Source organism: Alosa alosa, chromosome 22 (genome assembly GCF_017589495.1).
Source record: "Alosa alosa isolate M-15738 ecotype Scorff River chromosome 22, AALO_Geno_1.1, whole genome shotgun sequence".
NCBI lineage: Eukaryota > Metazoa > Chordata > Actinopteri > Clupeiformes > Clupeidae > Alosa > Alosa alosa.
This window is the reverse complement of record NC_063210.1, coordinates 11,757,112-11,829,200: the sequence shown is the minus strand read 5'-3', so window position 1 is coordinate 11,829,200 and position 72,089 is coordinate 11,757,112. Positions and strand designations below refer to the sequence as shown.

General features: G+C 41.9%; 3 protein-coding genes and 2 pseudogenes across 14 annotated transcripts in view; 4 read left to right on the top strand and 1 right to left on the bottom strand.

The window, feature by feature from the left end:
* Positions 1-4,686, top strand: part of LOC125287942 — a 5,398-nt pseudogene extending 712 nt beyond the window's left edge.
* An 11,304-nt stretch (positions 4,687-15,990) lies between these two features.
* Positions 15,991-44,294, top strand: ptprh (protein tyrosine phosphatase receptor type H). The gene is made up of 20 exons (XM_048234028.1): positions 15,991-16,243; positions 21,312-21,417; positions 21,930-22,202; positions 24,273-24,417; positions 24,462-24,547; positions 25,920-26,192; positions 26,611-26,883; positions 30,781-31,047; positions 31,645-31,875; positions 32,022-32,279; positions 32,999-33,092; positions 33,195-33,257; positions 38,201-38,282; positions 38,404-38,494; positions 38,576-38,646; positions 38,872-39,009; positions 40,593-40,715; positions 40,807-40,967; positions 42,662-42,797; positions 43,305-44,294. Exons 1-20 carry the CDS (start codon positions 16,196-16,198, stop codon positions 43,443-43,445), a joined length of 3,060 nt encoding a protein of 1,019 aa, XP_048089985.1. The 5' UTR covers positions 15,991-16,195; the 3' UTR covers positions 43,446-44,294.
* Positions 44,295-45,702: 1,408 nt separating this feature from the next.
* On the bottom strand, positions 45,703-48,012 carry si:dkey-197c15.6 (putative nuclease HARBI1). Its single transcript, XM_048233486.1, has 2 exons — positions 46,931-48,012; positions 45,703-46,525 (listed from the first exon to the last, which is right to left on the bottom strand). Exons 1-2 carry the CDS (start codon positions 47,718-47,720, stop codon positions 45,996-45,998), a joined length of 1,320 nt encoding a protein of 439 aa, XP_048089443.1. The 5' UTR covers positions 47,721-48,012; the 3' UTR covers positions 45,703-45,995.
* Positions 48,013-49,704: 1,692 nt separating this feature from the next.
* Positions 49,705-53,406, top strand: LOC125287359 (annotated as a pseudogene).
* A 6,066-nt stretch (positions 53,407-59,472) lies between these two features.
* mapta (microtubule-associated protein tau a) overlaps positions 59,473-72,089 on the top strand; it is a 32,037-nt gene continuing 19,420 nt past the window's right edge. For 6 of the 12 annotated variants that reach the window (XM_048232826.1, XM_048232836.1, XM_048232834.1 and 3 more), the window contains exons 1-2: positions 66,890-67,020; positions 67,313-67,519. In XM_048232826.1, the coding sequence (XP_048088783.1) occupies positions 66,924-67,020; positions 67,313-67,519 (304 nt within the window). In that variant the 5' untranslated portion in view covers positions 66,890-66,923. Of the gene's footprint in view, positions 59,572-66,889; positions 67,021-67,312; positions 67,520-71,075; positions 71,204-71,263 lie in introns of those variants that run through there. The other 6 variants (XM_048232835.1, XM_048232832.1, XM_048232829.1 and 3 more) reach the window with 6 other exon arrangements.

Sequence of the window (72,089 nt, the reverse complement as noted above, 5' to 3'; positions counted from 1 at the left end):
GCAAAATGTAAAGTAGTGGATTAACTTTAATTTGCTGTGCTGCATATTGGACAATAGATGCACATAGTAAATTATTTAAAGTAGGCTTATTAAAATATGTAAAAAGCTTAGTCCAAAATAATTGAAGGGAATCCAGTCCAGTGCACATGTCTTTGGCAAGTAGCCCTAGGCTACTACAGACACAAGTGAAGAACAGTCAGCCTCAGCAGTAAGCAAAACCAAATATGTACATCCAGCTTCAAAAGCAAGCAGCCCAGACCCTAAAATTGGGCATTTATAGCTGTGAAGGTAATTCACACACAAATATTTTTCTTTCGCCAAAATATATTTGGTAAGTTCTGTAGACATCCAAAATGGGGTTGGGGTTAAAATTAGTAGGAAAAAAACTATTGCATAGTAGCATAGTATATTATTAAACTATTGCATAGTATATATCTTTTTGCAGTGGTATAGTATTAATTTTCATTTAGATGTCCTGAAAAGGTCTTAAAAGTCTTTACATTTGCACTTGGAAAATGTGCAGATACACTGAGAAAGACCATTGGTTAGCTAACTCATTTAAAATATCCTAAACTTTTTTTGACCCTGCCTTTAAAAAAAATCGGAATCGAGAATCGTTAGGAACCGGAATCGAAATAAGAAATCGGAATTGGAATCGGAATCGTTCAAATTTAAACGATACCCAACCCTACTGGAGACTACTCTGTGAGTCTGAAGTGGGTGGAACCATTTGGTGTGTGGACTGCAGTGGAGGTGAATGTGAGTGGGAAAAGTTCTTACTCAGTATCAGGAACAGAACTGATGGTGACTGGACTTCAGCCTGCTCAGACCTACAGCATCAGCCTCACATCAATCTCTGGTGCCATGAAGAGTTCACCTCAGGAAATTAGCTGTCAAACTCAGTCAAGTAATGCACTATTAATCCAAAATCATGCAGTTTTGAAATTGAGTAATATATTTGAATGATCAAATAGCTGGACATTTTACATATTAAACAGTAATTGTTAACTTTACAATGTTTGCATTCTGTTTTTTTCCTGGACAGCAACATACACATGCCAATGTATGAAAGGCACTCAGACACTGGTCCTTCACAAGACAAATGTAAGTATGTTTTATTCAATAATTATGTTTTATTGAATAATTAATTGATAAAAAAAAATAATTATGAATTACATTATTGTATTATCAATTGCTTTTCTGTGTTAAACAGGATTAAAGTTTAGAGCTAATCTTTTGACAAAACAAAAAATGCACAGCTTTCCTATTGCTAATGTCATTGTATTGTTGCGAGAAAGTCTTGACACAGTTAATATTTTGTGTTTATAAAGTTAACAAATGTTTGCTCATTTTCCTACTTTACAGTTCCAATTAACTGCACTACATTCAGAGCCATTTCAGTGAAGAAATTTCCAGATCATTTCTACCGCCTGAGCCGTGATGAGAATTGAGAGTTCACAGTAGAATATTGGTGAGATACAACAGCATACAGCATTGAAGGGCATCAAAAGGGGATAATCACCGGCTGCACAATCTCTGTATCTCTCCTCACTGGCCATGAGCATCAAAAGGGGATAATCACCGGCTGCACAATCTCTGTATCTCTCTTCTCACTGGCCATGAACATGATTGTCAAGTCGGCCGAGGTGGAATGCAGAGGGCCCAAGTCAAGATCTGGGACCCGTCAGCCCCCCATAAGAGCTTTCATGGACGACTTAACAGAGATGACAACATCTGTTTCAGGGTGCAGATGGCTCCTCCAGGGGCTTGAACGGCTAATCTCCTGGGCAAGGATGAGCTTCAAGCCTGCCAAGTCCAGGTCTCTGGTCCTAAAGAAGGGTGAAGTGTCCGACCGTTTCCGCTTTGTCCTGGGAAAGACCATGATTCCATCGGTGACTGAAAAACCGGTCAAGAGCCTGGGGAAGATCTTTGATAGCTCCCTGAAGGACTCAGCTGCCATAAAACAAACCAAGTGCGAGCTGACTACCTGGCTCACAGCGATTGACAGATACAAGGATACAAGGAAGTTTATTGTCACATGCATATAGTTACTGGAAGTAAGAAATGCAGTGAAATTATGTCTGGTGTCAGCCTATTTGTGCATTTATGGGGGGGGGGGGGGCAGTGTGCTGTAAGTATGTAGAGGATGTGTGTTGGAGAAGATCCTGAAAACAATGTGCTGTGTATGTAGGGAGGGGGCAGTGTGCAGCAAGTATGTAGAGGAGGCTTACTGTAGCAAGCAGTATGCTGTATGCACAGTATGTGAGGTGATGACAGTGATGATGTAAGTGTGTGTGTTTTTTTGTGTGTGTGTTGGGGATGGGGGTGGGGGTGGGTGGCAGAAAGGCTAGGCAATCAAGGACATGGGTAGATGGTAATGGTAAAAATAATAAATAAAAAGTTCTATGGAGATGTGCAAAAGTTGGAGAAAGTCAGATATGTGTGTGTGTGCGTGTGTGTGTGTGTGTTTTGACGTGTGATGAAATAAGAAAAGTCTGTAGCATAAGGAGAGGGATGTAAAAGTGCTAAAAGTCTTGTAGGTGTGTGTGTGATGGGTCATGAGTGCTGAGGAGTGAATGAGTGCAAAGTCAGTATAGTGTGAGTTCAGAGTTGGGAGATGTTTGAGAGTGCTGAGGAGTGAATGTGTGCAAAGTCAGTATAGTGTGAGTTCAGAGTTCGGATGGCCTGGGGATAAAAACTTCTCCTGAGTCTCTCAGTTCTGGCTTTGTGACTACATAGGCGTCTTCTTGATTTCAGCGGTAGGAATAATCCATTGTTAGGATGAGAAGAGTCCTTCAGAATCTTTTGGGCTCTTAAGAGTACTCGTCTGGAATAGATATCTTGTAGAGCAGGGAGTTGAGTTCTTATAGTACGTTCAGCTGAGCGCACTACTCTCTGCAGAGTACTATAATCTCTAACTGTGGAGTCCCCTGATGGTTAATGAGTCAGATGTCAGACCCCCCACTCTAACCACTTGTGAATGGTTGGTGAGGAAGTCAAATATCCAGTGACACAGGGTGGTGTTCAGTCCTAAGGCCTTCATCTTTGTGACCAAGGTGAGAGGTACTATCGTGTGGAATGCTGAACTAAAGTCAATGAACAGCATCCTCACATAATTCCCATTCCCCTCCTCCAGGTGAGTTAAGGTGGTGTGCATGAGGTTTGAGATGGCATCCTCTGTAGACCTGTTGGCTCTGTAAGCAAATTGGAGGGGGTCGAAGGAGGCAGGGAGGGATGAGCAGATCATGTTTTTCACAAGCTTCTCAAAACACTTCATTACTGTAGACGTCAGGTACACTGTACACTGTAGACGTACAGATCTGGCCTCCTCGGAAAATTCAAAGCCTGGATCTACTAGCACGGAGTCTTGCCAAGAATACTCTGGCCCCTGTTAGTCTACAAGGTACCAACATCAACAGTCGAGGCTCTAGAGAAGTCTATCAGTCAGTTCCTCAGGAAATGGCTGGGGCTCCCTCGGTCCTTGAGCAGCATTGCCCTGTACGGCCATTCCACCAAGCTGCATCTCCCTTTGAGTGGACTAACAGAGGAGTTCAAAGTCACTCGCTCCAGAGAGGTGTTGATGTATAGGGAATCCAGAGGTACAAAAGTCGCAGCAGCAGGAATCCTCGTGAAGACCGGGAGGAAGTGGCAGGCGCAAGAAGCTGTCACTAAAGCTGAGGCACGACTAAGGCACAAAACGCTGGTGGGCTCCGTGGCAACAGGACGAGCAGGTCTTGGTTGTTTTCCCAAGCCACATTACAATCTGGCTCGTGGAAAAGAGAGGCGCAGACTGATTCAGGATGAGATATGAGCAGAGGTGGAGGAAGAACGCCACACCAAAATGGCCGGCATGTCCAAACAAGTAGCGTGGACCAGGTGGGAACATGCAGATCCCTGCAGGATCACCTGGGCAGAGCTCTGGAAAGCCGAGCCACTTCGGATCAAGTTTCTTATCCAATCCGTCTATGACGTCCTCATAAGCCCAGCCAACCTGCACACCTGGGGCCTGGCAGACACTCCTGAGTGCAAGCTGTGCCAGAAGAGGGGCACCCTGGAGCACATCTTGAGCAGCTGCTCAAAAGCGCTAGGGGAGGGATGGTCCCGCTGGCGCCACGACCAGGTGCTAAAGGCTTTGGCGGACTCCATCTGCAGCAATCCAGCACAGCAAGACCCAGGCAGCCCCCAAACAATCAATCACTTAGCAGAAGGAACATCACCACCGACCTAGCTCTACAGGGGGGCTCCTCACCACAGCTCGTGACTGGCTGCTTCAAGTCGACCTAGGAAGACAGCTCAAGTTCCCAGGCAACATCACACATCTCTCCGCCCCGACATGGTGCTAACATCTGAGTCTACCAAGCAAGTGGTCATCCTGGAACTGACTGTCCCCTGGGAACACCGTATTGAAGAGGCCCACGAGCGCAAGAGGGCTAAATACGCAGAGCTCAGCTCGGAGTGCCGGAACAACGGCTGGAAAGCTCGCTGTGAGCCAGTCGAGGTCGGGTGCCGAGGCTTCGCTGGCCGCTCACTACTGCGAACCCTCAAACTCCTTGGAGTGAAAGGACTGCAATTGAAAAGAGCCACCACAAACATCTTAGAGGCCGCAGAGAGGGCCTCACGGTGGCTGTTGATCCGTAGGGGGGATCCGTGGAGCAACAGGCCACTTGGACACAAGCCGGGGACTGATCACCCCCGGTTGGGTCGCCCGGGTGAGGGTGTATAAAGATTAAAGACCCGAAACACCCTATGACCCCGGGTTCTTCACTGATGACGTGTCCAAGTAGCACCAGAAGGTGTATTAAACTCAGATAGATGAAAACTTTGCTATGAAAGTCAAGTCTGTTTTGATTATTTCAGATATTTACCATACTGCATATTACCAGTCACAGGTGTGTTCATTTTGTTTGTCTGTTTTTAAAAGCAATTTAGCACTGTAGGAGCAAACTTAAGTCAGCGTGAAGCAACTCTTCCAGAAAACAAGAGCAAAAACAGATGAATCGATATACTGCCATGTAAGCAACTTGAACACATCCCCCTCTGCAACCTACACAAACACACATACTTCACTTCACCAAATGATATTATTAATATCCACATCCTCTTCTCACCTGTTTGTCCAGATGATTGTTGTCGTGAACCAGCTTGTCCTAAACTAGGAGGATGACTCTGTGGTGAACAGTGTTGGGAACGTTACTTTAAAAAAGTAATTAGTTATAGTTACTCACTACTTGTTCCAAAAAGTAACTGAGTTAGTAACTGAATTACTCTATGATAAGAGTAACTCGTTACCAGGGAAAGTAACTATTTGCATTACTGTTACAAAAAAAAAGTTGCTATATGTCAAAGAATTTGGATTTTTTTAGCAGTTTTGAGCAGCCAGTTGAAATGAGTAGAACAGACAGGTGTTTGTAGGCTACATAACTTTCAATAGATAGATAGATAGATAGATAGATACTTTATTGATCCCCAAGGGGAAATTCAAGATATTGCACATCGACAGACCTACGGTTGACTTCAGCCTGTGTCATATATTTTTGTTGTGAGGCAGAAAGATCTAGCTTTTGCTGCTTGGAGGACTTTGCTCCGAGTCCTTCTTTGCTAGAGGATGGCGAGCTATCATCTGTGATGGAGGTATCGGTGTTTTTGGCCACTAGCTTTAGCTGCGTGTGTGAGATGCTTCATTAAATTAGAGTTGCTTACATTAAATTAGATGTTGACAAAGTCTTCACTCCTGGACATAATGTACACATTACATGCACGTTCTTGCCTTGATGAATTTGAAGTAGTGCTTATATCTCCACCTTAAAAATGCCAACTTTTCGTATTGCTCCTGACCTCTGCCGTTTCGTCGAATCTCTATTTAAGCTGTTGCGTGTGTGTGTGTGTGGCACGTGTGCTGGCAAATGTATAAAAACACTGGTTCTGATTGGCTATCATGAAACATGACTCTGCCTTAGTCAATCATAATCGCTTATGTCGTTATTAACCCACCTCCTCACTAGCTGTGAGCCAGGGTGCGTTCGGATTAGGCCTACAGTTTATTCAATCAATGCATAGTAACGCACTGCATTTAACGTCCAGTAACGTTAATGGCGTTGTAACGACGGGAAAAGTAATTAGTTAGATTACCCCGTTAGTGAAAAAACTAGATGTACCGCAGAGCGGTACAAAATATGACCGCCGCCCAGTCCAGCACATTTTTTCCACAAAAATAAATCTCGCTGAAAGGCATATTTGATTCTATCACTAAATTGCATTGTGCACACTCAATTCTCATTGGTATCTGCTAGACAACAAGTACCAAAACATGATTAGTTCATAGATTTCACATGTAAAATTAATTTTATACAACCCCACCCCCATCTTGCCTGTTCATAATTCTGAGAAATTCTTGAATTGCGTGCATGTGTGCGTGTACATGTTTATGTTTATGTGTGTGTGTGTGTGTGTGCATGTGCTTGTGTGTTTGCCTGTTTATGTGCCTGTGTGTGTGCATGTGCATGCATGCGTATATATGTCTACTGTGTGAGTATGTGTCATACATAGGATTACTGTGAATGTATGTGTGTGCGTGTTTATCTGTTTATGCACATGTGTGCATATGGAATGTGTTTACATGACCCCTGGAGGCAAACATCCGCAAAAAATTGGTCATCCTAGGCCCTACGGTTTTCTCAAGATATTCACAGAAAACTGTGTCTGCCCTACCCTCCTTTCGGGGGGACCAGTCCAGCGGGGGCTACAGATAGGGTTGCCAACTTTCTGATATGAAAATAAGGAACGGGGGTTCTATAATACACTTCAGTACACCGGCATCCACTTCAGTTTGAAATTGAATTTTCAATTGAAATTATGTATGTATTATTGCACTAAATAGTGTGTGAGCCATTATTTACTAAAATGCGCACATAATATACTACATTCTATGCACAATCTAGTAAAATGAGATCATAATTGAGTAAAATGAGTGCACAATTTGGTCAAATGAACGCACATTCTCACAATATATTTAAAAAAATGTCTTGCCTACATTATAGCCACTAGCCTACTCATTTTCTATCTGGTGCAAAACAAGAATCATTTCGATGCAAAAACACTTGATAAAGAAATAACTGTTTGTAGCCTATTATACTCAAACCACATAACTCTGAAAACTGAACTGGCGGATATGCTGTCATAGAAAAAAATATATTGAACATCACAAGCAGCTCCAAAAGCTCTGAATTTGGTGAAGCCTTATTTTATTTCTGGCTTTTTTCTGTCTCTGCAGCAAGTAGGCTAGCCTATTTGTTTATCTTGCACAGATGCACTGTAAAACTCATGACAAGACATGTCATCTCACGCTACGCTATCAGCGTAATATATACAGTACGTGACTCGCAGTGGCTCAAACAAAAAGTGCATTCTCTGTTGGGATAGTGATGACAGACAGACAAACTGAGAGGGATAAATGACAGCAGCAAAGTTTCCCTTTATTTCATACAAATCGTGTATTTTTCGTTCATAGTCTAACTTATAATACTGATCTGTCATGGATTTGCATGAGTTGATTCTCAATAATACGGAACAAAATGCGTTCCATATCAGTTCAATACGGAACACATCTTTTTCCCTGCAAATACGGGACGATTCCGTATTTTACGGAACGGTTGGCAACCCTAGCTACAGATCAAAATGAAAAGCGATGGTTCCATGCTATCCATGTGGGCTTAAATGCCCACCAAGTTTCGTGTACCCCGGTCTTTCAGTGTCCCGGAAATTCCTTGTTGGTGTACGGTCACTAAATGTACACATAAATTATTTTATTGTAAGGCCCCCCATGAACGAATGGCATGCATTCGGAGGGTGTCATAATGATCCTACAATTTCGTGCAGTTTTGACCATGTCAGCCAGAGATATTGTGATGAAAACACCTGTTTTGCTTTTTAACTTTTAATTTTTAACTAGGTGGCGCTATACATGAAATAAGTGGTAATGGGATAGGTTGACATGCCCCCTTAAGACCAACATACAAAAAAAAGGTGGACCTCGTAGGCCCTACGGTTCTCGAGATATTCACAGAAAACTGTCTCCGGCCACCTACAGGCCAGTTGGTGTATAGTAACATAAATTAATTTATTGTGTGGCAGCCATGAACGGAATTCCACGAAACTTGGTGTGCATTCAGAGGGTGTCATAATGATCCTACACTTCCAATTTCGTGCAGTTTTGACTATGTTAGGTTACAGATACCTGCGATTACAACACCTCATTTTTACTTTTTTGTGTTTAACTAGGTGGCGCTATACATGAAATGAGTGGTTATGGAATGGGTTGACATGGCCCTTTGAGATCAACATACAATTTTTTTTTTAAAAGTTCATCTGAACTTTTAAAGGTGAACTCGACGTCACTCCGTCTACCTGTTGGAATTTACAAACTTTGCATCAGCCTAGGCATTGCTCGTCAGCAGCCCCGTTATATGCGCTGAGGCTGCCGCCGTTATTTCGTCAACCAGGCTTCCAACTGCGCCATCCCCACTATCCTCTCAGCGTCGTCCACTTGTTCGTCGGCTAAGTGACCCAGAGATGGTGGCGTCAATCATCGAAATCTTCGAGTCCTGTCTTTAATCCCTCCTGTCAGGGCGGCCCACATCCCGGTGTACTGGACTCCCGGCTCCCTCCCTGCCGAAACATCTCTCTCAAATGGCGGAGCTAATACGGCTAATTTCTGTCCATTAAAATTCTCTGGGCCCATTCAGTCGCAGCCTTTAGTACAGATGTCACCTGTTAAATTTACCCTGAAAAATGCTTGGTCTCTAACTAAGGCTTTCATCCTTAGTGACAATTTCATCTCGTAAACTGGATTTTATATTTGTGACCGAAACCTGGCTTAGTGTTGCTGATGTTTCCCCACTTGATGATCTGTGCCCTCCACATTATAGTTTCTTAAATTCTCCAAGGGCTTCTGATCGTGGAGATGGTTTAGCTACAGTTTTTAACAATTTGTTTAAATGTAGATTCCTGCCTTTCCATGTCTACTCCTCCGTTGAGGTGCAACTTTTAATGGTTAATGTTCATTCCCCAATCTTATGTGCTCTGGTGTACAGACCTCCTAAAGCCAATTTTCTGATCTTCTGTCCTTAAAGCTGCAGTTGGCAAGATTTTTTTGATCATATTCACGAACTCGATGAGAGGGTGCTCGGTGGTAGTGGGGGAGGGGCATGAGAGTTATAAACGTTCAAATTTTTGGCTAAGTCTCCTCAATCTGTCAGACTTGCCAACTGCAGCTTTAAAGTCCTTTTTATCTCACAATGACTTTGAAATTCTTATCAAAGCTTTTATCACCTCAAGGCTTGACTATTGTGGTGCAAATGGTACAAAAACGCAGCTGCTACTCTTAACAGGCACTAAGAAGAGAAGCACATTACACCTGTTCTGGCTAAACGGCATTGGCTACCTGTAAAGCACAGAATAGATTTTAAAATTTTACTCTTTGTTTTTAAAGCCTTAAATGGACTAGCTCTTTCTTATATCTCAGACATGCTATCCCCTCATTCTGCACCTAGATCACTCAGGTCTTCTTCTAAGCAACTTCTCACAGTTCCTCATACAAGACTTAAAACAAGAGGTGACCGGGCCTTAGTTGCCCCAAGGCTCTGGGACTCCCTCCCACCACACATCAAGTCCTGTCCCACAGTTGATAGTTTTAAATCCAATTTAAAAACCCTCCTCTTCTCTCTCACTTTTACTTCCTCTCTCTCATGCACTTCCCTTGCTTCCCTTTTATTATCATTAGGCTATTACTTCTATGTTTTTTATTTGCATGTTTTACTGTTTATATTCTGCTCTATTGTTTTTACTAATGCTTATTTATTTACCTCACTACCTTTTTTTCTTTTTGCTTAAATTCATTTTTTATTGCCTTGTTACTTCAACTTATTTTATTTTCTCTCATCCTATTATATTTCTGGGCTCCTCTTCTACCTATGTGTATTTGTAGAGTTTGTGCCCACTACTGTTCCAAACCTAGCTACATTTCAAAAGTTCCAGTTCCCCCCGCCCCCCATCAAACAGTGCAAAGAAAAATAAGCACTGGGTATGACTGTAGAAGTTGTAAGCCTATTTAATATCTGTTATCAATTAATATTAATAGTCTTCATTTCGAAATAAAAGTACTGTATATAAAAGTGAAACATATGTCTGTGGAGCTTCTCTGGATATTCCACATCAATTTCACAGAGGCACAAATAATTACGTAGCAGCATGTGTGAAGATATTTCCCATCAGCATTTACAGGTTACAGTACATGTTCTGGGTTTGGGTATTGAAACTGATAGATGTTCACTTGATAGAGAACACTCTAATCCAGTCGTATAGTGCTGCCATCTGTTGGGGAGAAGTATTCATTACATTGCACGCAAGTTGAAGCCAGCCCCTTTCGACTGTTCCCATTACGACTTGACATATTAGGGAAATAAAAACATAAGTAAAACCATTTCACACTTCTTTTATTTGTTGTATTTGTTGTGGTAGGCTTAATAATGCCAAATATCACCTCACATTCACGGTGAATGAGGTAGCCTACTGTATGATCGTTTTGGCAAATACTAGTGCAAACAAGGTTGGCCTCCCTCCTTAAATCAACATACAATCAGATAAAGCTTTGTATGTACCACACTGAATCTGCCTTTACCTTCGAGTTTAGGCTTTGGTTTTTATTTATCCTGGATTCAAGCTAATGACACATACTCAAGCTATTTCAAGCTAATGACACATACTCTCCGGTGAGTTCCACCCTGACATTCGGTGAATCACTGTCCAGTTAACTAAACATGGCACAACACCAACAGCAATAAATAGTTTTTGTTTTTTTTTCTTTAAACTCAAAGACCCAAGAGTTTCTGAATACAAGGTTAACCAAATAGGCAAATGTTGACATCACATCAGGGGCTCAAAGTCGGGAGTGCACTTTGGTCTAAAATTGCAGCCCATATTTATGATTCTGTACACAACACAACATAAACTTCAACACCATCATCCCAGCTCCGCCAGAGACTTTCTAATGAGGAGACACAGCACTCAAAAAATACTCCATAGAAATGCATGGCTAGTTTGTCACGCCAATATGGCCGTTGTCTACACATATCCCACCCCTTCCTCGGCAAAACGTCAACATGTGAATACATCGTGCCAATCACGTGTTGTGATCTCGCCGCTGGAGCAAGATTGGTGTCGTGAAGCCTTGCGCACGCGCAGTTCGACCCAAAGACTGTGCCCGATGAGTGCCCATAAAACGTTGGTATATGGCCGCCGAGTGGAGGGACTTGCCTAAAAGGACTTTGGCTCCACTGTAAGACAAGCTCTCCCAGCTGCATGTACCTCCACCTTCAGGTGGATCACTGGACAAGACAGGAAGCAGTATGTGAAGCTGGGGAAACACGTCTCTGACTCCCGGACCATCAGCACCGGTTCCCCTCAAGGCTGTGTCCTTTCCCCTACTACTCTCCCTGTATACAAACAGCTGCACCTCCAGTCACCAGTCAGTCAGGCTCCTAAAGTTTGGGACGTCATCACCCTCGTTGGGCTCATCCCTGGTGGTGATGAGTCCGCCTACAGGTGGAAGACAGGCAGGGCCGGAGTGGAGCCACTTTTCAGCCCGGGAGTTTCAGGCCCAAGACCGGCCCACTTTTTTAGTGGTGGTGGAAATTGGATAAATAAGGCAACATTTCAGCTCTTACTATCCTGTAGTTTTTATTATAGGCTAATATTCCACTATTCCACAAGGATAGGTTGATAAGTTAACAAAAACAGGAAGGAAGAAATAAAGCATTTGAAATGTATCCCACAACTCCACTAAGAGGCATATTGAACTACTGTATTGTTTACATGTTTTTTCTGCATGGGTCAGCTATCATGTTGTTGTTTGGTGATTTGCTCCTTTACTACACCCACTTCTGAGCAAACAAGCCATATAGGTTGATCATGTAGCCTACTGCTGTCATAGCCTACTGTTCTTTCTTCCATAAAATAACTTTAATTCATATGGTTAACTCTATTATCCTTTCTACTTGTCCCTATAGTTAATTTCGGGCTCATCATTTTCAGCGGGGGACTGGCTGATCTGCTGCTCAGGCTGCTTTTGTTTCTACTGCATACACAGATCAAGCTTGAGTTTTGTTATCAATATTTGCATAATATTTGCAAAGTCTATGAATAGCCATATTGGATGATACCAAAATGCTAATACTTTAATTCATTTAATATGTTACTTGCGAATAGGTTGACAACGCTACAACGTCCAGTAGGTTATTAGCCCAATTACGCCGTTATAATCATGGCTATCTCTCTTTACCAGTTGCCACTTATGTCTGTCCTCTTAAAAAAGGATTGGAAGCATGGCACATTTGGCAGCATTTCCCTCCAATCCTTTTCGTCTTTTTTACCTGGCCTTTTCAGTCCCTCATGGCATCTTTCTACCATCCATCCTCCCTGACGCTTATCACTACGGTAGGGCCGGCCCGGCTGGTAGCCTATCTGAGAAAACTTTTTAGGAAAGACGGGCTATATGGACCCAACCAATTAACTCTTCTTGGGAGGGTAGAACAACCCATGCAGAGGCTGCGGTGTTAGGCATAGAATGCGAACGTGTGTAGTCAACTTTAAGAGAAGATAGATTAACGTGACAAATGCCAATATTTTTCTCCAATCCCTCGACCGGCCCAAAAGTGAAACGGCCCACCGGGAATTCTCCCGATTCTCCCGATTACCCACTCCGGGCCTGAAGACAGGTGATCATCTGGTGTTCTGGTGCGGACAAAACAGCTTGGAGCTAAATGCTCTAAAGACAGTGGAGATGGATGTGGACTTCAGGAGGAATCCAACCCCACCCGCCCCCATCATTACATTACATTACATTACATTACATTTGGCTGACGCATTTTTAGCCAAAGCGACTTACAACATGGTAAACAGTTTAAGTTTTAAAGCAATTCTCAACAATTTTAGGACAATTTAAAAAACTGTAGAGTACAGTAAGAATAAGTGCATCAGTGAGTGCTGTTTTTAACAGTTACGTGTCAGATTAAGACGGCTGGTGAGTGCTAGGATCAGCAAGACTTGTTGTAAGTGGTGCTATGAGAGGAGATGTTCTCTAAAGAGCTGGGCCTTCAGGAGTTTTTTGAAAATGGAGAGGGATGTCCCTGCCCTTGTAGGAACTGGCAGTGTGTTCCACCAACGAGGAACAACAGATAAGAAAAGTTTGGATTGGCCTGAGCATATCGGTGGTAGAGGAGCGCAGCGGTCTGGAGGTAGCGTATGTCTGTATGAGGGCATTCAAGTAGGTGGGAGCAGTACAACTACTTTGTAGGCAAGGGTTAGAGCCATCACCCTGTGTGGCTCTTGTGTAGACTCTGTGGACTCCTTTGAGGCGGCCGTGGCCTACTGGTTAGCACTTCGGACCTGTAACCGGAGGGTTGCTGGTTCGAACCCCGACCAGTACACTGTAACAAGATTCTGTGATTTTCACAGCATCACTGCTGTTTTTGAGAAAAATGTGTACTGTATTTGTGAATACAGTATGTTGCTGTAGTTTCGCTATGAATTATGGTCAAAAATGGTCAAACTACAGTAATAAAAATTTGCTGCGAATCATAACACAGTAATAAATCTGACTCCTCCCTAACTTGTCAGCTTTTTGAAAATTTTGAAAAAACATGGCGGAAAATCAGTTGGGGTTTTCTGTTTTCTTTTTGCACATAAATACAAAGTTAAGCTCCCAGATAGCAAGGTGACATTGATATTATGTTGATTTTCCATCCAAATCATCATTTTGAAAAGATATTGAAAAGTCATGGATTTATGGTTTACTGGGAAATTTTGACGTGGTGATTGAACGCGTGCACCAGCGACGACGCTTGAACTGTCCGGGCGGGAGATCATTTTGAGCAACAGTTCAGTCAGTCAGACCAACGGTGTTCAGCACTCTGTCAAGTTCGCAGCTCCACCTTAATGGTAAGCAAGCATTTATTTATGTAACGTTAATGTTTCATTGTGAAATTGTACTACATTAAATTCGGGCATGTGTACAGTCTATGTACGTTGTACTGTCTAACTTACAAACTCATCCATGCTTGTTGGATCAACTAGGTAAGTAAGGTTAGGCTAGCTATCATAGTTGCTGTTGCTGTGAAGGTGGCATTAACGTTAATGTTTTATGTTACGTTAACGTTTTGGCAGTCTCATTTATATTAGGCCTAGCTGCTACCTTAGTTCTCAGTAAGTTACAGTTTATTATATTCATATAATTTATATAAAACATTCGCTAGTAGTGCTAGGCCTAGTATGTTACTGTCACAATGTTAGGCTGAAGATGTGCTGCTGGTTAACGTTAACGTGGAGGTTTAGCTGCTACCAGCTAACTTATGTAACGTTAACTCATCTTAATCAGTACATTTATCTATCATCAATGAGCTCACCCAGCTGGCTAACGTTAGCAGCTAAATATACCTTGCGAAACTGAGTTATGCTAACACCATCTTCAGCCTGGCATTTTGACAGGAAACTCAAAAAACATACAGTATATATATAAATGATTATTCTAAAGTTTCACTTGTAAGTAGCCTTCAGTTTCAGTTGAAAATTGTTATCTAACACTGTATATCTTTTTTTATTCTATTTCTGCTAGGTGCTGCTTTACTCTGCTACTGGTGGTGGATCAGGCTGACTGCAACCGTTGGTCTAACGTTAGGATGCAGCACACGAGAATTTCTAAACGGAAAAAAGTGAATAAATGTACTTGCTTTTCAAACTGATAACAAGTTGTCAATGGTTATTTATGCAAGTTTGTGTAGCCTAAACCATACCTAGGCCTAGTCAAATTTATCCTGGCTGTAGATAAAGCAGGATATGAATTTCCCAAAATTACTGTATATAATATTACAGCACTGGTATTACTACTGTACTAAGTTACAGTATGATCCATAAGTACTGTGATTAAAAAAAATATCGTAGACAATTCAATACTGTATACACACTGGTAGTACTACTGTAGTTTGCATTTACAGTATCAGGCATAGGTACTGTGATTTCATATACAGTAGGTGTACTGTAGAGTGAAATACAGCAACTTGCTGGTTATTTGCTGCCAGCAAGTTGCTGTAAATTTTACGTTAAACTTTTTACAGTGTAGGCACGGCTGAAGTGCAAAGTGAGCAAAGCACAAGGACCCCCTCGCTGCTCCCCGAGCGCCGCTGTTGATGCAGGCAGCTCACTGCACCGGAATTATTGTGTGCTTCACCTCACTGTGTGTACACTGTGTGCTGTGTGTGTTTCACTAATTCACGGATTGGGATAAATGCAGAGACCAAATTTCCCTCACGGGAATACTTTCCTTCTGCTTCCTGGGCATCATCATTACTCAGGAGACAACATTTCATTCTCAAAACTCTAGCAACTGGTCTTCTCAGTTCCTAAACATTTACAGACTTTTGTTAAATAAAGAGGTGAAGCAGCACAGTGGTAAACATTCCCTGTCCCAACTTTTTTTTTAAAACATGATGCTGGCATCCAATATATATCAAATATCACATTCTGTTTTTATTTGCATTTTACACGTCACAAATATTTCTGATTTGGGGTTGTAGATAATGACTACTTTTCCTCATTGCTTCCAGTAATCAAGGTCAAAGTGCCTTGGGTTAGACTTCATTACTGTGAATCTTTTTTTCATGGTTGTAAAGTCATTTATGTATTGATTTCAGACAACAATTCTGTCAGAATCTGATTGTCAGAGGATTAAAAATACAAATACACTTCACGCATACTTCACAGGTTTTTGGTAATCACTGTTAAATGTGAATCATTTTGTGTGGTAATATATCAAGTCATTTGAGCTAGTAAGTTACATGAATATAAGATCCCCAATGATGAACACCTACACCGACACACACACACACACACACACACACACACACGAACAGAATAAGGAAGTCCGTGGCCAGGCCAAAGGTTGATATGCTGTGTTTCCCCTGGCTAAATAAAAAAAGAGAAGTAACAATACCCATGGTCATTATTCAATCTGATGGCTTGAGGGCTTGTGTAGACATAGCTAAGTTTAGTGTTAAATAGTTGTATAATCATTTCTTTAGGGTTGATAGTACATCAGAGAAAGAGAGGAAGGAGGGTAAGCTGAACCAGGACAGAAGTGGTGTTAACCATGAGGAATACGGTGTGGCTGCTCTGTCTATGTACTGCTCATTTCTGGGTAAGCAACCTTTCCTTACCATTATGTTGTATGGCTGATTATGGCATTACCACTGATCATAAGAAACTACTCCAATCATGACAGCACACTAACATTACATATTTAAGATAATTACTAGTATCGGTCCTGGCATTTATTCTAAGGCAGCTTTTGAAACATGTACATACTATACCCATTAAGTTCATTTATAATAATCCATTAAAAATCCATTCAGACTTTGTATTAAAAACTGAAATGAAAGTGTGTAACCTGTCTATAGCACGGCTTAGTTTTGAAATTATTTGATGATGTACACCCTCATTCCATAACCCTAACATGTGCATGTACATTCATTCATTCATTCATTCTTTCAAGGCTAATTGTATCTTTTTATTTGTTTATGCTTATAGTTTTAAGCTGACGTTTTTGAAGTGACTTACAATGATATAAATTAACATAACTTTAACCTTAAAAATTAAGCTTATAAAGTAAAGTCATATAGCCAACATCATTTTTTTTTTACAGAATAGGCCTAACAATAACAACTATATACATATATACAAACCAAAACTATGTGAGAATTAATTAGTTAAATACAAGTAAACAGATGAGTCTTGACGTTTTTTTGAAAACCCCAAAGCTACTATTAGATCAAAGAGTAGCATGCACGTGTGAGGGGGGCGCTATGGGTGCCTGGGTCCCTGCTCCTTTGCCTAGGAATGACCAATAGGAGTGGCCATTGAAATGATCAATGCTTCGTAGAATTACTCATAAACATTAAAAAAATTAACGTGTGAATCAATTATTAGAGAATAAATGTTTAAAAGTAATATAGAAGTAAAGGTGGTAGCCTGGTCTACCTGCGCTGCTGCCGGTAGGCCTACTGTAGGTGAGGACGTCGGCAATTTTGCCTGCCTGCAAGATGCTCGCATTGTACAGTAGGCTATTGTTGTTTCAAGAGACGGTGAGCGGGGTAAGATCACTACAGACAGGTCTGTTTCCAAAACCATTTAGCTGATGTTGAAAAATAAACTGTAACATTTATCTCCTTTTGTAGTGTCATTTTGAAGTATATGTTTGCCAGCAAAAGCTTTTTAACAAGCATAATTTTAAACTGAATTGACCAGTAAAAGTGGCCACTCGGCCACTATGCAGCTAACTAATCATATAGGCCTACTCTGTTATTTAGTAACCTACTAGGCCACATGGGCAAATCCGTTTCATGTCGTGTCCACTCTGTTACTCCACTATTGAGATTAATCTGCTGTATCATGTGTATTGAGATAAATTCTAAGGCTTGGATGGCGACCAGGGTATCAAATTAAACTAGAAGTTAGTTCTAATACACATGTTAGTGTCATTCCTGAAATCCTAGAATGAAGTTAAGAAGGCATAAAAAACTGTATTTCTCCAAAGCTCAACTCTCCTCAACATTTAGTTTGAACAAGGGTAATTCAGTATTTAAAATAGATGACATACAGATAATAATAATAATAATAATAATAATAATAATAATAATACGTTTATTTTCTATAGCACCTTTATCATACCTTAAGGTCGTTTTACATAGTGGGGAAAACACAACAACAAACAAACAAAAACAATACAACAAAGACAAGTAATGTGTAGTTAAGAACACAATTATTCATACCCCTGCAAATATAGATTTAATGTTGATGAGAAATTATACTGCCACATGCCAAAAGGTTGTAAGACAAAACATGGAACTAAAAAAAAGAAACGCTTTCATCTTTTTGAACATTTCTATGAAAATGGCATGTCTAAAATTATTCATTTTAAATAGTCAATGGAAACATGTGTTTGCATTCACAGCTCTCAAAATCGTTCGTATAGGAACTACCAACCCTCTCCATGTCTCCACAATGATCTAGACTGCACCTTTTTAACAGAAATCCGGGTTTTGAGGCAGGAACAATTATTTGCCATCATTCTGGCCTTGTGCTCACCTTTTTGACAGATTGAGGTCTGGACTCTGGCTTTTTTTTTTAACCAGGTGGACCTTGTGACCTCATCAAAGTAAATGGTAACACTAAAACAAGGAGCTAAATTAAGATTCTGGAGGAAAAGACCAGGCAGTGTGCCTAGAGACCTGCCCCAATAGGCGGCATTGGACCATTAAACCACTCAATGATCCAAAACATACAGCCAAACAAGGCAATGAATGGTTAATAGAGAACAATATCAAAATTTTAGAGTGGCCCAGCCAGACTTCAGACCTTAATCCGTCAAGGGCAGTGTCATTTTCAGTCAGAACAAGCATATTGATAAAGAGAAAATCAACATTAAATCAATATTTGCCAGGGGTATTCTCATTTTGTTCTTGTATATTGTTGTGCCTTTTTTTTTAATTCGAGCCCCTGCCCCTCAAAAGGTCTCTGCACTGAAGTAGACTTAAGTAAATCATTCCACCGATGAGGAATGAAAAGAGAAGAAAAGAGGCTAGAGTGAAGGACTTGAATTCATTTCTGGTTGCTATAGGAAGTCAATGAAGAACAATTAATTAAGATTTTAAATTGATTATATGTTATATGAAGGATAATCTATCACCCAGAAAAGATATAGTTTCCGATACTGACCTGCGGACAACATAACCTACTCATGTTGCATTTATTGTGTGGACCCTGATAACCCATAATACAAATGAATGCCATCATTGATCTAGTTCTCTACTCATTCCCATAAGAGAAAACCAAATACCCTGAATGCGCTTCTGCTACTGTTACTTTGAATGCCCATATTTTGAAATGGGCTGGCTCTCCCATTTTTCATCCTCCACTAATTTTGTATACACCATGTATATACTATTTTTTACGTATGTATACATGCACGCATGTTGCATGTATGCAGTTTGCTCTGATCTGTGTATGATGCAGATAGTCCCCCACGGCCCACACTTTAGAAGCCATGGTTCAGTTCAAGGTTGGTTCCTGTTATCTTAGTGCTTGCTTTCGGGGTACAAGATCAAGTTAGGCTGTTTTTAAGTGCCTAGATACGGTACATATTCATGTTATGGCGCCATGTAAATAAATTTGTTGAATTGAAATTGAACTGAATTCTTTCATTAACAGTTAATTGCCAAGTCAAGTTTATTTATATAACGCATTTTATACACAGAGGTCATTCAATGTACTTTACATAAACAAAAGTAACAGCAAATAAAAGCAAAGAAGAGTAATAGTTAAAGAATAGTTTAATGCGGGTGTTTATTTTGTTCCACACTGTGCGTAGCTGGGTGTGTGCAAGTGAAGGCCCCTTGTCGTGTTCCAGTGCATGGGGAGAAGGTACTTGGGGGAAATCAGCTCGGCAGGCAAGGTGCAGATGAGGGGCTCACCACTGTGGGAAAAGAAGGGATACTGGAGGTCGCAACTGTAGGCATGCTTCGACCAGTCGGGGCTCTGGTCATCTGTGGGGTCGTCGGTTTAGGCACCTTCTGTGAAAAACAGATATTGGAGTGGTGGTTAGAAAACCCAGAACTCCCTTGTCCTCTACAGCGCTGCTCCTTTTGTGCTTGGACAAACGAGGGTGAATGCGAGGCAGATGTGGGTGGCGATGATTGGCTGCCAGCCGTGCCTCGTTGAAGCTGTTTGAGTTGGCTATGTGCTTCTGTTGACAAACACCATGGACAAGGTTTTTGCCGTGCATGCCCAACAAAGGGTGCTGAAGAGACTTGGCGGTGTGAGCCCGGCATGACACTGACTGGAAGGCCATCTGGTCACACATAGAATAAATAAATAAAGAATAGAATAAATTAGAATAAAGAATCATTAGAATAAATGAAAGAATAAATGAAACACGTCTTTTTTAACAATCTTATTGTCATTTTGAGGTTTCTGCTGAGAAAAATTACCTAGCTCTTCAAGCAAATACACCTCTTTCCTAGTGTATTTCCTAGAATATTGAACCTCCAAACATTGGGATCGCCTATTAAATTCAATAAAAATGTCTACAACATTTTGACTAGCTGTAATGAAATGTATGGGATGACATGGTTATTTGTCATGAGTGAGATATCAGCAGTTTGCCACAGTTCAACAGTATTTAACACAAACTGAATCTGGTAGGTAAAGAAAGGTTTGCCAGATTAAGATCCTTTTCCCTGATGGCAACTTATTTGATTTCAACTTTGTAGAAACCATGAGGTTACTATGCTCTTTTGCACTATAACAATCAGGACGTGATTTTATGTTTATCCCTATAAATAAAAAAGGTCAGATTTAAATAGCTTACTTAAACAGGCATACTGAATATGAATGAAATCCTATGAAAGATCTGAGGACATTATCAGTTACAATAGACAGCAGTGAAGAGCATAGGTGATCATTAAAGGAATTATCCGGAGTAAAATGCACTTTAGGTCAATTTACGGACGATTGGGAGTACATACGTTGAGTTGACATCAAAATCATGTCAAATCTGGAAATTCACAATTTCATCGCCGTTTAAAAAAAAAAAAAAAAAACATAGTCCAGTCCATACAACTTCATTTCAATTTTAAAAGAAATACTGGACTATGTTTTTTTTTTTTTTTTAAACGGCGACGAAATTGTAAATTTGGCAACATTTCCGGAAAGGTACTGGCTTGATGAAATTCATTCTGGACTCTCTATCCGACCACATAAAGACCTCGGGATACTTTGGTTTGGCTTTAGGGACCCTCTACTCACTACCACGTAAGTGCAATGTTGTTTGGAACTGTAGAAGAGGTATAAAAATAGCGTTTTGTAGCGGCAAAATAATATGCCCTTCTCACTTCCACGCTTAACGAGATTTGACTAAAAACAGTAAAATCAACTTTCAAAACACATCCAATGACATGATTTTGATGTCAACTCAACGTATGTACTCCCAATCATCCGTAAATTGATCTAAAGTGCATTTTACTCCGGATAATTCCTTTAAACTGAAGCATAACTTCAGGATCAGCAGTAAAACCATTAAGGAGTTTTAAGCATACCTCACTGATGATGTCTTTCATGTTTCTTTATCTGGACCAATCAACCTAATTAGGAGTTTGTAATGGTATGTTTCATAATCGTCTTCATATGATTATGCTTGATCCCTTTTCAAGTGTGAATCCAACACCAGCTCTGTTGCTACACCAAAGAGTGGATCAATTAAAAATCCAACTGCAAATCCAATCACAACGACCACTGCTGTGCCAACAACTCCAGCACGTGAGTTTCCCATTTGCCTCCTATTCCAGATTATTCCTCTTATTATTTCTTTTTCTGTCAAAAATGTTGTCATCACTGCTCAAATTCTGATTTGAACACAACTTGTGCAGTTTCCTAAACAAATATCAGATTGACCAGCATGGTAAAGAGAGGCAAAAGAAAGTGATGACCCCTTGACTTTGGTGTCCATAAAGTCTGAATAAGTGTCCATATTATTTATACCATCATTTTGATCCAGTCTTTCCTGAGCAAAAGTTTTATATGAAATGAATTAAAGGCCTGACAGATGCCTGTCCCAAATATAAGCAAGTTCAGTTTGGCGTTTGAAGCAAATAAAAACCTGAGCTATCACTCAAGTTTGTACAGTACATGGATTTGAAAGTAGTAGTTTGTGTCACTCATCACTGTCTTTAATCTGCGTGAACACTAAATGCAAAGGTCTCTCTTGGTGTGACCATCAAATCATCTGAGTTTATTTTGCCCCCCCCCCTTTTCTATTGTTCTTCCTTTAGCTCCATCTAATGTCAATAAGGTAGAGGTGCTAAACCAAACTGAGACAGAACTATGGCTGAAGTGGGATAAAGTCAACAACAACAACAGCTACGATTACAAACTGAGAAACAACAATGGAGGAGAAGAGTCCAGCATCATCTCTGGATCAGATACAAACAAACACGTGGAATACAAAGTCTCATCTCTCTCTGCTGGGACAAACTACTCTTTCACTCTCTTCACTGTCTTTGATGGAGTGAACAGCACAGGATTTCCCTTCTCAGCAGTAACAGGCATGTTTCCTCATGTTCACTTCCTATGAAATACATTAGGGTCTATGATCTATGAAATACATTTGGGTCATCACCACACAAAAACAAAGTAGATATTTTAATTATGTAGAACTATTTTTTTATTCATATTAGACACCTATCCCAAATATTTCAGGTTGTGTTAGGTATTTGAAGCAAATAAAAAACCTAAGCTTTCACTCAAGTTTTTATGGTATATGGATTTGAAAATAGCAATTTGTGTTACTCATCACTGTCTTTAATCTGTGTGAACTCCTCCATTTTTAAATTCCTCAATATTTATGTTGTTTTTAATCCAAAATTTCTACATTGTACAATCTAAATGCAAAGCTCTCTCTTTAAGTGACAATCAAACAGGGGCACAGGAGGCACGGGGGACATGGGGGATATGTCCCCCGCAGTGCTGAAGAGACAGTCGTTGTCCCCCTCTCTTTTGATAAGGAAAAAAAAGCCTTATAGGTACGCTAAATAAATAATAACATATAGGATTTGCGCTAACTGTAAAACTGTAATGGAAACCTTTTTGCGTAGCCAAGTAGCCTAGATTGAGTTATTGTTTAATTATGCATGATTTAGTACTTTTTTTATCAAATTCGTAGGCTGGAATGCCTTGAGTCTCAACAATTGTGTTTAAATGTAGTAGGCTTCAGCCTCTGGCAATTAGCTCGAAAGGGGCAGCAAGAGAATGAGCTTGAGAATGTGTGTTGGAGACCCATGGTAGGGAAACGTCTTTTCTTTGCCAACGGTAGGCTATTAATCCAACCAACATAATACAACAACATATAATAAAAATATTAAGAAGAGGTGTTAAGAAATTGACTTAAATCAAACAATGTCTTCTAGTGGACTGATGGCAATTGTTGGTATGGTAGGCAAGTGTTACCCCGCCTTGTATATGGGAACCTGCCTTTATTTGTCCTGCTATAAATAGAATCAATCCCGGCATAATTTGAGGATTTATGGTAGCCTAGTGCTCAACTCCTCCTGCTCAACATGACGTTAGCTGTTATGTTTATGATAACAAACTCAACTAGCCTATACATATCAATTCTATTTTCACTAGCCTAACTATAAAAATACAAGTCTATCAACGCTTTTGTTCTAAGACATTTATTTCAAACATAATTTCAAGACACAAATTGGGTACTTCAGTTACCTTGGTGCATAAATCCCAGAGAGTAGGCTACCACACCCCAGAGTGATGGGCCTAAAGGCCCTTATGCGTCAGTGTGGGGTATAAACAAGCTGAGAATTTAGCGGTGTCACCTCTGCCTGTCACAAATGTGGGGAGCTCTTTGAAACTTGGGATAATGTGATACAGTTACTACAGTAACAGTATTTTATTTTACTTTACTTATGTATTTTTTATTTTTTTTTATAAATGCTTTGTTTAAAATGCTGTTGGAACAAATAGTTGATTATAAAGGCAACTTTCTGTTGCAATTTTCTGTGTGTTCTGACTGGTAACTTGTTAAGCCAACACTTGTTAAGTTCTAACATTGCATAAATATTAACTGCAAACACACAGTGGAGAGTTGATTTGGTTTACACCAGACAATTTAAGTAGGCCTAACTAGGCTATTTGATCATGTAGTCTATGTTTGATAGGCATGAAGATTCATTCATGGCTTCATAAAATCCCATGTTGCTTTTTTCTACCATTGGCCCAAGTAGTGACCAGTATTCTACCATTGGCCAAAGTAGTGTGAAATAAATCTAAAAAAAAAAATACATAAAAGTAGAATTATGATAGGAAGAAGCTGGTCTGAGGGCAGATCTGGCGTTGTGCTCATCTCACAGTTTTTCACAATTTTTATCAAAAAAATTTTTTAAAACAATCAATGGTATTATCTTAATATTCTGGCAAGTTTAAAAAATGATGGTCGAAAGTGGGCCAGAGGTGCCGATCCGATATCTGGAAATCTAATCTCACTTTGGGTTTGTGTTCACAATTTGGTCCCCCTCACTTTCAAAATATCTCCTGCGCCCCTGCAATCAAATCATCTGAGTTTATTTTTGCCCCCCATCCCTTTTCTATTGTTCCTCCTTTAGCTCCATCTAATGTCAATAAGGTAGAGGTGCTAAACCAAACTGAGACAGAACTATGGCTGAAGTGGGATAAAGTCAACAACAACAACAGCTACAATTACAAACTGAGAAACAACAATGGAGGAGAAGAGTCCAGCATCATTGATGGGTCAGATACAAACTCAGCTACGTGGAATACAAAGTATCATCTCTCTCTGCTGGGACAAACTACTCTTTCACTCTCTTCACTGAGTTTAATGGAGTGAACAGCACAGGATTTCCCTTCTCAGCAGTAACAGGCATGTTTCCTCATGTTCACTTCCTATGAAATACATTAGGGTCTATGATCTATGAAATACATTTGGGTCATCACCACACAAAAACAAAGTAGATATTTTAATTATGTAGAACTATTTTTTTATTCATATTAGACACCTTAGAGGTGTTATTTCATTGACTTAAATCGAAACAATGTCTTCTAGTGGACTGATGGCAATTGTTGGTATGGTAGGCAAGTGTTACCCCGTCTTGTATATGGGAACCTGCCTTTATTTGTCCTGCTATAAATAGAATCAATCCCGGGCATAATTTGAGGATTTATGGTAGCCTAGTGCTCAACTCCTCCTGCTCAACATGACGTTAGCTGTTATGTTTATGATAACAAACTCAACTAGCCTATACATATCAATTCGTTTTCACTAGCCTAACTATAAAATACAAGTCTATCAACGTTTTTGTTCTAAGACATTTATTTCAAACATAATTTCAAGACACAAATTGGGTACTTCAGTTACCTTGGTGCATAAATCCCAGAGAGTGATGTGGGGCCCATGCGTTCTTATGCTTCAGTGTGGGGTATAAACAAGCTGAGAATTTAGCGGTGTCACGTCTGCCTGTCACAAATGTGGGGAGCTCTTTGAAGCTTGGGATAATGTGATACAGTTACTACAGTAACAGTATTTTATTTTACTTCTTATGTATTTTTTTCTTCAATTTTATAAATGCTTTGTTTAAATGCTGTTGGAACAAATAGTTGATTATAAAGGCAACTTTCTGTTGCAATTTTCTGTGTGTTCTGGACTGGTAACTTGTTAAGCCAACACTTGTTAAGTTCTAACATTGCATAAATATTAACTTCAAACACACAGTGGAGAGTTGATTTGGTTTACACCAGACAATTTAAGTAGGCCTAACTAGGCTATTTGATCATGTAGTCTATGTTTGGATAGGCATGAAGATTCATTCATGGCTTCATAAAATCCCATGTTGCTTTTTTCTACCATTGGCCCAAGTAGTGACCAGTATTCTACCATTGGCCAAAGTAGTGTGAAATAAATCTAAAAAAAATACATAAAAGTAGAATTGCGCATAGGAAGAAGCTGGTCTGAGGGCAGATCTGGCGTTGTGCTCATCTCACAGTTTTCACAATTTTTATCAAAAAATATTTTGAAAACAATCAATGGTATTATCTTAATATTCTGGCAAGTTTAAAAAATGATGGTCGAAAGTGGGCCAGAGGTGCCGATCCGATATCTGGAAATCTAATCTCACTTTGGGTTTGTGTTCACAATTTGGTCCCCCTCACTTTCAAAATATCTCCTGCGCCCCTGCAATCAAATCATCTGAGTTTATTTTTGCCCCCCCATCCCTTTTCTATTGTTCCTCCTTTAGCTCCATCTAATGTCAATAAGGTAGAGGTGCTAAACCAAACTGAGACAGAACTATGGCTGAAGTGGGATAAAGTCAACAACAACAACAGCTACAATTACAAACTGAGAAACAACAATGGAGGAGAAGAGTCCAGCATCATTGATGGGTCAGATACACTCAGCTACGTGGAATACAAAGTATCATCTCTCTCTGCTGGGACAAACTACTCTTTCACTCTCTTCACTGAGTTTAAGGGAGTAAACAGCACAGGATTTCCCTTCTCAGCAGTAACAGGCATGTTCCCTCATGTTCACTTCCTATGAAATACATTAGGGTCTATGATCTATGAAATACATTAGGGTCATCACCACACAAAAACAAAGTAGATATTTTAATTATGTAGACCTATTTTTTTATTCATATTAGACACCTATCCAGAATATTTCAGGTTGCGTTTGGCGTTTGAAGTAAATAAAAACCTGAGCTATCACTCAAGTTTTTACGGTATATGGATTTGGAAATAGTCATTTGTGTCACTCATCACTGTCTTTAATCTGCGTGAACTCCATTTTTAAATTCCTCAATATTTATGTTGTTTTTAATCCAAAATTTCTACATTCTTCAATCTAAATGCAAAGCTCTCTCTTTAAGTGACAATCAAATCATCTGAGTTTATTTTTGCCCCCCCCCCTTTCTATTGTTCCTCCTTTAGCTCCATCTAATGTCAATAAGGTAGAGGTGCTAAACCAAACTGAGACAGAACTATGGCTAAAGTGGGATAAAGTCAACAACAACAACAGCTACGATTACAAACTGAGAAACAACAATGGAGGAGAAGAGTCCAGCATCATTGATGGGTCAGATGCACTCAGCTACGTGGAATACAAAGTCTCATCTCTCTCTGCTGGGACAAACTACTCTTTCACTCTCTTCACTGAGTTTAAGGGAGTAAACAGCACAGGATTTCCCTTCTCAGCAGTAACAGGTATGTTCCCTCATGTTCACTTCCTATGAAATACATTAGGGTCTATGATCTATGAAATTCATTAGGGTCATCACCACACAAAAACAAAGTAGATATTTTAATTATGTAGACCTATTTTTTTATTCATATTAGACACCTATCCCGAATATTTCACGTTGCGTTTGGCGTTTGAAGCAAATAAAAACCTGAGCTATCACTCAAGTTTTTACGGTATATGGATTTGGAAATAGTCATTTGTGTCACTCATCACTGTCTTTAATCTGTGTGAACTCCTCCATTTAAAAATTTATGTTGTTTTTAATCCAAAATTTCTTCTACATTCTACAATCTAAATGCAAAGCTCTTTCCCAAATACAAACAGGTTGCATTTGGCGTTTGAAGCAAATAAATTCCTGAGCTATCAATCAGGTTTTTCCGCTATATGGTCCTGGGATGCCAATATAGTGGAGATCACATGCGAGTGATGTCCACTAACACCCCCTTTTGATGAGGGGTAATTTAGAGCTTAGAGCTAATAGTGAAATGGAGGAGCAGGGATGGAGGTGGGAGCCTTTGCAACTCTAGCATGACGTAATAGGCAGTAAGGAGAGTTTTATTCCCTGCAAACGGAAGTGGGGTGAGTGATGGCTGTCAATCAACCATATGGGCTCCCCCAATACTTTGTTTAGAAAACATTGTGTCAATCTTAATTATCTCCCCCTCTTCACCCACACACCTATCTGGAGCCTTGGGCATCGAGACTGAAGAGCTGCAAGTGGACATGTTCGGGGTTGGCAACGGCATCATGTCTGTCTTTGTCACAGACAGTGAGACAGAAGAGGAAGTGCGGCCAGGCTTAGTGTTGACGATAGCTCCAGGGCTGATTAGTTTCTCCCAGGAGTTCCACGGTGTGTGGATTGTGCCACTGAGATGCTTTACATCCCCTTGGCCAGAACTGCCACTAGTGGCTGAAACCAGGATGGATGGTTGCATTTACAGGGCTCACACCACAAAGCATGATCGTTAACTTCCTGCATTCCCAGATTTCGCCCATGAAATTCACCACTCTTTGAATCACACCATGCCAATTCAGAGTTACATGAACTTGGCCCATCGGTGGACTCTGTGAGGCGGACCAGCTTGGCTACACCTACCTTCCCTGCATCAAGGAGGCAATGGTCGCCAACCTTGCCCCACAGGGCCATCGAGCAGTGGTAATCCTACCGTGCCGACAAAGCCCTACTACATAACGGCCTTCTTTGGCTGAGAATGCCTACGCATGCATAGGGCAATAATGCTGGGCACTGATCACCGCAGTGATCCTCCAGTGACTGTGGTGAACTCCTGAGGAAGCCTGACTCCTTGGTGATGCCCTGAGCAGAAGTTGAAGAGGGCTGTCAACTTCACACTGCGGGTGATGAATGCTCCACACTATCCCTGAGCTGCAAGCTGAGCTGCTCCAGCGACGCACACCGCAGCCCAATCGTCCATAGGCACAACCTACAAGACTTGCCCATTCCAACGAAGCCCTCATCTGCACCAGCCCAACCGCACCCAGAGCCCCTTCCACCGCCTCCTCCATGGGCCGGCAACCAAGCCCAGGAACTGGTCCCAAAGTAGTCGATGGCAGCACTCCAGTTTGTCCTCCAGCCTGGTCAGTCAAAGCTTGAGGTGGCTTCCACTCTGGCATACAGTAGTGGAGGGTGGTCTCCTTGGTCTGAGTGCGGCAGCCCCCACACTCCCCAGTCCCCATGCACCAGCCAGTAGCAGTCTGTGCCAACACATGCACCCCCCTCCACACACACACACACACAAACACACACAGAGACACAGGCACACGGCACACGCACACACACACGCACAAGCCCAGAGTGGTCAGAGGGGGTTCTACAGCTGATACTGGCACCGTCAGTGTTCACCACTGCCAGAGGCTTGCTGCAGCATAAACTGCAGTGCCGCTTGGCATGCTACAGATGTGCAAACTCGAAGCGTGCGAGTAGCCACAGCGCCAGTGTTCATTTGTCATCACCACAGCACAATGCCCCAAATCAGTTTACACCCAGTCACACTAAATAACAGAGGTACCCCACAGATAAGACAGAGACGTGGTCTGCAATTTAAATAAATATATTTTATTTAGATTTGAGGACTGAAGCTGAAAAGCAAGGAACCATTAAGATACTACAGTTTATAAAAATATATAATTTATTTTCTACAACAGATGGTACAAGCAACAATACATATTTATTGATGGGAGGTCTTAAACAACGTTAATGTGGATGATGACGCTGATGGGAGGGGTATACTCACCTTATGTGCTCCCAAAAGTGCAGTTATCACCCGGTGCTCTCTCACAGCAAATCTGACACTGCAAACTAGGTGCTATATGTGTTTCAGGTGCAATTAGAATTAACACACTAACGCGTGAAGGGGGTACCCCTGCTGACTAACCCCACCACCATACAGCGTCGAGTCCACAAATTAGTTGCTCTACCGATTTCAGTCTGTAAAATGTACCCGTATTAAGCTAGCTATACCAGTTGCCCCAGCACAAGAAATAGAGAGGGAAAATAAGGATGCACAATATCCTCGAAGGCTCACACACCGCGTCAGACACACTCGCACCCCCTCTCAGGCCTACAATCCCAGCAGCACAGACGAAAGGAAGTGAGACGGAGACCCACGATAAGCCACAAACACGAACAATCAACTGTACTGCCTCAGAGTGGACTGTCAGCCACTCCACCATTGAGGCAGAGGTTCAGGGGGTCTTCACCACGGCAACAGCTAATAATGGGAGTGAAGTGAACGGCCTTGTGGGGGGAAACAAAGTGTCACAAGCAACGAAAGAACAAACAAATTAAAATAAGTTAATCAAATTAAACCAGAGGCAAAACAGCAGTGACAGTCACACCCAGGCAATCCACGGTGTTCAATATGGCTATTGGCTACTCCGTGTCGTTAAGTCAACTCGCGGCATGGTAGAACTAGTGCCCAAGGCAGTGGAAACAAACACCCAGGGACTATAGGGAACAAGACAAAAGGCAGGGAAGCTGCACAAAGAAAGTGCGGGAAGCATTTAAAGGGTAGCGTGCTACGAGATTGGCCATTAACTCACCTGACACCTAATTACTTCGGCAACTAAGTGAAATCACCTTGTCACACCTGCAACACACCCCAGTGGTACACTTAACACACGGAAGCCCCACTCTCAGCCTCTCCCATGCGAGTGTGACCAAGTTGCTGTGTTCGGGCGTGTGTGCTTTATCTGTTTACTGCTTATGCAAGAATATCAACCTGCAGCAGAAAGCTACCAGCATCTCAGCTGTATGCTTTGTGAGTGATGCCTTGCTCTCCCAGTCTCGTGCCTGTGTAGAGTGTGCCTGGCCGACTATGTGCAAAGCACCCCAGTGATGAGTTCTGATGGTGAAGACCAGTCCATTGTCGCCAGTGAGGTGTTAATGTGTTCCCATTGGTTGACATCAAGTGAATTCGTCAGAGAGAGAGAACTTTGGTGACAACCTGATTGGCTCTCTGGACCTGATCCATTGGATCGCTTCAGTATACCTACTGCAGAACAGCCTTATACATGGATTTCATCCAGGAACTTCCTATTTGTTAATGTCTCATGTTCTCCTTCAGAGAACTGAGGCTATATTCATAACCAAACATTAATTTTAAATTTCTCTCCCATTCAAAAGATTTCATCTATCTATAAATTGCAGGAAAATCTGTCTGTGTCTTTGTGTGTGTGTGTGTGTGTGTGTGTGTGTGTGTGTGTGTGTGTGTGTGTGCCGCATATCTGTCGAACCATTTGATTTATTTCAAACATGCCAGGTGTCTTGCTACAGGCATGAGTAAGTGTTGTGTGCTGTGACCTGACCATCCACCTGTGTTTTCTGTCTGCCCTCCCTTCAGCTCCCTCTGATGTTACTCAGGTAAATGTGGTCACCCGCTCTGAGACCCACCTACAGTTGAAATGGACCAAAGTCAACAATGACAATAACTACAATTACATACTGAAAGACAGCAATGGAGCAGAGGTTGACATCGCTGGATCAGATGCAGGGACCACAGTGAAACACACAGTCTCATCTCTCTCTGCTGGGACAGAGTACACTTTCACTCTCTTAACTGTGTTTGAGGGAGTGAGAAGCAAAGGATTTCAGTTTTCAGAGGTTACAAGTGAGTCCCCTCCTGATTCAAATCCCTGTGAAACATATTATGGTGACTTGGCTAGACAGATTCTCCTGCCAAGTCTTGTCCTTTCCAAAAATTGTAGTTCAGTTTTATGGGAGAAATTATTTGATGGGGCCTGAGGGTAAATAAAGGATATTTCTCCAGAGTTTTCAAAAGCTTCTAGATCTCACACAATGCAGGAGTGTTGATATGTAAGCCTATATGTGAGTCTCAGGGTCTACTTGCATCTTGAAATCTACTGTCTGGTACCGTACTGCATGGCTCTAGCTCTCCATTCTGTATTTGCACTTAAAAACTGGAACACAAGCAAAGTGGGTCAGACAGAGACATAATTACAGCAAATCAACACAGTGTTTCAGGAAGACAGAAGGGAGGAGTGTAACTTATTTAGCTGATTATTTAAAATACCAATAACTTTTATAATAGCTCCAATACCTCATTTGATTTGTCTATGTTACAGTACCCAGTCAAACATTTAACATTTGACCTGCACATCATTTTTACCTTTTCAGAACTGGATTATGTTTCTAATTTATCAATTGTTTTAATGGGTTGCAAACAACACTTGTCTTCATCTCCAAGCAATCAACTGTGCTGCCTCAGAGTGGACCGTCAGCCACTCCACCATTGAGGCAGAGGTTCAGGGGGTCTTCACCACGGCAACAGCTAATAATGGGAGTGAAGTGAATGGCCTTGTGGTGGGAAACAAAGTGTCCTTCTCCAACCTTTACCCTGGGGCTACTTACAGTGTGTCACTGTATTATGAGTTGGGTCAGGAGAAACTCTCACAGTGCTCACACAATTTAACTTTTGGTGAGTACTTTTCCTAGTCCCACTACAACTATACAATCCAATATACAATAATTTGATAACTTTTTAACCAATATTGCATGTATACCCAGGTATTTCTTTTGATAACATTTACCTTTATTAAAATCCCTCTGTGATTTCTGTTACAGTTACAGTTCCTCCATTAGTGCAAAATTTAATATGTGACGGTAGAGACTACTCTCTGAGTCTGAAGTGGGGGGAACCAGATGGTGTGTGGACTGCAGTGGAAGTGAATGTGAGTGGGAAAAGTTCAAATGTATCAGGAACACTAGAACTGATAGTGGCTGGACTGCAGCCTGCAAAGATCTACAGCATCAGCATCACAACACTCTCTGGAGCCACGAGGGGTTTAACTCAATTATTCAGCAGCTGTCAAACTCAATCAAGTAAGAATTTGCAATGAGCAATTGTTTATTTTGTCATGCAGTTTTGAAATTGAGTAATATATATGTATAGTGATAAAATGGTGTAATATATCTGTAACGAAGCTGCTGTCTGTTAGCGCGAGAGGTAGGCCTTTGGCCAACCAGGCTGAATGTGATGAATCACCAATGGTGTAGAATTGTGTATGCAAAGTATCTGTTCACCTAATGTTAATGACATCCCTTACAGAAATTCCAGGTTTCTGGTGAACGGTTGCCGCAAATATGCGGCAAGGTCATATTTTCACATGCAAACTAGGTTTCTGGCAAACAGTTGCGGTTAACTTTCGGCAATATTGTAGCAAATTTGCAGCAATGTCATATGCAAATTAAGTTTGTCACCATAAGTTCACTGGGAGTTTCCCATTATTGGCTAAGTCTGATGAACACACTGGCGAACACATTTGCCAGGGGCAAACTTCTCATTGTTGCCAGAACTTTGCTGGAACTTTGCCTTTAGCAGCCAACATTGGCAAACTTCTAGCAATATTTTCTAGTGAAATCACCCACAAGATTGCTGTAAATCTGCTGCAAACATTTTATTTTTAAAAGGGATCTCCTCCAAGTCAATCAGTACTATTACACACTATTACTGTATGTCCTAAATTGAAATATTTGGTGCTAAATCAGATAATAAGATCTCCGGTGTGTCCCTGTGTCCCTACCTGCTCTGTTCCCCTCAGCGGTCATCTGGGTACCAGTGCTGGTCATCATTCTGCTGGGCCTCCTGGCAGCAATGGGAGTGTTTATGCTGCGGAGAAAGTCCCAGTTGCTCAGGTTACTTTTGGACAAAACCATTTTACAAGAAAAATAACTGGGCTGTTTACATTTCAAATTGTTAACTTCAAAATATTTGCATTCTGTTTCTTTCCTGGACAGCAAAGTACACATGCCAATGTATGAAAGGCACTCAGACACTGGTCCTTCACAAGACAAATTTAAGTATGTTTTATTCATTAATTATGTTTTATTGAATAATTTATTGATAAAAAAAAAATTGTAGTTATGAATTATATTATTGTCAGGGTTGGGTCAGATTACTTTGAAATGTAATCCATTACTGACTACAAATTACATGGCAATTTTTGTAATCAGTAACGTAATCAGTTGGATTACCAAAAAACATGTAACGTAATCTGATTACTTTAGGATTACTTTTAGATTACTTCAATAAATATGTCCCTTAAGTAAAAGACACCACCACTGAATTGATGAAAGAATTCTCATTCTATTTTTCTCTTTATTATTTCATTACATCTAAGAAATCTCTTTGCTCTGAGTAAAGCATTCCTGTGTGAATTAACTGTGTGAAATAAACCTCCAAAAATCAGCCCCTTGTTTTAGTGTTACCATTTACTTTGAGGTCACCAGGTCCCATTGTCTGAAAAACACCCAAAACTAATACATTTCTATAGCTATTCTCCACTTTGGGGGTGGTGTTTTGGTGGTTTGGAAATTTTCACCCCATCCCAAAATGTATCACTTAGTCATCATGGATGTGATCATGGATCACTATTCTCCAAACATGCACAACTCAGCTTAACCTTTATAAGGGCACACCTGGACAATTAATTTAGCTTTCGCTGGATTTTTTTGACCCAGGGACATGGCCTAAGATTGAATGACACCATGTCCATTTCAATTGTGGGGGTGAGAAAATTATTCTTTTGGGATGTTTTTCAACCAGGGGGACCTGCTGACTTTCTCAAAGTAAACGGTAACACTAAAACAAGAGGCTACATTAAGATTAGGAGGAAAATATCAGGCAGTGTGCCGAGAGACCTGCCCCAAAATAGTAAATAAGTTAGTAAGTAAGTATAGATACTCTTTTGATCCCGTGAGGGAAATTTGGTCTCCCAATCCGTGAATTAGTGAAGCACACAGAGCACACAGTGAACACACAGGGAGATGAAGCACACAATGAGCACACAGTGAGGTGAAGACACACCAACCCGAGCAGTGAGCTGTCTGCTACAGCTTTCGATCGGTGAGGGGTTAGGTGCCTTACTCAAGGGCACTTCAGCCGTGGATGTGGGCATGGGAGAGCAGTGCTCAACCACTTCCCCACCCACATTTTTCTACTGGTCGGGGATCGAACCGGCAAGCCCGAAGCTTGTCAAATTAAAAGATAGCTAGGCTATCATAAAAAAAGTGCATTGTTTGCATGATAAAATGTAATCAGGTAATCCCCAACAATGTAATTGTAATCTGATTACACAATTTTTTATTGTAATCTGGGCTGATTATAGTTACTTGATTTTTGTAATCTGATTACGTAATCCAGATTACATGTAATCCGTTACTACCCAACCCTGATTATTATGACCGCCGCGCAGCGAAGCGGCGGTCATATAGGTTTAGTCAGATTTTTTATTTATTTTTTTTTTTTTTTTTTTCGCATGCCCAAATTTCCGTCAATGATTCCGGACACTGAAAGACCGGGTACCCTAAAACTTGGTGGACATGTAACCCCACATGGAAAGCATGGAACCATCGTTTTCGTTTTGATCTGTAGCCCCCATGCTGAATTGGACCCCGAAAGGAGGGTAGGGCAGACACAGTTTTCTGTGAATATCTCGAAAACCGTAGGGTTTAGGAGGACCATTTTTTTTTTGTATGTTGATCTCAAGGGGCCATGTCAACCCATTCCATAACCACTCATTTCATGTATAACGCCACCTAGTTAAACACAAAAAAGTAAAAATGAGGTGGTGTAATTGAAGGTATCTGTGACCTAACATAGTCAAAACTGCACGAAATTGGAAGTGTAGGATCATTATGACACCCTCTGTATGCACGCCAAGTTTTGTGGAATTCCGTTCATTTGGGGGCCACACAATAAATTAATTTATGTTACTATACACCAACTGGCCTGTAGGTGGCCGGAGACAGTTTTCTGTGAATATCTCGAGAACCGTAGGGCCTACGAGGTCCACCTTTTTGTATGTTGGTCTTAAGGGGCATGTCAACCCATCCCATTACCACTTATTTCATGTATAGCGCCACCTAGTTAAAAAATTAAAAAGCAAAAAATTAGGTGTTTTCATCTCAATATCTCTGGCTGACAAGGTCAAAACTGCACGAAATTAAAAGTGTAGGATCATTATGACACCCTCTGAATGCATGCCAAGTTTTGTGTACTTTCGTTCATGGGGGCCTTACAATAAAATAATTTATGTGTACATTTAGTGATGTACACCAACAAGGATTCCCGGACACTGAAAGACCGGGTACACAAACTTGGTGGGCATGTACCCCCACATGGATAGCATGGAACCGTCATTTTTCGTTTTCATCTGCAGCCCCCGCTGGACTGGACCCCGAAAGGAGGGTAGGGCAGACACAGTTCTCTGTGAATCTTTTATGGTATGTTGGTCTCAAGGGCCCACATCAACCTGGCTCATAATCACTCATTTGTGATTTGCCCCCGTAAAAAATGAAAATGCAATATTATTCTGCTTTAATCGCCCTATCTTCAGTTAAGATGTTCAGAACTGCACCAAATTTTATGTGGATGATTGACCTGGCATTCTCTGGGGGTCTGGGGTATGCCAAGTTTCAGTAGAATTTCATCCATGGGGGAGGTAAAAATTAGGTTATGTGTACATTTAGTGACTGTACACTCATTGGCCTGTAAATGGCGGTGCACACATATAAACATGCACACACACAGGCACCCACATACTATCGGTATTAGAGCGGCCCGATACATAATTACAAATTCAATAGGATCAAAAGAAAGCCAAAATATTCATCATCATCATCATGGCTGCATTTCAGTATTGGCGATAAGTAGTCGTTTGTCCACTAGATGGCGCATCGTTGCAGTGAGACGTAATTTTGTTGGAAGTTAAAAGTGGGTTGAAAAAATAATGGACACTTCCTACAAGGACTGTAATTTACATGGCGAACATCTAATAAGGACAGGGCGATGTTCACATGAAGTGTAAGTGAGGATTAAGTGAGGATGTTTATCGGACATGCTTGGTTTTACTGCAGGTACGTTAATCTTGTATTATCAATAAGGACCTAGGTAATGTTACCGTTAAGCGTTGGTTGAGTGATGGAGGCCCATTTGATTGATTGCATTTGTAGAAAACTATAAATGCGGTTATACCAAAGCAAATTGATAGCAGCGCTGTTTGTATCTTTCGACTGTCATTTATTGCACGTGCTACAAAATCATTCTGTGCAATGGAAGACTTACCAACGTTACACCGGTCTGATACAGTTTTGCCTATACATGCGTGAGACTGAGGCGCCTGTTTATTTGGTTTTAAGTGCGTGCAGGGGTGTGAGAGGGGAATCGATGTGCTTTGATTCCAGCTTGGTAGTTGTAGTCTGTGAAATTAAAAGCACGTGTGTGTGAAGTATCCAAACAATGACACCTTCATTTCATTATGGCTGCTTTAGCAACACACCTTAAGCTACTGTGTAGTGGGTCCCATTTAGAAGTGGCTACTTCATTCGCTTTCCTTGACTCATGGAGCTGCGTGAATGTTATTACAACTTTTTTACGATATGGCAGTTTAAGTCCGCTTGATACTGTAAATCGTAAGCCATTGGTTTCCAAAGGAGATTTTATTTGTGTCAGCCAGCATAGCCTATTGGCAATTTATGTTGTAAATAGGCCTACCTTATAATCCTACCTGTAGCTTAGGGAAGCTAACAGCTTTCTATTAGGATCTAGTTTGTTAGTTACAGTTTTGTCATAACTCCCTAATGCATTTTTGCATTTAGAATAGCCAGAGCGTGTATATCTCAATCTGAAAATTAAACAATATCGGTGCCTATGGACTAGGCTGGGTGAACCCAGCCTGATCTGCCCGCTATTTATTTTTGATTTCTTAAAAGATTGAGCTTGGTCTGATGAAAGCCAGACTAGCCATGGACCTCAGTTACACAATGCAAGGGAACATGAATCAGCCTATATTTGCAATGAAACAATAACGGACAAAAGCTCTTCAACTTTGGCCCGTTAAAATGTGTATGAACAGTCTAGCGGCGCATTTCATCAAGGCCCATTTGGACATGTCAGTTATTTGCACCACTGGTTAGATGTAAAACAGCATTTCGTTTCAGACTACTGTTACTTAACTTGTGCATTGACAATAAAGTATTACATGAACTAAAGATGACTAAAATCTTATGTAGAAGAACAAACATTCACAAAAAAAAATCCATCCATCCAAAATGACCTTTGTTTTTGATAGCTGTTGAAAACGGCATGGAACTGACAGAGATGTTTTTGTTTATAAATACATAAAAAATAAATAAATAAATAAATAACATTACGCTGATACCTTTTGCTTTTCCCAAATACAATGTAGCCTACAGGTGTAAGTGACCTTTCATCAATCCAGTTGCAATGGATGAACTGTGATGACCTGCCCTACTTGTGATTGTTTAGAGATTTTAAAGGTTTTATAACAATGCTACATCTTCTTTGGCTATTCTACAATCTATTCACCTTTTCAGCACCAGTAGGCTACTTTCTGTGCAGCCCTTTTACACACACTCAGGCATGCCAAACAAGCATACACAAAAGTTTCAAGAGTGGGGGATGGAGTAAAAGATGGAGACAAATTGAAGTGTGATTTATTTTCGCGGAATGGATGTACAGGACTGAGCGGCGGTCATATTTTGTACCGCTATGCGGTACATCTAGTTGTATTATCAATTGCTTGATGATTGCTATTCTGTGTAAAACAGGACTAAAGTTTAGAGTTAAACTGTTATATGACAAAACACAAAATGCCCAGCTTTCCTATTGCTCATGTCATTGTATTGTTATGAAAAAGTCTTGACACAGTGAATATTTTGTGTTTATAAAGTTAGCAGATGTTTGCTCACTTTACAACACCAATTGATTGCACTTCATTCAGGGCCATTTCAGTGAAGAAATTTCCAGATCATTTCTACCACCTGAGCCGTGATGAGAATCGAGAGTTCACGGGAGAATATTTGGTGAGATACAACAGAATTTCCAGAGATAGATGATAACTTTGTTATGAAAGTCAAATCTGTTTTGAGTATTTCAGTCATTTATTATACTGGTGTGTTCATTTTGTTTGTCTGTGTTTAAAAGCAATTTAGCACTGTAGGAGCAGACCTAAGTCAGCATGAAGCAATTCTTCCAGAGAACAAGAGCAAAAACAGATTCATCGATATACTCCCATGTAAGCAACTTGCATACATCCCCCAACCTACACAAACACACATACTTCACTCCACCAAATTATTTCACCCTGTTTGTCCAGATGACTATTCTCGTGTGAAGCTCAGTACCCGTGGCCAGAACTCAGACTACATCAACGCCAACTTCATACCTGTAAGACTACACGACTTCCTAAAACATTGCTTATCCACAGCACTTACTGATTGTTCAGTTCACAGCACTGCTACTGCTGTTCTTCAGTGATCTGCCCTCAGCTCTTATTTGGGTCCTGATCTGCTAACTAACTACTTTGGCCATGTTGTAAAGCAGTGCAGCAGGCAACTTGGCAGTAGAAAAACATGGTACATGGTAAAGACACACTGCATTCTTATCTATAAGGGCTATAGGGACAAGAAGATGGAGTACATTGCGGCTCAAGGTCCACTCACCTCCACTGTCAGCGACTTCTGGAGAATGATCTGGGAGCAAAAATCCGAACGGATTGTCATGGTAACCAACTGTATAGAGAATGGAAAGGTGAGTATGGTGTACTCTAGTTTGCTGTAGTGGGTTTACAGTGGTATTGCTTAGGTAGCCTGTAGTGCTCAGGGTGATGGGTGGGAGAGTGTTGCCTTATTGGAAAGAGTTTTTCCATATCCATGTACCTTTCACTTCAGTCAGTGTCACTGGCATTATCCTTTGTGGTTATTATGCACCTGACCACAACTTGTTGACTCGAGTGCTTGACAAAAAAATCCTCACTGAGTTGGGTGTAAGATAAGAACAAGACTTACTTCGCTCTTGGCGCCACGATGCACTGGGTGTAAGATAGGGCCCATAGACTATTACAAACTATTCAGTGATAGAAAAGAAAAATCCCAAAGTTCCTCCAAAAGAACCTCAAAGTTCCACAAGGATCTTGTAGTTGGAACTGTGTATCACGGCTGTGACACAGGTAAGGGATAATGGCCGCCGAGGTGTCCTGTTATACAGAATTAATGGATGAGGGCGAGGGGCAAAAAACTCCCCGACGCGCAGCGGAGGAGTTGCCTTCGCCCGAGTCCATTAATTCCGTATAACTGGACACACCTCGAAGGACGTTATCCCGCTTATCACCCGGTTGCCACTGTAAAGCAAAGGAAACACGCGGTTCCGTTTAAAAAGAAGCTCACTAGTTCAGCTTGTTGTACAACTTTCGTTGGCCCTATAACAGCTATGGCATGGACAGTTAGCTTGTTTACAGTTGATTCCATTGTTGCGAAGCCTGCCTCCAGGCTCAACCGTCTTCCTACTATCGTTGTTATAGTTACCATTTACAAGCATTGATATGGAACGGCGATTAAACTTTTTTTTACCAGATCTACTTCATAGGTGTCCCATTATTCAGAATTAAAAGCCACCCCGCCAGCTAATCAGAAAAGAGTATTTCTTCTCTCTGGGTGATAAGAGATATTAACATTAAGATTTACAATAGGGTCATTCCACGCCAATTCAACCAGGGCCCACGCACTTAGGTCTCAAAAAATTCTGAAAAAATGACCAGGTGTACCTATATTATCCAGGAGACACACTCTAAAATGACTCTTATGTAAGATCAATACTTTCCAAGATAGAGCCAGTTTTACAGGGGGAGGGGGGTGTCAATTTTGTTCGGCCTCTTTTTTTTGTCAAAGTTCACAAGCCCACAGCGCAAGAACTAAACCATGTAGGAGGCTCAAATTTTGCATTCTGGTACATAAATAGGAATAGTATATAGCAAAATCATCACGTTTGTTCTGGATGATCCTGCATGGTCATAGCTGTCCCTCAAAGTTTATACAATTTTTTTTGGAGTTTTTGGCTGGGCTCTGTTTAGGCCTTCAGAAGACATATTTGTACTCAACATAGGCTCTTGATTTATTTTCCTTACTGAGATAAGTCATTAGATTTGATGCATTGTGTATAGATATATAATGACCCAATTGAATTGAGAAGGATGTTAAATACATTCTATTATTAATCCTTTGTAGGATTAAAAATATGTTGTATGTTGGACGTATTATCAAGAACTGAAGAAGTGATGTTTAATCAGTTTTGTTCTGTCCCTTATCGTTTACATTTTTTTTTATCCTGTATTTCAGGCTAAGTGTGACCAGTATTGGCCTCAGGATCCTTCTCCATGTCGCCATGGTGACCTACTCATTACCATGACGTCAGAGCGTAAAGACACCGACTGGATCGTGCGTGAATTGATCGTAAAAAATGTAAGACTTCTGTCACCTCTTAGCCTAACTGTTTTCAGAATTCAATAAGGATAAGTCAGTGTTAATTGTGTGTGTGTGTGTGTGTGATCAGGAGGCCAAATCCGAGGAAAGACGGGTGAAACATTTCCACTTCACGGCCTGGCCAGACCATGGTGTTCCTAATGGAACCCAGGAACTAATCGAGTTCCGTGGACTTATTCGGCAACACATTCACAGTTCTCGATCCTCAGGGCCCACAGTTGTGCATTGCAGGTACAATAGTCAGCTATCTAACTAACTCTTGTGTCTTAAGCTGCTTTTGTAAGTTTGTGTTACATGTTGTGTTGGTCCATTTAGAATCACTCCCCTCCCTCCCTCTTTCACTCACTCCCCTCTTATCTTTGTGTTGTATGACATACGCAAGTTCATGCCAAAAGATGAGTGGGTGGGCCGTAGTGATGGGGACGAGACCGCCTATGCCGAGTCCGAGTCAAGACCGAGTCTTTGAAGGGTCGAGACTGAGTCGAGACCGAGTCTGTTGCTTTTCAAATACAGTCGAGTCCGAGTCAAGACCGAGTCTTTGAAGAAGCAAGTCCGAGTCGAGACCGAGTCCTTTAGGAGTCGAGACCGATTCGAGACCAAGACCATAAAAAAATTTCAGTTTTAATATTCATAATTTAATATCACCCCAGTTAATAATCAACAGTTAGGCCTACAGACTAAGCTAGATTGGGAATTGTTTAGAGGAGCAGTCTTAACGTCTTAACATGGACTATGCTGACCTACAGACACTCACCGGCAGCAGAGCCATAGAGATAAATAAACGGCTCTGAAGGCAGTATCTTTGCATTGCACCATGGGATGTCATTTTCAAATAATGCCGGTCAACATTGCATTTTATTATTATTGTTGTTATGTGTTGTCTGTTTTTTATATGAACATAAAAAATGCGTTGGTCTCGAGGACTCGGTCTGAAATTACGAGTCCTTCTCCTCCCACTGTGGTCCGAGACCGAGTCAAGACCGAGTCTTTGAAGGAACGAGTCCGAGACGAGACCGAAAAAGCAGAAATTGGTCTCGAGACCGGACTCGAGTACTACATCACTAGTGGGCCGGTAGGCTACAGTATGAGCACACTGGCTTTAGGGCTCAATATACTGTTATGAGGTGGGAAAGGCAACAGATCTTACTTGGTCTTGGGGTAAAACCAAACTAAAGCCTCCCACAACGCAACATTAAACAAACCAAGAAAAAACCTAACTGCGCCCTACACACTAGCCTTACATGTGGTCCAGAACTTGGTAGTATCCTAACAGTGTGTGAATGCATGTGTGTATCAGCTTGGTAGGAGTCTCAGAGAGCGGTCAACATACCTGTGGCGTGCTGTCACTCTCTGCCCGGTACTCCTCCATTTAGCTGGGCCAGCTCAAGCCGTTTCGGGTTTTAAGTTCAAGTTTTTATTTTCATAAGCGGGTGTAAAATCCAAACAGAAATGTATAATGTCCAAATGCCACAAGCTACCCAAATGTAGCTACAAAGGAGGGAGAAAAAGATCAGCCATGCTCCTCCAGCAGGCCTCAACTCATTAGGGGGATTCGACTTGATGTAGCCGCCTGCAGCAGTCTTAAGCTGACTGCATAACGTGATTATTTATGACCTATGCACAGTTCCGGGTTGAAAACATCAGAATCTCAGAAATAATCACGTTATGCAGCCAGCTTAAGACGGCTGCAGGCGGCTACATCAAGTGGAGTCCCCCTATTGTCTAGTCTCGATTGAGAGGACAGGTGTCATTTTACCAATTAGCCACCGTATAGTGAAATCACTGAACCACTCCACTCAACTGCAACCCTGAGAAACATGCATGTCTCATAAATAGTACCCTTCATTGCTTTAGAGTTGCCATTCATTAAGTCAAACCCTTCTAACTCTTGTGTGTGTGCTTGTGTGTTTGGTTATGTCTGTCAGTGCTGGAGTTGGCAGAACAGGCACTCTGATAGCCTTGGATGTGCTGCTGCAGCAGATGGAGAGAGAGCAAGCCGTGGACATTGCAGGGTTTGTCCATCGCATGAGACGCCATCGGCCACGCATGGTGCAAACAGAGGTAACATTATGCACACTATCTCACATTTCCTCTCACAGAGAGAAACATTTTCATATCAGATATCAAGATGGACACAAACAAATATTTACCTTGTGTGAGAAGAGTGGGTGCCCTTTAGCCTTTATCTATGTGACCTGAATTGTGGTTGCACATGATTCAATACACATTTTTTCTTGCATGGCTTACTGGAAAGTCACTGTACATGGCTGGGTAATGAGTAACTGCAATAAAACAGTTGATTACTTCAGTTGAAACAGAACTACACACACAGCCATTGTAAATGCTCTTTGGTAGGGGGAAAGGTGAACTTTTGGTCCAAAGGTCCTGAAATAAGGAAGTATTTGTAGGATATTTCTCTCTCATACTTTTATTCTAGACAAATGCTCTTTTAAGTAATATTTTACCCCATTGGTTTAATGTATTTAATTTCAGAGAGTGACACGTTACTAATACTACTTATTTCTTTCTTTGTTTATTTTTCCTGTCCTATTCCCTATTCTCTTTCAGTCCCAATATATATTTCTGCACCAGTGCATCAAGGACTGCTTGCCACAGGAGAAATCAGAGGAGCCGATATACGTTAACACAGCTAGCCCAGCTATAATTTATGAAAACACTGCCGCCATTACCTCCAACTATAGGAACTGATGAGAGTCTTTGACCTTCATTTGCTGTTTTACAAGCTTAAAGATAAATGACAAAGGTATCTGCTGATAAAATAATCCTGTGAAGTCAAATGACCACCAGAATAACTAAAACACATACAACTGCATCATGACTTTATATACTACCTGTTCACTCATGGCCTAAGGTTTGGTTTGTGCTGCATCTACTGGTCTGATTTGGCATAACGTCTCTGGTCATGAACACACTTTTAACAGTTTATAAAAACAGGCTTTATTGTACCAAAGCAATGTAAATAGAACATTTTGAGCTTGACATTATACTGGCTACTTTTCAGTGGAACGTCTACATTTTAAGTTAGAATGGTTGTATTTCCTTACTATTATGTGACTACTATTGAATGAAAATACAAAAAAAAAAAATTTCTTCTCAGGTAAACATACAGCTAAATATTAAATCCCAGACCATGCTTGTGGACTACAAATGCACTGTAATTCATGCTACTTCAACATGAACGAAAGAATCAGGCACAAAATCCATCTCCATGGTGTTTTAAACCCTAGCTTAATAAATGCATTCTGATTACTGGGGAGGGACTGCTCATCATGTAGAAAACATAAGTAACATGCACTGCTAACTTCTAATTCATCCATGACAACTAATTCATCCATGACAACTTCCTTAAAGTACTTGAAATCTGTGTTTGTTGGACAGAATTGAGATAAGCACCACAATGAACTCTTAATATCTACTAATTCTGTGCATTAGTAACATGTCAGCATTGTGAAATTAATAAGCTTAAATTAAGCATAATTGTACTAAGCATAAATACATAATTTTAGCAGTAAAATGTAAATAAAATGTTTAATTTTTTTCTTGTCTTCTTTGTATCTTTTAATAAATACATCTGTATTAGCCTTAGTCATATCAGGGTTCCCCCAGGATTTTTCATCTTAAATTTAAGACCTTTTTAAGACCACTTTAAATGAAATTTAAGACCAAAATCGCACCTTCCCTGGTATGCATATGAATGAAAAAATGGGAAATCAATCAATCAAATAAATAACTTTAATGAACAATATGCTCTGAGGTCTACAGCCTTCAAAGATCTGCTGCAATCTCTCAACATAACATCAACCATATTTTAACACAACTGTGTGAGGAATGTATGTATGCACATGCACACGTCTGTGGGTGCGCCTGTGTGCGGATGTATTTCCCAAATCAACCTACAGCCTTCAAGCTGTTGCAATCTACACTATATTCAAATCATAAGACAGAATCATTTAAAACAATAACTGAGGGGTGTACGTGTGTGTGCATGGGTAGCCTATAACAAGTGACAACAACAACGTTTTCCCTTTTCCGTGGGTGATCGTGACTGAGTTGATTTCACTTCGCGCCCACTCTGAGCAAAGACAGTAGCCTACAATGCAGCTAGGGGGTGTCAGCGTCTCAGTCAGGTGACAATGAATGTGTACAGGTTGCCTGATATTTTGGATGTAGCCTACTAAGATGCGATGTTTGGTGTACTAAGATTCGTTGTCACAACGAACAATAAATAAATGGCCCCGTAGGCTATCAAATAAAATAATAAATTTAAGACCTGTGAACGAAATGTAAGACCTGTAAACAAAATTCAATGCCTTTTCAAGGCCTTAATTTCTGAACACTAAATTTAAGACTTTTTCAAGTTTTTAAGACCTCGCGGGAACCCTGCATATGCATTTTTGCTGTGTATCCATAAATGTGCAGCACATATCGCTTCATGAAAGCTCTGAAAATACAAACTTGGGCTTTTCAGCCTATGGGCCCTAATTTAAACGCTGGGCTATGTGCAAAGTATAAGAGCTTGCTTAAAACTATGCAAAATCTAGTTGCAAATTAAATACCACGGGAAAGATCCTAAGCACAAAGACCAATGGGTCAGCTAAAAGCTGTCTCACCCCTCGTAATGCCGTTAGGTCAACCACAAGAACTTAGCTCATATACTGATTTTGCACTTTGCTCAGTATTTATATTAGGCCCCTAGGATTGTATTGGTTTACATGTTGCATTTGCATTTATTCATTTAGCAGTCGCTTTTATCCAAAGCGACCTATACATGTCAATTATATTACAAGGGCCATTGTCCCCAGAGCAACTTGGGGTTAAGTCTTGCTCAAGGGCACAACGGTGGAAGCCAGGAATTGATCCCACACAACTTTTCAGGCTACTGCATGCCAGCCCGGCTCCTTATCCACTATGCTAGAAAGCACAAAGCATGACAGCAGAAGACACATTAACAAAAGTGTGTTTATTCTCAGGTGTGATTACACACAATCAGTGTTGGTAAATAACAACAAACAATGACAAAATCAGAAACGGAACTTATTGAGACTTTCCTCTGGTATGCAATCTAGTTTGAACGATTCACTGGTTCATTTGCAGTCAACGATGTTCCTCTTTTGAAAACTGCCTTTTCAATCAAAAAAAAAAAATCTTTAGTTGGCCATCTTCATAAAAAAAAGTTGACGTATGGAAAGAAAAAAAAAAAAAAAAAAACACACACCTAAAAGAAAAATGTTTGTCTATCTAGCTCTCTTGTTCTTGTGTCTGTAAAGTCTCTGAGCCATGCCGTCTCCTCTCCGGGCTTCCTTCCTCCTCATCATCATCATCCTCCCAACACCCCCCCTGCAAACCGGCCTCAGCAGCCTGAGAGGGCTCGTCAGAAGGGCTGTGGAAGCACGTTATGATCATGTCATCTTGTATTATCTCTGCTTCACTGATGGTAGTGGCGCTATCAGGCATCTCCGCTGCAAATGGCACCAGATGCAAAGGCTCTGGCACCAGCTCCCGAGGAAGTGGGACGGAGAACTTCTTACCGATGTTATGGAGGACGCAGCAAGCGTAAATGACCCGGGCTATGTGGTCTAAGGTGCCAGAGTACACTTGGCCCAGGTCCTCTAGGCAGCGGAAGCGGTTCTTTATGGAGCCAATGGTCCTTAGGCTGCAGGAAAGGGCCTTGTGATGAGCCTTGTTGTAGGACAAGCTGGCCGCATTCTTGACCTTGGAGGGATGTTTGGGTGGCAAGATGTACGTGCTTAACTGATATCCCTGGCCACCTATACCAGAGGGGTAGAAAGAAGAGAAATAAGAGTAGTCTTATGACTGTAACCACAGAGAACTTATGTGCACTACAGTTAATTGCAGACATGCAAACTCTGGAGTAGTGAAAAAGGTGACAGCATACAAAACCTTATTCACTTCAACTACCCTGGTTAACATAGAAACAGTGACTGTAGCCAAAAGGTGACAAGTTTGCAGGTGTGTAATTGCAACAGTGATGAGAGCCAATGATGTACAGTAACTGCACATACTGGATAACTGGCGTTCATGACTCCACTCACAAATAAGTGAAAGTCTTCATGAAGGAGGTACACAGAAAGTGATGGAAAGAGTTATAAAGTAAATGGGTACAGTATATTGTACTAGTAGCCTACATCACTGGGAAAAAGTGATTGCCTTACCGATGACCCAAGTGGGTCCGTTGTATCCTTGTTTGAAATGTTGGAAGATTACTGATTTCTCCCAGATCTGCTGCGCAGGCGTGCCCCCAGGACAGCATTTCTCAACTGCCAGAAGATTACCATTGACATCGCAGATGGTCTGAACCATTACTGAGTTATAATCTAGGGAATTCTTATACAGGGCCAGGTTTTCGGCAGGAGGTGTCACCTTGATATGCATACATCCAAGTACACCGACAGCATTTGGAATCCTACACAAATCTTTAATGCCTTGTGCTACACACACCCTGTCATTGTGACTGCCAGGAAAAGTTATAAATTTCTCTGCCAAGCCAGCTAATAACCTTGAGACAGTTTTGACAGCATCAGTAGCCGCTGTTTTATCAAGTCCCACCAAGTCCGTAATTTTCCGGGACAAGGTCCCATTTGCGTAGAAGTAAAGCGCTACTAGCACCATGGCATCCACCTGCTGGGAATCCTTATTGCCATCATTGTCTATACTGGTCCTGATTAAATCGGCAATGAATGTCAGACTCTGTCGGTTAAAGTGAAAATTGTTGAACAGAAAGGCATCATCTAGCTGGTCCAGAAGCCTTTGAGTAACGTTAACGTTAGTTCTGCCCTGGCTGTATTTCGTAACGTTAACGTTAGTATTGTCATTTGCAGTTCTCAAAACATGTTCTTGCACGGCTAGCCACACGGCTGGTGCATATGCCATTCCTCCCAAATGTAACTTAATATCAATAGTCCTAGTTTCCAATATGCCAAGATAACTTTGTTTAACCAACATACAACTACTAAGACCAACTTTCGCTTGGAAATTGCCAAGCGCGGGTCGCGATTTTTCTCAAAAGGCTAAGCAGCAGCATGGTAGCAGGCAGCATTTCTTGTCGTTCATTAGGTCTCTGCCTTCGTAAATAAACATGGTGTAACTTATGTAAACCCAACACATAGATTATTACACATGTCTGCCAAAGTTCCAAGTAACCCAGAATTTAACTTAGATTAATGTTACCGTTTACGCTACTGCAGGATTTAGGCTACAGCTCAGCCAAACACTGAATGCTTAATTTCTTCTTCCTCTTCTGCAATTTGCGATTTCAGTGCGTTACCGCCACCTATTGACTTGAGGTGTATTTGAAAATATTAAAGCAATTTTGAGACAAAAAACATCCCTTTTTTCCTGCGTTCAAAAAGTAGGCAACGCACTGAACATTCTCTATCTCCCCACAATTAGCATGCAATCTCTAGATTGAGAAATTTAAGAGATATTATAGGTTATATTTAGGGGAACACAAGCACATACAGTATTAGTGTATTAATTAATTAGCCAGTGTAATTACTAATATAGCAGGGGGGTTGAGCATATTTGCAAGGCACTGCAATATATACATACCAATGAGGATCGTCTAAATGGGTAGATGGGACAGTGCCCAACCAAGAGATTTGTGCACTTATAGATCCTTGTTCAATCAGCTTTTGTTTGTTAATGGTTAAATGGCCTGCCATTTCAATTACATACCACCAACATAGCCTCCATCACACCGTTCCACAAACATTTCTCATGGCAGGTTTTATTTTGGTTACATTGCTGACACACTGCCCATTATATTTCTGAAACAGTCACCTCATCATACTTCTTTGCTCATATGGTCCCTACCTACTTATTATATTTATATAATAATGTTTAATATTCCATACATTTATGCTTTGCTATTTGTTTAAGAGGCAGTATATAAAGTATTGCATCATCAACAGCTGTGGTTTCACTCTCAGGTTAATATGATATTGCTGAGCATGATAAGTAAAACAGTTCATTGCAGCAATTATGTGGTGTGGATGGATCTGTAACTCTAACCAGGGGTCAGTGTGCCAATTTAGCCCATAATGGGTCAAGCGTTCTCCCAGGAGAAGCAGCACAGTTCTGGGCTACCCTGCCACCGCCCCATACTTAGACATACATGCCATCAGCACACACATGGCATATGGTACATACAGTACCGAAACATGGGTTAGGCCCATGGGGGATTGAAGTATGACCAGGAGATAAGTAGAGTGTACAGATAGGATTCTGGAATGTCTCTCTCTCTCTCTCTGTCTCTCTTTCTGTGTGTGTGTGTGTGTGTGTGTGTGTGTGTGTGTGTGTGTGTGTGTCTGCTGAATAAAGGAAGTGAGAGAGAGCATGCACTAAGCCACTGTAAGTGAACCTCTGTCTGTTTGGACACACATATCACATGTATTTATTGCTGGGGTGTGTGTGTTTGTGTGTGTGTGTGTGGGGGGGTATGGGTAACATTTAAGCCCCAACACAAGGGTCTATTTATAGTGACCACCCCAAAGCTGACCCTCTTCATACATACTGTACACATTTTGGTCATTTTTTGCCCAGTCATCCCTCTAATTCAAAGAAGTCTCCATTTGAGAAGGTTATCAGGTTATCTCTCACACTTCTCACTCACTCACTTACTAACACACATCCTGTGGACAGAACAGAAGAATGGACATGGGGGGACGTGGTCAAGGGGTGTATGAGAAGAGTGAAGAGTGGAGAGTGTGGCTCCCCAAGAGGTATAGCCGCCCCTCCGGGGGTTAAGTGTCCTTTCCTTTTATAGAACCATAGCAATATTTGGGGGTGGGCAATGCCAACACCCAATAACTACCTCCAACTGAAAAAATGAAAACAACGGAGGAGAAAGAGATAGAGTTGGAGCAGAAAAGAAAGAGAGCAAGAGGCAGAGTGTTAAGAGAGAGAGGGACAGAGAGAAAGAGAGAGAGAGAGAGAGAGAGAGAGAGAGGCAGGAGCATTACATATAACTCTTAGAGGTTTGCCCCAGACAGGCCATTGTCTTTACTGGAAGCAGTAAGCACCTCAGCAGCACCCCACAGCCCAGAGTCATGCCTGCCAAGAAGTCAGAGCCCAAGGCAGAAGCCAAGCCAGCAGCGGCCCCAGCATCACCAGCTCCAGAGGCAGGCCCTGCACCTCCTGAAGCCCCAGCAAAAGTACCAGCTCCTGCCACGGCTACTTCTCCTGCCCCTCCGGCCGCATCTCCTGCCCCTCCGGCTACTTCTCCTGCCCCTCCGGCCGCATCTCCTGCCCCTCCGGCTACTTCTCCTGCCCCTCCGGCCGCTTCTCCTGCCCCTCCGGCCGCATCTCCTGCCCCTCCGGCTACTTCTCCTGCCCCTCCGGCCGCTTCTCCTGCCCCTCCGGCCGCATCTCCTGCCCCTCCGGCTACTTCTCCTGCCCCTCCGGCTGCTTCTCCTGCCCCTCCGGCTGCTTCTCCTGCACCCCCAGCTGCTTCTCCTGCCCCACCAGCTGCTGCTCCTGCCCCAGTTGCTCCTGCCCCGGCTCTAGCTCCTGCCCCTGCCTCAGCTTCTCCTGCCCCAGAGCCACCAAAAGCCCCGAAGACCGCCGCTCCACCTGTGAGTGTTAAGTAGCCGCCAAAGGACCTGTTATTTGTTTAATTCACTTTTCCTGTTTTCTCTAATAATCTGATGAGCAATTTTGGTGACATGTACCTCAACTTCAGGAAAACTGATATACTGATATGATCTGAATTGTTGTCTCATGTTGTGGTGTATCAAAATGTGTGCAAAGGTAAGAACATCTTGCGACGATTCATGACTCCTTTGTTATTTGTCAGCTATCTAACAAAATGGTGTGACGATGAAAAAAGTTATTCCTAACAACTCTCAGTTGAACAAAGATTTTACCATCATGTTGACAATTTTCAAAAGTTGACTCTATGTTCACTGAATTGACGTGAACATTTGCAGTGCAACAGAAGGCTACTATAGCTCAGTGTATAAGGGATGCACATAAAGAATGTATGTATGGAACTGTCTGAAAATGCCCAAGCCACGCCTGGACTCTGCTGCCTGGAGTTCTCCCCGTCCATCTGTTTGTTATGGCCAATACATTGATACCCCACATTGGCGTCCCTCCATTGTTCTCAAATTAGCCCTCTCCCTCCATGGTGGAGACAACCACAGTAGACAATTTGGTGCTGAAGGTTTCCATAAACTCATTGGGATGCTATTATTAGTAACACAGGAACAGGGTGAGCATGTTTTAGGGATAGTGCCAAGCTTTGGCCTTGACTATATACACCACATCTGTTCAAAGGATTGATGCCCTGGCGCACAACAAAGCCTTCTCTTAAAATATGGAACGCTGAAGTCATCTATTGGAATGCAGCAAACATTCTTATATTCATATGATGTGTATCAGCATGTCTGTTTCACAAATGTAAGAAAATCAAATCAGATCGGAGAGCAGTGACGGTAAAACATGTTTGCTTTTAAAATGTACAATTAGGAAGTGAATTGAATTAGGAAAAGTTCTATTTGCAGGTAAGCCCTGGTGAAGAGCATACGAAACAATAAAGAGAATATTATTTGAATAACATGACACTGACAGTGGAAAATGGCTTTAGCTAATTAGATTTGTGTGTGTTTGTGTGTCTATTTCAGGTAGACTTCAGTGCAGATCAGATTGAAGGTAATCAAATATCAAACACCTTTTGTGGTTGTATCTTGTGCAAGCAGAACATGGTTTTTGTTTATTTATTTTTTTAAACAACTTTACTGTGTGTACATAGTGACTTCTCTTTTTATGTTTGTGTTTGACACCCGCTCACAGAGTTCAAAGAGGCCTTCCAGCTTTTTGACCGGACCCCAAAGGGAGAGCTGAAGATCTCGTTTGCCCAGTGTGGAGACGTGATGCGGGCTTTGGGTCAGAACCCAACAAATGCTGAGGTCCTACGAGTGCTGGGGAAGCCCCAGTTGGAGGGTTAGTCTAACTTTCTTTATATTATCCTCCTCTTTAATCACCTCGACTTTGCCTGAATTGGCTATATTGATGATTGGCAGAAGTCTTGGGGGGTTCATTGTTGTGTGATCGACCTCATAAAAAGATTATCTGTATAAGAAAATAGCCCCACTTATGACAAACGTCTTACCAACTAAACCTGAAATGTCACCTAGATTTACATCATAATGTTTTTAATCGTGCATGAAACATCTGTCATAAATAACCAGAAAGAAAGTACAAACCCTGGTCATCTAGAGGCTCACAGTGGCCACACCAATTCCCAGGTGAAGATAAGTTTACAAAACAAGCCTCATAGTTTACAAACAAGCCTCATTCCCAGGAGCATAACAGAGGTGTGGGTTCTGTCACTCGTGTCATCACCATCAACACTTCATCCCAGCTTATTTCTAGGACATTTACCAGTTCACACTCTGACTGATGACAGAGTCTGATAATCCCGCAGCCTGGGTGTTGCTTAGTCACACTGCGTATTTAGAATAGGGAATATCACAGGAGCACTGTGAATTCCAAAGAGAGTGACAGACTACCCAGTTTGGTGGAGAGAACGCATATGCACTTGTCTCCACCAACCAAGGCCACACAATGTTTATCTGATCCTCGCCATAGGTTGAGATGTTGGGGAAATAAACACCTCATGTATGTAGCAGGGGGGATAATTTACGCCTTATGGCCACCCACTTGCACAGCTAAGTTCTCTCTATTAGTGATCATTGATTCAGTTCTCTGCAGTTTATTGATGGATGTCTCAAATTAAGGCTCTTGTTCTTGTTCACAGAAATGAACACCAAGCTGATTGACTTTGAGACCTTCTTACCTATGTTTCAACAAGTCACAAAATCCAAGGACACGGGCACATTTGAGGACTTTGTTGAGGGACTTCGGTTTTTGACAAAGAGGGAAATGGAACTGTTATGGGAGCTGAGCTTCGCCATGTTCTGGCCACTCTTGGTATGAAGGTCTAGCTTGTAAATGATATTCTCAAATAGATTCTATCCTATAAAACAGCCTGTTCAAATATATTTCCACGATATATATGATGATAGGATATTATGGTTGCATTGTTCATGCATGAAAATAATATTTGTCTGTGTAACTCCTTAGGTGAGAGGATGACAGTGGGAGAAGTTGACCAAGTGCTGGCTGGGCAGGAGGACCCCAATGGCTCTATCAATTATGAGGGTATGAAGGCATTCATTTCAATCAACAATAACTGATTTCAGGAATATCAGCGAGTCTAATCACTCATTAATGACACATTCTTTATGTGTATGTTTTTTAAGCCTTTGTCAAGCATATTATGGCTGGCTGAACAAACCCACTGGAGTAAGTGCACTATTACACAAACAGAGGTTGTAATAGAATGGAGTTTCATTATTGCAAACATTTTCTAAAATTCAGCATCAATATCTTTCCTTTTTACTCTAAGGGGACATGGATCGCTCTTCTTTTGGAGTCCAGTGGATATATGACAGTGTGACTACGAGGTTTACATGAAGTGAAACAAACACCCAGTGGAGAGAAACTAACATCTGTTTGTTCATAAATATTCCCATTGTTATTATTTGTGGGTCTGTCGGCTGTACTCAGTGTAGATTGATGTTACTTTTACCCAGCAAATAGATATAATAAAGAGTTTGTTTTTAAACTTTTTGAAGAGTTTACTTAATTACACACATAAGGGAAATAAGAAAAAAAATGAACATCTCCCTCCCAAGAGATGAAAAATCTCCCTAAATATTGTTTGTATTACATGGTATAATTGCACGCTCATTAACTTTCTTAATTAAAAACACCTAATAAAAACACACCTATCCCCCCCTGACGGTGACATAAAATGCTGTGGTGGTACAGTGGCCAGTATCTACAGAATAATAAACCCCTGAACATTCCCTTGAGGAACATTCTAGCGCAGCTGCCAGTATTCCTGGTATGCCCAAAGCCAGGGAGAAGTGCTAAGTCTCCCCGTAAATTCAATATGCCAGGAAGGCCACCATCCCCTGAAGTCTCTCAATGTGGTTGGGGTGTCCCAGAGGGAAATACAATGCAATAGGATACACAATTCTCTGAAATGAATCGATGATATAGCAGACGTCAAAATGTGAGGCAAGGTTATTGAGTTGTGTGTGTGTGTGTGTGTGTGTGTGTGTGTGTCTCTCTCTCTCTCTCTCTCTCTCTCTCTTTCTGTGTGTGTGTGTGTGTGAGAGTGTGTGTGCATGTCAATGGCAGTGTGTAGCATCCCAGAATAACAAGTTATTAAAGTAAAAAAAGGCAAACTTAAAGCAAAAAGGCAAAAGTTCTCACTATTGATCAAACTGACAGACAAAACAGACATATTACAGATGTTAAATAGCAAAAATAAACCATCTAAAGGGATTGGGCTCACTTTGGATGAGGTTTTTTTTAGTAGCCAGATAGCTATCCTGGCAGGGGAGGTGGAGTAGCTACAATCTATCAATCTAGTCTTCTCACATCTCCCAAGCTCACACACAAGTTTAAATCTTTTGAAGTTCTAGTCCTCAATTTTTTACCGCCAGACTGGAAAACTAATCAGCCTGTAACTGTGGTCACATTGTACAGACCCCCAGGCCCCTACACTGAATTCTTAGAGGAATTTTCTGATTTCCTTTCCACTTGAACTATCCAAACAGAAAAAATACTTAAATTGGGTGATTTTAAAATTCATATGGATAATGTGAACGATTGTCTCACAATTGCATTTCAATCCCTAATTGACCATGCCGGGTTCTGCCAAAATGTTAATTCACCCACGCACCAAGATAACCATACTATTGATCTAGTCTTTCCATACGGCATAAGCATAGAGCAGTTAACAATCTTGCCACAACACCCGACCTTAACTGACCACCATCTAATTACTTTTACAATGACATTACAACATGCAGTACCTAATTTAGCCGAATACTACAGCCGCGGCGTATCTGAAAAAACTAATGCAGACTTTCTAGAAAAAATTTCGCTACGCTTGCCCCATTCCGGACAGTGGTAGGCCTATCAGAAGGCCCTTTCCTTAATCCAGCCGAGGTCGACTTGTTAACTGATAATGTGATGAACTCATTACGCTCAACCCTTGATTCAGTAGCACCACTCAAAAAGAGAATAAGAAAACAAGTAAGGCGTGCTCCATGGTATACCACACAGACAAAAACACTCAAACAAATAGCGCGTAAACTTGAACAAAAATGGTGTACCACTAAATTGGAAGTTTTTCGCCAAGCATGGAAAGATCACCTCCAAAAAAGCACTCAACGAAGCTAAGTCAACCTACTATTCCTCGCTGATCGAAGAAAACAAAAACAATACAAAATTTCTCTTTACCACAATCTCCCGCCTGACGAAGAGCCACACCAAAGTAACCGAATCTATCCCTATTTGCCTAAACAGTAATGACTTGATGAACTTTTTCAATGACAACATTGAAACAATTAGAGATAAGATTAATAACCAATCAGTCTCACCAAATATTCATACTCCTTGCTGAACGGTAGCAAAATTATAATTGAATCACAGATGAGACGAACAACGTTGAATTAATTTACACCTATCGACATATTAGGCCTAGTCCACACATACCAAACCGATCTTTTTTTCCTCCGTCTTCCCTGGAACCGTATCAAGAATATTTGCGTCCAAACGGATCCATCTCAACACGACTCAACACGTTACTTCATGCCCCAGGCCTATAGGTGGCACTGTTTCTTTACAGAAATTGACCAAAACTTGCGTTTTACAAACAGAAAGAATAGGCTATGACGAAATGACTAGTGCAAGGAAACCAGAATTGTTTGTGTGGACTGATGGTGAGCTGTCAACTGTAGCCAACTGTAAAACTAATAAACTTTATTTTACGGTTTGTGTAGGGTGCAGTCCCGTCCTTTATTCTATTCTGTCGCCACATTTATAATATTGCTATAAAACCTTCGTTAGTAGGCTAACAGTCAATACGTTTGCCTGCATCAAATTGCGCATTTGCATTCAGTGTGCTACCATTGGCTTAACGTGAGTTCTAAGCATCTTTGTATGCTTATATCTGATTTCACTCGACTGTGAATGCATGTATATATGTTGTAAGACATGTAAAATAAATGAATGACACTGGCACTACGCACAAATTAATGTAGCCTAAACTTACAGCTAGAATGCATAAAAAAACACCGGGAAAAACAGTGTTCAGTCCACCAAGTTATAAGCTTCATCGGTATTTCGCGCAGCACCAGTTGTGATATTTATCTTCACAGAGTAATCGTGAGGTAATGTCATGTATGAAAACTAGTATTGTTAGGCAATACTATAAGTGCAAGTCCAGGAGGTGTGGCGATGACATCATCGATACGCAAGCAGGATGTGCGGTTTTGCTGTCTAAACGAACTCAAACGGGCTACGGTTTCAGATTTCTCCACTCTAGGACCAGGTTTCAGAAAAGTGCGGTTTCGGGCAGTGCGTTTACAAGATTCGTTTGGACGCTCGGCCAAGACGAAGCAAAACCTCTGCGTTTAACCTAAAAAGCGTCTCCGTGTGGACAGGCCCTTAGACCTCACTTCCACAATCTCTTCATCAAAATCTACAACTAGTCTACTAGATCCTATTCCTACCCATCTTCTGAAGACTGCTCTCCCTTTCTTGGATAATGCTTTGCTCCAGATTATAAATAACTCACTGCTATCAGGCCATGTACCACAGTCGTTTAAGTTATCTGTTATTAAGCCATCCCTCAAAAAGCCTACCCTTGACCCTAACAACCTGGCCAACTATAGGCCTATATCTAATCTCCCTTTTTTGTCAAAAATACTAGAAAAAATAGTGTCGAAACAAATTGGTACCTTCTTGCATATGAATAAAATCCAAGAATTATATCAGTCTGGTTTCAGAGCTCACCACAGTACTGAATCAGCCTTAGTTAAAGTTTTTAATGACCTCCTCATCACTGCGGATAATGGACATATATCAATATTGGTCCTCCTGGACCTCAGTGCTGCCTTTGACACCATAGACCACAACATACTACTCCACAGGCTTGAACATTCGATAGGCATTAAAGACTCAGCACTCGCTTGGTTTAGATCATACCTTTCTAACCGCAGACAATTTGTACAGGTTCACAATAAACCGTCTACCCAGACGATGGTAAAATATGGGGTGCCTCAAGGCTCAGTACTAGGGCCCCTGTTATTTTCTCTCTATATGCTTCCTCTAGACTCAGAAATTAGGAAACATGGCACTCTCCCTCTCTTGCCTATTCTCACTTTGGTATACTGCAACAATATATAGTGCCACTGATTACTTATTGACATTAACCATTTTGATTTTCAGTAATACTAACCCACTCTACAGCTCTCTTTTTTTCCCCTTACTGTACCTCACTTGTGAGGTATATCATCACCAGTCATCAACCATCCGTGTGTTGGCCCTCCTCTCACCCATCTCACCTGAAGTCCCATCCTCGACTGCCCTATTACTGTCCCCCTATCTGGATTCCTGGCCCGTACAGCTTAGCGACCCATCACCTGCCTATGACAGCTCTGCCTGGATTCCTGGCCCGTCTGCCGACCCACCACATGCCCCTTACAACTCCCTTCCCAACGCTGGACTATTTGAACTTTCTGTCAATAAATCAGGATTAATGAATTATCAAACCGGATACGTAATCACACCTCTTGTAACTTTCAGCTCAAGTGCTTTTAACACCATGCCTTTTTCTCTACACCTGACTATCATATGCATTTGTCATGTATACAGACCTTACTGTCCTGTATTGACCCTAGGCAGATGGGTCAGGCCCTTGAGTCGTGGATCTGCTCGAGGTTTCTTCCTATATGTATCTCCAATTCTAGGGCGTTTTTCCTCACCCCTGTTACCCATGGGCCTCTCTCTTTCTTTTCTTTTCTTCCTTTCTTTCCTTTTTTCTCTGATTGCCTACATTCTGTAAAGCGCCATGATACATGTGTAATGTTTTGGAGCTCTATAAGCACAATAAATTAAATTAAATTAAACTATCCGACTTCATTACTCTCAGGTTACCCTTACGTTAAGCATAGGAACTGCCAGGTGTCTGTTTCAATTTTTTCGTGCATGTGATGGTCACTGACACACTTACCACTAAAGCTCTGTTGATTTGTTAATCTTAAAGCTAAAAGTTGGACTCCCACACTCCCACATTTTTCTGTGGTTGGTTGTTCCGAAGTATACACCAAACAAAGGTGACAAAAGACACAGGGAGTAATTATTTTCTGTAACAAAGTGAGAGTCCAATTTTGTATTGCATTAGATTTCGCTGGCATCATCCTGCCACCTAGTCTCAATATTTTGGAAATAATTACTTCACTAATTCACTTTTTACTTTGCACTATGCGGGCATTGTCTGTCTCTGACTATGATAAGGAATAAAGTGGCACCAAGTGCCACCTATGGAATAAAATGGCATCTATTCTGTCTATTGTCATGTCAGGTGGCTAGGAATAATTGTTTGCTTGTGACAATATGAATAATACTGACAAAAATATTAATATTCTTGTATTTTTAGTAGAAAAATATTAATATTCTTGTGTAAATAAAAATGAAGGTTAGTAGGCTATTCATGTGACATTTCAGGACTCTGTGTCCGTATTCACATGATACATGTTCTGACACGCACGCCCGAAGTCCTATATCGCTGATGCAAAGTTCTGGAACTGTATGACAGTCTGACCTCATGCACTGAGCACCAACGACACCTAGTGATGGTGTGTGGTACTGAACAAGTCTGTTTCTTTTCTCTCCTTGCAGAGACGCACATGGTGCGGGAATTAAGGCGGCCCTTTGTCTCTCAACAGTTGGCTGAATTAACATGTAAACTTTCGGTAGCAAACATCTAATAGGGCCGACCAATAGGGTAAACAGTTAGCAAGCGTAAATGCAACCAACTAAATGAAAATCATTTTCATTATGGACGACTACAAGAAGAATGACACTGGCACTTTTAAACAAGTGTCATTGTTCTGTACTATTCTTCTGTATTGGCAGGCAGGAGGTGTAGTGACCTGACATGTAGCCAATGGAATACAGTGACACCTGGCAGACAGTGATGTCGCAGCCAAGGTAAATCCCCATGCTTCCTCTGTGACAAAACTAAATGACAGATGTTATACTGGGAACATTTCCAGAATTTCAACAGAGAGATAAAGAGTTTGCCAAAAGCAGGGTTAGTGGCAGGGTTAGCGACTACTATGTCTTTCAGACTTCAGCTGACATATTGCAGGCCTACATCAAAATGCACTTGTTCACAGTGACCTAAGGTTTCTAGTCTTCATAGTAGGAGATGGTAATGGGGTAAAATGATCAAGAGTTTAATTATGGTAATAATTCTGCTAATTATACGTAATGCACTCTTCACTGTTTAGGTCCAACCAAAAATCACCTGCTTTCATAAGGTCAAATTTCAGATTAGTAAACAACTCAAATAGATGTAGGCCTATATATTAGGTTACTTGAAGTCACTGAATATAGTCAAACCATGCATTTGCAGCATATTTTCTCATGGCACGCAACGCGCACATTGATATTTGAGTTCATTTAAATGTGGGCTACATTGGGCTATTTGCAATGTTGCCAATTCTCCCAGTTCGGACTGACTTGGGCCTGCTGCTGACAGGTTACAGTGCAATAATTCAATTCCGCCTAAACGTATAATCATCACTCATCTCTCTGGCGCCCTCTCTCCAAGTCAGGATTTCTGCCGAATTACAATTTCGCTGCGCGCCGGTCCTCTCAGTGAGCGATTGCAGCTGGAGAGACAATAACACAGTCGGTCACACAGGTAAGGAAAGCAACCTAATTGTATTATTGTAGTGATCTTAATCAAGTTCTGTCACCAGCAACCGTGATCCTAATCGCGTTGCAATAGATCACGTTTTCTGTCCGACGTTATGCAACTGTTGGGTTCTGCAGGTTTCGGTGTCCGTCGTTCCATGTTGACTATGCTGTATTTTGCATGAGGTGGGAGAGGTTGGGCCTCATAGTTTACGTATTAATTAACTGTAGCTCCAGCAATCACGAGAATTGTGAATAAATCTGTTGTACTATATTGTCCTTATTTAGCTTCAATGGTTTCCGAATAAATCCAAGCATATCATTTACATTTTATTTCATTCTAAATCTTATAGGGGGCATGCATGTAACGGCATTTATGTACGTCTGTCAGTATACATCAGACGTGTAGCCTATTCTAGTTCCATTGCGTTGACTATATCCTTATGTGTACACAAATTAATATCATAACGATTTATTGAAGGTTATACAGAAATCGAGAGCAATTTCCGTCATCGCCGGTGCGCATGGCACGGTACAACGCTTTGTCTTGACTCAAGATTAATAAATTCGTTTGTGATGTAGCCCGTTGCCTTTAACCGGTATATGCAATGGCCATTACATGTACATTTGTCGACAGCGTATTGTGAGTTACATTTGGCAAGGCCCAAATTGCCGGATTGAAGCTGTGACAATCGTAGATTATTGAGGAAATGTTATTATTACATTGTACAAGTGAGAAGGTTGATTGTCTTGAAGACATCGCCTGTGTGTAGGCTACATCACTGTATCCTCATTAAGGATCATTGTTGATTCTACAGTCAGGCATCTTTGTTGAAATGGTCTCCATTTGCTTCTCGGGAAAGAGCGGTACTGATGCGGGCATATCTCCAATCCTGCATGCTCACAGCATGCATTGCGTTAGAGCCGCGACGATGGCTTCGCCTTTTCTTACAAAGTGGTTCCACTAGTTTTTAATTTTTAATGTTTTGCTAGCTGTCGTTAGGACCTTCTACCAGAATACTGAAGTCAGCGCCATTATTTTACCAGGTTGGTGTTAGATATGCAATGGAACGTTGTTGTGATGTTGCACGAGCGGTTTTCCTTGGGGTTTGCGCAAACGACACCAGTGCATTATAACCGTGTTATCTCACACACATATGGGTTATAATCCGATTCAGAATGGGGGTGAGGCAGAGACTAATCTAAATGTAGGACTAAAACGAAACGTCATTATTGCCTACTCTCCCCCTTCATATAATTCTGTTTTAGGCTGATATAGACTAGGCCTATTGAATCCTGATTTACCGATTATAGCCGATCCTATCGTCGCTGGCTGATTAAACAGCCAGTAGCTTCAGACAGGTCTAAATCCTTCTAATTATTGAGTAAATGCCACCGTTTCGGTCATTCTTGCTCGATTAAAAAAAAAACTTGATTACAGAATTTAAAGCGGTAGGCAGACACACCCCTTTCGCTTAGCTTAACTCGGTGCAAGTGCTCTGGAGGCGCAATGTTGAGATTGGGAAATACCACCTGAGACATGTGGTCCATATTGTAAAATGGGCGCTCCCTCGCCCTCATAACCTAGCGGCATGGCCTCTCAACCGATACCAGATTCCTTCTAAGTACAATTCGTGGCATCTGATAATCCGTAGCAGCAGAACTACTGGACAAAGCTGTTGTACTTTGATTTATTTGAACCATATGCCCTGGATGTGTAAGATTAAGCGTGTCAATTAAAGGGAGTTCCTATAGCTATGGTATTTATTTGGAGTGTAGACTCACTTTTAGAAGGTGTCAAATTATCATGATTCAGTTGGTTGGTTGTCCTCCTTTTGAAATGCATCTGCGGATAGCAGGATATGATTGAATGATAATACGTGATGAACACTAATGTGCATAACTGAAATGTCCAACTGAAGTGAAGGTTTAACAATTTGGCTAAACAGTACTCAACAAAATGTCATTGTGGGATACAACTGGCCTGTCTGTCTGGCACTGATGTAATGAGTAGGCCTATTACAAAAGGAACAGATCCCTAATAGCCAGATTAATCCACATGGCAAAAAAAAATGTCTGGAGAAATTCTTGCTTTGAGAGGCTTTGCAGTTGAATTCTCAGCATCAGGACAATTTTTACTAAATGCCATGTGCATCGCCTCAGCCCCACATTCTTTCTGGAGAAAAAGCTTAATTGGGGAGGGCACTGACAGAGGACCTCGACTTGTTGCAACATTCAGCGGATGTCTCGGGCAAGCAGTGCTGGCATTGGAGGTGATGCACAATATCGTAGCTGGGAGGCTCGTTGATTTGCGTGAAGTGACGTCCACACACAGCTGCTGGGGTTTAAGCGTTTACACCCCTCGCATTTAGCAGGGGAACCATGACCACCAGGATTTCACTCGCAGTCATGACCACATGATTCCATGTCCAGAAAATGAAGTGGAACCTTGTTGGAATGCTTTTACCAAAGCCCTAAATGGCCCTCTGGTGAAGCCCCCTCTCCCCCTTTCCCATTTTTACGTTCCCCAATGCGTCATGCATGTCTGTTGTTCAAGCCAAACAGTTTTTCCACACCTGTATGTCACCTGAGCAGTAAATACCACCAGACCAATGGTTCATTCTTAGAAAGTGCTTTGAACCTAACTCATGCCCTGGCAACTTTTTGATCCTGGCACGTTTCTGCTATTTTTTTAAAGCCAAAATCCACACGAGAATGAAAGCCTCTGCCCATAAGCCTCTTTAATTGTGAACTGAGAGTTTTTGCGTGCTTGATTCTCAGCAAATTCACCCAACAGTGCTTTAGTAGTTTCATTCTGACACACTAAAGGGTGTTGGCTCAGCTACACGAGAAAAATGTCCCATCATCGACCCCTCCTTTTCAAGAAGGGCGGGAGAGAGAGAAAGAGAGAGAGAGAAAGAGCGAGATCAGGCTCACTCTGCTCTAAAGCGATGCTGAGGCAAAACTAGGTCATAGATACAGAGGCAGTCATCCATGAGTGTAGCATCCTAGGCCTTCAGCAGCCACACACACACACATACACACACACACACACACACACACACACACACACACACACACACTTTCTTTCCTCATACACACACTCTTATACACACACATACACATAGACACATACACACTCACTCACACACACACACACACACACACACACACACACACAGCATCTCAGGCCACGGTGTGTACCTCAAAGTAATGAGAGATGAGTCCAAGTGCATTTCCTCCATATTAGAGCGCTGAAAGTGCATCTTTCATTTCATCCTCAGAATAAATCATGAAAGGGAGGGAGGGGGGCTTGTCGTGTGACTGTTTCACCCGACTAACAAAATGCCACTGATGATTACTTGCTCGTACTGCGCATCCCCACAAGCTGAAATTATACCAGCCTTTCATAATTAATGTTGTTACACTGAACTTAAGACAAGGGTAAAAATGGTCTTTGTGTTTGAATAGGAGAATGAAACCATGCATTCCACGGCCCATTTTGAATAGCACTATATGAGGATATAGGCTTTTGCACCAGAAGCTGTGCACCTAGTGCCCCCGACTGAGGAATGTGAGGCTTCCACCTCTCCAGTCACTTTCTATTAAATCAGCACCATCACACAGGCTGAGGCCCATTGCGTTGGTTGCGTTGGTGTTTGGAAGCTTACCAGGGTAGCCATGCCGGTATCTTTGTCCGGGTGTCCCTGGTGCGGTGTAAACATCCACATTGATCATGCTCTTTGTGTCTTTGTGTGTGTGTGTGTGTGTATGTGTGTATGGTCCCTCCCCCACTTAAGTCTGCCTCTCTAGTCTGCCCCCCTCCAACCCCCACCCCCACGTCCCCAGGTGGCCCTGCTCTGGTGGGTTTACTGAAGAAGGACAAAAAACACAACAGCAGAGGAACGCAGCCAAGTTGACATTCCCACCACACGCACCAAAGCTCTCTGCTCTTTCTTTTCTCTCTTTTCACTATTCCTTTTACTTCCCCTCATAAAAACCCAGTCTCTCTCTCTCTCTCTCTCTCTCTCTCTCTCTCTCACACACACACACACACACACACAGTCTGGAGTCTTTACTAGCGTCTCTCTCAGCAGGTGAACTACAGTTGTCCCCAGAGACACGCTCCCCTGGGTCACTCCTATTGGTCGAGCACCAGCGTTGAAAGGAGACGTCCATAGGCTAATATTTGATCCGCTTTGAAGTTGGCTTTGGTCCCCTGCAGATATCATGAATTTAATTAATTAAATGTTTATGAGCTTTCTTTTTTATCTTGCTAGCCACTTCTAACTGTGAAATTGTAACCATTCCTAATCCCCCTTATGAGTTCTGTGGCTGGAATTTGGTGTGCCATCATCATCCCAATAATTGCACTGTAGGACACTGATATTGGGCTGTCATCTGTCTGGTTTTTATGTACCTAAGCTCCAGGATATCCTTTGTTTGATGTGTCATGGAACGTTGTCACTGGGCATTGTCACTCAAATGTACACAAAGGTGTGTGGAAAAATGCAGAAATATGATGTAATAAGTAATTACACAACTGGACTATTTCAGCTTATGTATAGCTTGTGCATTTGATGCCAGTGACATTACCCAGTGATTCTGAATGGCATCAGTGCTTCACATTGTCTGTTAGAGACATGGTCATACGTTGCACATTCAGATAAACTGTACATGTCAACCAGGTGTTCATCATGTGCTGCACACGTGGATATGGAGATCTTAGAGATCTTAGGCAAATTCCAGATCTGCGAGATCTTAGGTAAATGCTGATGGACAGCTGAAGGTGAGGCTCTGTTTGCCCCAGTACAAAGAGGGAGGGAGAGAGAGAGAGAGAGAGACAAAAAGAGGAGATAGAGAGAGAGAGGATCGAGCTTGTGTAAATACACCATCTGTGGGCTTGGATGACTTGTGTACAGAGGCGGCACATAAACCAGGTGAGAGTTTTCCCACACGCCAGTGGAAGCTTCCAGAACACTGTGGATTGTGCTGCACTGTGAAACGGTGTGCTCAGCGACCTGTGTTGTCTCTCCCTCACTGTCAGTAGGACTGCGACTAATGATTATTTTCATGGTAGACTGATCCACCGACTATTTTCTTGATGAATCGATAAGTTGTTTGATTGATAAAATATCTGTGTTTCACATAACATTGTGTCCTCAAACGGCTTATTTCTCCACACGCCAAATACATTTAGTTTAGTGTCATTGAAGAGTAAGTAAATCAAACTTTTGAACCATAAATATTAAAAAATTAAAAACACAAGTTCAAGCCTACAGGACGTGTCACCCCGTTCTCTGTCAGGGCTGGTTTCTTTTAGGTTTGGTCTGAGGAAATAGTAGACTAGGGAGGGTGCATTTAATTGAACACTGAATCAAATGGGAAGTGGTTTCTACTCTAGGATGAACTGGTGCCCAAATGCCAGCTGGGTGTGCCCAACAGTCAGTGTGTGATCTGCTCTACTAGGGAGTGGCAGCCATAATGGCATGATTTCAGGATGGCAGTACTTCTTCACCCAAATTCTGTCCAATATGTGAAAAGTCATGCCATGCAATGCAAGGCACATTATATCCCATCTCCACAGTCAAATAGAAAACACAAGCCACCATATTTGGTAAACACAGAATTACTTAGAGCTGTCCTTATGGACCCCTGCTGTGCCAGGGGCTGGTGGGCACAGATTTGACCCCATGAAAGGTCAACTAAGCTGGGGTCCCATGAGGACCCGTGGCCTGTATATGTCTGGTTCTTGGACATCACTGTACTGGTGCTGTGGTCAGAGAGAACGCACAAAGTGATAGTCAATAGAGTACAGTAAGGTGCAGCGTGGCGCTGCTCAGAGGTAGCAAGCCTGCCCAGGGTTTTTTCCCCAGCGTCCTACGCAGCCAGCGTTTGAGGACGGCACAGGCTGAAGGGGAAGAAGACGGACTCCACCCCAGGAAAATATTCCAGTTAGTGGAGGAATGAACATCGACCTCGACAGCTGTGGGGAGGTGCAAGCCTGGGCTTGGCAAGGTGTACTCGGCTGTGTAGGTGTAAAGGAAGAGTGTGGATAGGGAGAGACTGGTGAGAAGAGATGGCAGAAACACTGAGATGGCAAAAGCACATATCGTTTTGCCTGAGGGGTGAGCTGTGTGTGGGTGTGTGTTTGTGTGCATCTGTCCACCCATGTGGAGAGTTTGTGTGTAAAGGGGGTGAATGAGGTGTGCATGCACATTCATGTGTAAGACAGAATCAAAAATGAACCACACTAACGGCCTGACATTGTTGTGGTTGGCTAATTCAGGTTGTGGAATGGTAGTTTTGTTCCTGCAAAAACCTTGCTTTGGTGCAAGATTCTACACACCGGTGACACTCCTGCTCAGTCGTCCCCAAATGTGTTTCCCCCTAAGAAGCTCTGAGAAATCAATTCTTAAAGCGTCAGATTAGTCAGATTAGTTGAAGTCCCGATTTGGAGCTGAGACTGTAAATTGCACCTTAGCCATCATTGAAAATGATTAAAATATTAAAATATAAAAGCTGTAACAACAGCTCAGCCGTCCGGAACAAGTGAGCAGAAAGTTAACGGCATGCAGGTGCACAGATGGAGGTGGGAAACACCTCACTGCAGGCATGCTGCGGAGACAAGATGAGATGCGACATGCTCTGCTCTCATAAGTCTTCTATGGCATTTACTGTACATTGGTCTCTATTCAGCTCACTGCAGTTCACTCTGCAGTCTACACTCCCTGAGCACTCTTCTATCCGTGGAAGACCTTCACGGTGACACAAGTCAAGCGAGCTCTAACTCAGGTCTAATATTATATCAGACTCCAGTTAAAGGGACAGTGCAACAAAAATCAACTCAGTGCGCATATAAATACACGTATGTGTGGCCCTTTATGCGGTGCTAATCATGGAGGAGACAGTGTCAACAAGTGACCGACACTGACAGGAGAAATTGCATAATGGTGCATTTAGAATACCTGATTGTGTGGTAAGGTAATGGAACAATAATTCAATTCTGTTGGTGGGCAGGAGCTAGCTGTGTTAGCAGCACAGTGCTATCACTTGCACAAGGTATTATGCCAATGTACTGAATGTCCATGAAATCCCTCTTGACTGATCATTTGAATGAGAGGTGCACTCTGTCAAGCCCTTGAGGAAATGATTGCATGAGGTTGCATGGTCATGGAGGAGTAGAGAGTCACTCACTGACTGACACTCTATTGCTATTTTCGGGCTGTGCAGTTGTAATTCAATGCCTGGTCCTCATGTTTGGTATTTATAAATAACCAGGTTCTCACCGGTGCATCATTCCTGTTTACACTTAGAGGGTGAGAGTGGCGGAAAAGGGACGTCTGTTCTTTAATGTGAATGATTGTTGATTTAGGTGCTACATGGTGCCTGGGAAAGCAAGAGGTGAAACTTATGTCTTTTGTGGATCTGATTACCTTGAATAAGATTGGAATAGGTTTGTTCTTTATGTGTTTGTAGATGTGTCCTGAATGGCTGCTTATGTTTTTTTTTTATAATTATTATTCCTAGCTAAGCATTTTTGGCTTCTAACCTGGCTCCACTAGTGCTTGCTGATGGCTGTTTTTTTTCAGTTGGGGGAGGAGGCATTGTTTTATTTCATTCATCTCAGTGCATGGACAATATGACCCTCTTTCAGAAATCCTATTGTTCTGGTGATGTCTCTCTTCTCTTTCCCTGTCTAACACAGTCTTTCTTTCTTTTTGTCTTTTTCCCCCACTCTTTGATAGCCTTTAGTGGAATTGCTATGGACCAGCAGCACCAGGACTTCCTGAGTTCTTCACCGAACAGCCACGGGCTTCACTACAACTCCTCGGATACCATGGCGACTTCCCTCTCCGGTGTGACCATCAATGACCATCACCATGGCAACCAGTTCCATAAGGAGAACGGCGTTGCAGTGGGGCACATGGGACCAGGAGATTGTCCAATGAAAGGTGAGCGTACTGGCATGTCTCTTAAACTCAAGTAGGTCTCAGCCAATCTGGTGGAAGCTTAGATTATCCCTCAGGAAAAAACAGCCTTTGGGGGAGGGGTAGGTCACAAAGAAGACCACTGCTATTTTCCCCTGAAATGCCTTCAGACAGATTAATGTTAAATTTAGAGGCCCATTGCAGGTAAAAATATTCTGGTCACATACATGACCTTGGGTTCTCAGGGCAGTGCATGCATATCAAATAAATATATAAAATTCTGATCCAGCCACCAGTTCAGAGTCTATAATAACAGCTTCCCCAGGGACAGCCTCTGTATTCTTAAACATGAGATCAGTTAAATTGGACAATTGTTCTGGATATTCTCAAGAAATGAACAGGAACAATAGATGAGAGTTCACAGTGTAACTGGCAGACATATTAGATGACTTAGCAGCTTGTTAAATTTCATGGCCCCTAAAACAAGCAGATGGGAATCATCTGTCCTAATTAACCCCGATTGTCACGCATTCCTCTGCGCATTCAGTGTTGCTAAGACGCTGGAGGAATGACCTCCAACCCAACGAGAATACTTTTAAATGTTGGAGATTTAATACTATCACGTGCGAGAGAGACACACCACAAGCCTGTAATTCCATGTGTTCTATTATTAATGTTTCTTCCTGTCCCCAGTGCTCTTGCTTTTTTTGTTGTTGCCCTCTCACTGACTGACTGCGTGAGAACTGTGCGGCCTGTGGCGTTTTTGTTTTAATCCTTTTACATAAAGCAAATACAACATGCTTGACTGGGTTGGGTTTGCGCTCAATCCCGGCTTTGCAGCTGCGCTCTTCGCGCCGTAATCCAGGCATCTGGGTCATACCGCCGCCACCTAACTCGGATGGCCCGGCCAACTGGTCCATCGTGTCCTGGCCCGTTCGAACCAGTCCTAACCCTGGGCCCCTGGAATGTGCTCGTGGGTACCAATTCAGCTCTGTGATCAAGGGCAGCTTTCAAGGGACAGCACTGTCGCTTCAATAGACCGCTGGGCTCTGTTAGCGATCGTTAAATGGTTTTAAATGATTTTCTTTTTGGTCAATGGACCACTGTAAAAAGAGGAGAGGGAGTAAGGGGGGGAGGTGGACAGGACATTACTGTGTCTCTATTCCATTCAGCTGGTCACTTTTGTCCCTCTGAAAAGACTGCCTCTTTCCCTCAGTGGCTCCTCGAGAGGCTGGAGAAAACTGTAGCACGCTGATGAACTGCCCAGAGCCAGATTAGACCTCCTAGACAACACTGAAGCTCACTGATATGGCCCAGTAGCGTAGGGACTGTTGTTGGACATTAAACATGGTTTGCTGTGTTCTCATCATGGCTTTTCAATGCACTTTGGTGTCTTGGTAGGCTGCCACTATGCAATGTATTTGATCACAGTTAAAAAATGAGAGAATTATTCATTCACACCACGAAAACAAAGAACCTCCCAAAGGCGGTCATCTTTTTTTGTGCTCTATAACTGGAACGTTTGACACATACTTCTATAACATCCCACGGGAGAGGCTAAACTTCCAGTATGAGAATATATTCCCCAAATATGAGCAAGGAGGAAATGGCTGTACGACTGAAATAGCCCCAATGCAGTCTTTGTGTGGGGCAGGTGGGTGGGCAGTACTAGAGAGGCCCTCACTCTGTTGTGGGTTTTGGGGTGGAGTGAGGGTTGGGGGGGATTGGATGGAGAGGGTGTATGAAATAGAGGGGGCGGGGGGTAATCAGAGTTGTGGTACTGACAGAGTGAACCCTAGAGTCCGTGCCAACTCTGCACAATGGCGCCCGTTGTCTTGCGTCCATTGGCATGCAGATGGACGTGCCATAATGCTGTCTCTTCATCCCTCCGTGACCTCTCTCCTCCACACACCACCAACCCAACCCCAACTCCCCCACCTCTCCACACATACACACACACACACACACACACACACACACACACACACACACACACACACACACACACACACACACACACACACATACACACACAAACACACACACACAAACACTCTCACACACTCTTTCTCTCTCTCTCTCACACACACACACACACAAACACACACACACACTCACCCACTCTCCGGCCTGGTAGTGCGTAGCCTAGCGTTCCCCAGTCTGCAGCCCTCGCTAGTGCACATGTTCCCCCCCTTCGCCCTCTCTCTCACACTCCACATCCAGCGGGGACTGCTCACCCAAAACGGCTCGCACCCACCTCCAGAAACGAACAGCATGTGTGTCGACCTCTCAGACGAGCGTGAGTATGCTCAGACGAGCTCCGTAGCTAGATGTGGTGTGGTCATTAGATAGATGCGTAGGTAGTGACCGTAGCCTAGCTCTGGCTGGCCGAGGTGTAGAGATGTGGACAGAATTTCACAGGTAGTCTGGTACAGTGCTGTAGATAGTAGTTTGACATGCCTCAAAAAATGCCTTTGAGTGAGAAATGTTGTAATGATCCATAATCAGCACTTATATTGTTCATGGTCAAATAAGTATTGTGTGAACAGTAAACATCATGAAAAGCTCCATGATTCAAATAAGCCTGTTATCAAAAGGTATGTGCTGCTGCCACATATCACGTGTAGATCAGCTCTTATCATCAGTTCTGGTTCATGTGGATCCATCAGTGTTTACAAAATTGAAATGCAATGTTATTCTGGGTGGGGCGAGGCATGGACACTGCCTCTCCACAGTAGCCGGCGGAGGGAATGAGGTCATGATGACACAGGAAACGGGTTACATAAGCCTCTTGCAGAAAGTCTCATTACTTACGCAAGCCATCGCTTTAACTCAGGGATTTCTCTGCTCAGCCTGTAGGTGTCTGTGCCTTTTTCTTGCCCCATTATGACCACTGCCCTCACATCACCGAGGTCTAATGTATCAGGGTCCAGTTAGAGGTTTTGGCTTGCCTGGCTTATGTGAAACATCTAATGGACGCTGCTCACCCCCCTGTGCACTTTGTTTGTCTCTGACTGAAACGCTTGGCCGGCAGTGGAGGCTGAGGAGTCCGAGCCTTTGCCAGAGGAGAGAAAGGATGGGACTGTGTCCATCTCTAAGCTGAAGGAGACTCAGAGCGCCCCCTCTGGTCAGGAGGTGTCCACTGGTATGAGGTCTTTCCCTTGGCAACAGCTTGGCATTTAAGCTTGACTAGCAGGGATTCTCTTTTGTTTAAACTGTCATGGCTTGAAAATTAGCCTGTTTCTTGACTGCGCAACCAACATGTACTGTATGCTGTGTTTCAGTCTCTGATTAGTCTTTTTTTAGTAGGAGTGTACGCTTCACATATATTTTAATATTCTGTGTTTTTCCCTCATGCAATTACTAATCATTAATTGAAGCAATTGTTCCACAGCAGACGACCCAACACCAACAGCAGAAGGGTTACAGGATGAGCTAGCCTCACCATCGGAGGTCATGGAGGCTCAGAGCGCCCACTCTAGAGTAGAGGGGACCTCGTATGAGTGCTATTTTGGATCATGATCCATTCTCCATCCATTACGCTACTCTCTGTGTCTGCTGTGATGGCTTTTATTTACGTTATCTGGGGTTTATTTTAAAAAGCAGAGTGTCTAGAGCAAGCAGCGGAAGAGACAGAGTGTGGGCTAGCCTCCCCATCTGCCATCGCTGAGACTGAGAGCGCCCTCTCTGTTGAGGAGGGGCAACTAGGTATGACAGTCTGGTTGTGGACTGGCGTGGCTTGCTTGATCTTCTTTTTGACAGAGATTTTGCTTGTTGCAATATGTATTCTACTGGGCTTTGTGCTTTTTAGTTGAACTCAGGTTTGGAACAAAAAGTTGCCTGGCTTTGTTTGCTTTTATTGGAATGCCAATTGCCAAAGACTCCCTTCTGAATTCGCTTTTGAAATCTTTGCATTCCCTGCCTTTAAAGGGGAACTATGCAGTTTTTTAGCTTAATTTACCTAAACTGAACAGCTTCAGAGTCATTGGAATGGTTATTTGACTTTTCTTGGGTTGAGTGGTAGGCGTCTCGCTTCTCCCTAGTGCCTGTGAGCGGAAAAACCAGCCTTGCAACTTTGGTCTGGCGGGCCGCCGGCCTCATAGTCAGAAAATCTTGCGGTCTCACAATGTAAAGAATTGTTTTACAGCACTACACACATACACGCCAGACCCTGGCTAGAACAACAAGGTAGCGATGGAGTTTCTCAGATAATCGTCATGGCAGAGCTGGCAAAAAGATACAGAAAGCAAGTAAACCGTAGTCTGAGGAACAGGGCCAGAGGAAACGGCAGACTGACCGAGCGAGGTGTGCCATAAAATGTATACTCTGAAGCTGTAGGGGGAGCTCCGTAGAGAAAACTGTGAGCAAAAAGTGAGAAAACAGTGAAGAAATGGCCAAAACTGCATAGGGTGCCTTTAATGTACCTTTCCTTCTGATGCTAACATTACTTTCAGTTGCAGTTGGTGTAGACATGTTTTTTTGGATTTGCTTTCTATTGGCTTGCCTTTCTATCCTATCCTATTCCAACAGCTAAACAGAAGATCCCTTTAGAAGATCATCTTCCTCTTTTGTGTTGGTTTCCCTCATGCAATTA

What these genes read in the sequence shown, in the direction of transcription:
- ptprh (XM_048234028.1), top strand. Translation starts at nt 16,196, where the DNA reads ATGAGGAATACGGTGTGGCTGCTCTGTCTATGTACTGCTCATTTCTGG. An exon ending in CCTTCACAAGACAAATTTAA is followed by an intron (nt 33,258 to 38,200) that starts GTATGTTTTATT and finishes CACTTCATTCAG; the next exon opens with GGCCATTTCAGTGAAGAAAT. An exon ending in CCCACAGTTGTGCATTGCAG is followed by an intron (nt 40,968 to 42,661) that starts GTACAATAGTCA and finishes TATGTCTGTCAG; the next exon opens with TGCTGGAGTTGGCAGAACAG.
- si:dkey-197c15.6 (XM_048233486.1), bottom strand. Translation starts at nt 47,720, where the DNA reads ATGTTGGTTAAACAAAGTTATCTTGGCATATTGGAAACTAGGACTATT. An exon ending in CGGACCCACTTGGGTCATCG is followed by an intron (nt 46,526 to 46,930) that starts GTAAGGCAATCA and finishes CCTCTGGTATAG; the next exon opens with GTGGCCAGGGATATCAGTTA.